Source organism: Euphorbia lathyris, chromosome 5 (assembly GCF_963576675.1).
Source record: "Euphorbia lathyris chromosome 5, ddEupLath1.1, whole genome shotgun sequence".
NCBI classification, from domain to species: domain Eukaryota; kingdom Viridiplantae; phylum Streptophyta; class Magnoliopsida; order Malpighiales; family Euphorbiaceae; genus Euphorbia; species Euphorbia lathyris.
Window position 1 is genome coordinate 14,116,666 of NC_088914.1, and position 72,089 is coordinate 14,188,754.

A 72,089-nucleotide genomic window follows, 5' to 3' on the forward strand; every position below is an offset into this window, starting at 1 on the left:
TCAACAACCTCTTGTAATCCCCATTACATAGAAAAATGATTTGAATTCTCATTACATCCAAAGCATATGTAATTCTAATTCTTATTTTTAAACCTCAATCTAACCTCTCATTTATCAAATCTCACATCTTAAAAACACAAAAAGAGAAAAACATGGAAAATTGAAAATGAAAAAATAACGGGAAACCGGAAAAAAAAACAAAAAACGGTGAAAATGTTGAAAATGGAAACTAAAAAACGAAAAACTATTCATTAATTTATTGATTTCAGTTAATATAATTTTATATTTGATTTCGATTCAAGTTTTTTTCCATTTTTCGTGTTTTATGCTTTTCACGTTTTTCTCATTTTTCATGTTTTCATTTATTTTAATTATGTAAATAAAATTTTATAATTACATTTAATTAGGAAAACATAAGTATTGTAATGATCATTACATTCTATCATTTTGTTTTTATTTATCAACCAAACATTGTAATAGAATCATCATTCCATTCCATTACATTATTACAAATTTGATTACATTACAACTTTGATTACATTACATTGCATTACCGCATTACCAAACAGACCCTTAGAATATGTATTAAAAGGACTAGATTTTGTGGTATCAGAATTTGAATTGGATATCATCATTTAAGGTAGGATGATAAAACCCCATATGGCAACAAATTAACTAGAATACTAAAATTGAGAGGAGTTTACATATTTGACAATTGTTGATAGGGAAATATACAAAAATAAGGATTTGGTTTCCATAAGAGAGGAAATAGTAGATATTACTGCAATATTTGGTGGTAGCTACTGTATCTAGACCATAAAAAAACTTGTTATAAATACATGTTCTTCTTCAACCTCAAATCATTAATTTGTTTGTTTTGGATATTCATAGTTAGCCTGTGAAAATGGTGACATTAATTTCCATATCTCTTTCTTGAGTTACTTTGAAATGTTAATTTGAATTTGACCCCCTTTTCTTTTGGATCTTTGCAGATCAATCCTTACACAGTATTGTTAGTATTGTGTGTGGTTGCATTTAGGGAGGTTAGAGCTGGAGTAATAGATGTAATCAATTTTGGGGCTGTTGGAGATGGAATAACAGACGATTCCCAAGTACGATACTTTAGTTATTACCTATGTTGTACAGACACTCCTTTTTAATAGCGTTTCGTATCTGTGTCCATATCTGTTTCGTTTCAGTTGTTTTTTCAAGACTATTTTACAAAAGTTATGTTTTAGAGTAGTATCCGTGCAACATAGCTTATCACAAGTGATGGATCTAGGATTTATTGATAGGGGCTGTTTGTGCCTGTCTCTCTTGATTTATGTAGGCGTTGATGAAGGCATGGTCAGCAGCATGTGGGTCGACAGGCAATGTTGTTTTAGTACTTCCATCTAGAAAGACATTTCTTTTGAAGCCGGTCAGGTTTAACGGTCCATGCAAATCCTCTGATATTCGTTTTCTGGTAAATTTAATTAATTTCTTTTTCAATTGTGTTTTTTTTTTAATAATAAGATTATAATTCGTGTATATATATATATATACACTTTGAATATATAGGTACATGGGAATATTGTAGCACCAAGTAAAATATCAGATTGGACAATTCCTTACATGGCTAGCTGGATTGTGTTTATAAATGTAAATGGACTTACCGTGGCTGGACATGGACAAATTGATGGCCAAGGTTCGGAATGGTGGAAATGTGCTGTGGTAAGTAACTCAATCTAATTTTACCAAAATTTCTATTATGTCTCGGGCTAAATTGATTTCTGACCGTTCAAATATTGTCATGTCAAAATTTATGTAGACATGATAAAATCTTGACAGTCCCGGGAATAATATAAAATTTCTCCTGAGTTTAGTTTCTTTCACCTAACTAATATATACGTATCTATGTATGCAGGCTAATCGTTGTCAGCGGCCTATGGTAAGTGTCACGGACACAATTTTTCGCTATCTGTCAACGTGTAGTACTACTAATTTCTGCTCCAATTAGTAGTTCAACCTTAACCCCAAGTTGCTTAGCTTCTGGGCATGTTGCTCATACACCTTGCCATCCTGAGGTTCTCCGTAACCCAAACCGAGGTTATGTGGGCTTGCTTCCCTGCTTGGCTCGCACGCGGGCCCGTGAACTTCCACTATGCCAAATTCCATAGGTCTATAATTACACCAAGGATCCACATACCAAATATGAACGTATTTAGAATCCTTTAACAGCCATTGTGGAACGCGAGTGTTTAATAGAACAAAACAACGTCTTGTCCTCTTTTCAAGACACTATAGGGGCTCTCTCTTGGTTCTGCTGGCCCCCGATAGGGGCTGCATCGTGCACGAATGCACACATGGTTTTGGTCCAATGTCTACCGGGTTGTCCGGCAATGTTCCGATGAACAGTAAAATGATCATTTTGCCCCTTGACCATTTCTCTTAACCCGTGGGCATTCTTGTTGGTCCATCCCTCAGATGAATTCCGGCTGGCTGTGACATTAGGAAAAGACTTATTTAGAAAAAAAGTTTATTTCATGGAAATTATTCTTTTAATATAATGTTTTTCTTATTTGTTGGCAGGGGTTGAAATTTAGTAATTGCGAGAATCTTACAGTACATGGATTGAGGGTAGTAAACAGTCCGTCGAGGTTTCTATCAGTATCAGACTGCCATAACGTAGTAATCTCAAGCCTTACAATTACTAATCCTGAAACAAGTCCTAATACTGATGGCATGGATATCACCCACTCCACTTATATTCAAGTCAGGAACTGTTATATTTCAACAGGTATGTATAAACATTTTATAGATAATTTAATTTCCTAATTATTATTTTCTCAAAGTCTAGCTAATAGGTATCCATATACAATAATACAGGTGATGATTGTATTGCAATTCTTTCTGGCTGTTCCTTTATCAACATTACTAGAGTTTCATGCGTTCAAGGTCATGGTATAAGGTTCGTTCATGTGACATGTTAGTTTATTAACTTTGGATAACGTAACATATTGATTTGATGATGTGACACGATGGAATGATAGTATTGGAAGCCTAGGACATAACGGAGACGAAGACACGGTGGAAGAAGTACATGTCAAGCATTGTAAGTTTGGTTCCTCTTTAAATGGTGTCCATATTAAAGCCTGGCAGGGAGGAAGAGGGTATGTTAGAAAGGTGTCATTTGAGGATATTACACTCTCAAATACTTCAAATCCCATCAATATTGATCAATTTTACTGCCCCGGGGGCGGCTGCCAGAATCAGGTATATACCATTTTGATCACATGGACCTTATTGTATATGTGTTTGTTAATTTACTGAGTTGAATTTTGGATGGTGTTTGGCAGACCAATGCAGTGAAAATAAGTGATGTATCGTTTAGTGGAATTCGAGGGACATCCTTCACGGAAACAGCAGTAAATATAGCGTGCAGTGAGAGTGTAGGTTGCTCTAATATTTTAGTATCTAATATCGACATTACTTCTTCAGCTCCACAAAACCAGAAGGTTGCCTCTTATTGCTTGAATGCACATGGTTCATCTTCCAATTCAAATCCTCAAGTTCCATGTCTATTGCCTTAAATGTAAATTCAGATTGTAATTGTAACTTTTCTTTTAATGAAATATACACAGTTCAAACTAGATGGATGCATCCAATTACTTTATTGGTATTGATTGAAGAATTCTGAATCCAGAAACATTAAGTCAATTGTAAGAAATAAGAGATACTAACACAATTGAGAAATGTTATCTCACTTGTACTCGAATTCTATTCGCCTAATGTACATACTAATTAACTCAATTGAGAAATAAGAGACATGGAGCCACCTCCAAGGCCAACTATACAACAACCTGAATCATCAAAAGGACCACCATTTCGGGTTCCATATAGCTTTGGGCCTTTCTTACGCAGCTTAGGTGGAAGGCGAAGAAGGTCCCCTTTCGGGAGGGTCCGAGCTATTAGTGAGATACAACTTATTCTAATCTTGTGTTAGGACCTACGGACTAAGGGACAGTCTCAAATAGACAGTTTCTATGAGACGTAGACCTCCCAAAAGGTCAAGCCAAAAGCAATTTGCTGAGCGTCAAACTTGCCAAGTGGCTTTACTAGTTAAGATGATTTTGCCAAAGGACCTTGACTAAAGGAATTTCTTTGAATCATAGCTTTCGAATTTGTTAAAATGTTCGATGTAATGGAAAATTAGATTTACTAATTCTTGTGGTGCTGATAATAGATTTATCCCATTATGTTGTAATATTGTTATATGTTTACCATGTATTAAAAGAATAATGATCTTTCCTTATTTGTTTGTTGATATATTTTATGTTCCTATCAATATTCGTTTTTATTCGCATACATACATCTAGATTCTATACTAGACATATTAATTTATTATGGTCCTCATTTGCTACTACGCTTCTAGACCTTCAAAATTTTAGTATCCTCCATCTCTACAGTGAAAAAATGTGAATGCGAATGTGAATGTGAATGGCACTAGATTCCTACCAATTGGTAGTGGTATGATGCATCATAACAGGCATCTCAAAATAGCTTTACATCATCAGCATCTACAATTGATTCAAAAGTATAACTTAAATATATATTTAGAGTAGGATCAATATGAACAGGCTAATTTACATTCATGCTCCTTTGGCTTTTGGGACTGTAATATATAATGTCGATATAACTTCAATTTGCCATGACATGTTTGTTTTGGCTTTTGGTATGATACGCTCCCCATTGACCGAAAGAGGAAGCTGAAAGCAAGTTTCTAATCTTGCCTCTTTACATTTTGCAGCTCTTTCTTCAGTCCTAAAGAAGAAAGGAGAAGGTATAGTTGGTGATCTTGCTTTGCTTCCATTTGACTTCTTGCGACTGCCGTACAACAAATTTAGCATGATTTAGTAAATGATGTCAGAGAAAGAAACATGAGGATAACCATTTGAGTTGTGGTAAAGTATGAAGAATGATCAAATTCAAATAGCAAGTTCTTACTCTCGGGATAGAGCAGATTTTGAGGTTAGCTTCTTGTTGCTGATCAAGTCCCCAGCCAAACTCTTACTCTTTGGATTGAAATTTGTTCCTGCATAGAACTGTGTTTTGGCAGAAGGCTTTGGGATCTTGGAAGCTTTACTTTGAGTAGATGATTTGGATAATGAAGTCGTCTGCCTTTTATTAATTGGCAAGGACATAGTGTTCTTTTGTAGAGCCACCCCTTCCGTTTCTTCTTCTTCTTCTTCTTCAGGAATGCTAATTTCAGTTTCTACTGCCATTTCTTCTCGAGGAATGGTATAAACAGTGGTTTCAGTCTGTGGAATATTATTATCTGGCATTCCTTCTTCTTCAGGAATAGGAATAGTAGCATTTTGTTGCTTGGCAGGTCTCTCCTTGTGGAGGGCTTCAAAGAGAGCGGTGGTTCGAGAGACAGAACCTGGAGTAAACAGTTGGTGAACTTCCTCCAAATAGGAGATTGAATCCATAATGTTAAAAAGAATGAAAGAAAGGAGAGCCTTGATCCTAAAATAGAGTAAAAGAATAAAAAGAAGGAAGAGATGATGATGTTTTTGTTAAAGTGTTTGATGTAATGGCAAATGAGATTTACTAATTCTTGTGCTGCTGTGCTGATAATAGATTTATCCCATTGTGCTCTAATATTGTTACATGTTTATGATGTAAAATTCTCTTAACAGAGAAACAGAATAATGATCTTTCCTTATTTGTTTGTTGAATATTTTGTGTTCCTATCAATATTCGTTTTTGTTCACATACTGCATGTGAAAGAAGACCATAGGAGTTGATAAATGCTGTTGTTTTTATTAGATCATTTGTTAAGCATAGTAAAAAAAAAATAAAAAAAAAAACCAGTTTCAAGCAATTTTTGTTTTATTTCTCATTTGCTACTACGCCTCTAGGTCGGCCAATATCTACAGTGAAAAGATGTGAATGTGAACTTTACAGTATTGTCTTGCTTTCAACAATACTAGGATATGACTTTTTGTTGCGTGGTCTAGAATGGAATGGAACAAGATTCCTAGCAGTATGATGCATAATAGCTTTACATCATCAGCATTACTAAAGTAGTACATCTTCTTAACCTTGCAAATTTTGTAACTAAATTCCAATACACACTCTAACTTAAACATATAATTAGAGTAGAATCAATATGAATAGGCTAATTACATTCATGGTTCTTTGGCTTTTGGGACTGTAATATATAATCGGATAATGAAGTGATGTGGCAAGGACATGGTGTTCTTTTGTAGAGCCACCTCTTCTCCTTCTTCAGGAATGCTGCTGATTTCAGACATGGAGCCACCTCCAAGGCCAATTATACCAGAACCTGAATCATCAAAAGAAGCACCAATTCGGGTTCCACAGCCGAAAGCAATTTTCTGAGCCAAGTGGAGGGAGTTGAACATAAGCCCTTTCAAATAGAAGTAAGCATTTTTAACCATTTCATCTACCTTTAAATATTAAAATAATACTACATAGAGTCAATATAATTCTCTCCAAAATATTATAAGACACCGTTACTAAATTTTTTTTTCTTCAATTCTCCGGCGGCTTGCTGGGCTCGAGCCCACCCTAACCCCCCTAGTTCCGCCCCTGTCACTAGTTAAGATGATTTTGCCAAAGGACCTTTGACTAAAGGAATTTCTTTGAATCATAGCATTCGAACTTGTTAAAGTGTTTGATGTAATGTGAAATGAGATTTACTAATTCTTGTGGTGCTGATAACAGATTTAATCCCGTTATGCTGTAATATTGTTATATGTTTATGATGTAAAATTCACTTAACAGAGAAACAGAGTAATGATCTTTCCATATTTCAGTATCCTTTCAATAATACTAGGATATGTCTTTTTGTTGTGTGCTCTAGAATTGTCTTAAAGCACTATAGCAATGCTTCTTTGGCCTGAAATGTGATCTAAGAAGTTACAATCATTTCATCTTCATTATCATTAAGTCATAGTCATTTTCTTCATTAGTTTAGAATATATACAAATTCATATACTAATCATTTCAAATGTTCATGCATAACTTTTGTTGTTGTTTTACTCTAAATCTTCTGCTTTAAACATTTTTCACATCCCATTTTCATGTTGATGGTGTCTAAGCAATTTCCTGATAAAAACATCATTACTATTAATCTATTTTTTAGTCAAATCCTCTCTATGATGCATAATGGCAGAGTTTGATCCTGCAATAGGAAGGATGTTTGGAGGCTAATCTATTACAAGGCTTTATTTATGAGAAGCATATAGGTTGGTTGTTTTAAGTGATTTTTAAATGTCACATCTAGGGACATATTTAGGGATTGAGAGATTATCTTCGGAATATTTCAGGTTGATCTACATATAAAGTTTTAACTTCTTAGATAAAAATACTATAGTACCTCTCTCTATCAGTGAATCATGGATCCATGCATCAAAACTTCATTGTATTAATATATAAAATTTCATTGTATTAACATCCAAATAAAAAGAAGAAATATTTGGGATTCAAAACTTGGACATGTATGTGATAAACAATGTAAAAAGAACAAAAACATCCTCCAGTGGCTCATTTTCTTTCTGAACCCAAAACAATCCGGGGGCCTAGAACACCACCAACAAAACTCAGAAGAACTTACATAGCTTGAATGTCTGGGACAAAATCAACAGGCACCGTCCGGGCCAAAATCAAGAGGCAGCAGGCTTTCTGGGTCTTCAAGTTGTGATTGAGATGCTGTTAGCTTGGCCTTCTTGTAACTCCTTGAACTTTTTAGAATTTCATCCAGCGTCATGCCAGAAGGGCTGCTTAAGTCAGAAAAAAGTACGCAGTTAACCGATAGTGATCATGAGGGAAAAGTATAGAAATAAACTTCCATGTAAAATGAAGCAGATTAAAGATTATCTATGTCTAGAGTCCGCTCCGAGCAAGCAGCAGTAAGAAGGAAGTCATCATTCTTTTCTCACTTACATAGGTTTCGTAAGACTTTTTCTACCCCCCCTCTTCTCTTTTCCAGCTGCAAGATCCTGTGACAGTTTCAATTCATATTAGAGAGAGATACACTAATAGAGAGAAATAAACTTCAGCATACGAGCCAATGAAATAGAGAGAGATATGTTAATAGAGCCATACGCTATCAGTTCAAAGCAATTCGTGTTTCAAGGAGTCCTTTGAACCCGATGTACCAACAAATAACAGTTTTAAGATATTGGAATGAATATGCACACAACCATTCATATATGACAAGACATGAGAATACAAAAGCAAAATGATCAACAAGTGATGTCACTTTTCATCCATCCGAATAGTGAGAAGATAATAAATTTTTAAATTTACCACTTTGTGATGAGTCATAATCTGCATTGCTTTCTCCATCCGAATAGTCAGAAGACAATGAAGCATCTGATGGGGTTCTGGTGCTGGCATCTGAATTACTATATTCATTAGAAGAAGCCTCACCACTACTATCATCCTTGAATATCGAACCTGATACTCCTAATAAGCTCCTTACTTGTTTCGAGCTATTCACAACTTCCCCATTCTTAATTGCAGAAGCTTTTCTGCCCACTTTATGATTGTGGTCTTCAAGTGAATGATGCCCATTAACTCTTGTTCTTAGTAACTGTATGTTTTTAGAGCTTTCCAGCTTGGGTTCAGCCTTTTTACTCTTTAAACCATTGACAGCTCCAGCAGGCTTGGCATCATTGGATCGCGGAGCTTCTTCAGGGACAGAATAATCCTTGTGAGACTTGCTAGACACCATAGGTTTTGCCACTGTATCAGAAACTTCTGAAGGCTCTTTGTTCGGCTGAAGTGTTGTTTTTCCAGAATTTGCTTTTGTAAATGAAACTTGAACTTCTACAGGGCTAGAGTTTCCAGTATGAGGCTTTGCTCCTAAACCATGATTGCTATTTAACATCAGAGGGGTTTTTGAGTCAGATGGAGGACTATCAGAATGTGCATCATGACCATCAGAATATGCACCATGCTTCTTATTCTTCTTCCTGTTCTTAGCTTTCACTGTACCATTATCAACATTTGTTTTAGTTGCTTCATCAACAAGCACCTCAGCAGAACCTACAGTGTCAAGATCTTGCTTTCTAGGCGCAAAATAATCATTAAAGTTGACACCCTTACTTTGGCAGGGAACATCCACATTGTCGGTAACTTCATTTCCACCACCACTTATAGAGGGGCTCCCGTTGATAACAGCTTCAGGGCACCTCTTCTTACTGTTGCTTTCCAGTTTTTGTGCTAGAACTTCCGCAGATTGAATGCCTCCGTCATTTTCAGCTGTAGTATCTTTTCCACAGTCCAAAAATGATCCAATTAAATGATTTGTGCTGCCTGTATTTGCCAGAGAAGCTTGTTTTGTCACTTCAGATGATGAATACAACATATTGTTGGGAATTTTTCTTGATTGCGACAATTTAACGGAAGCAATAAAACAATTTTATTGAATTTATGAGGTTTACAAGAGGGTGTTCTCTAGAAACTTTCTAGAGTTACAATGAGATAAAACAAAAATAATACACTCCGGTGTTTCCCGAAAATATCCCGAAATAATTATCTTTACTATTTTTATTTCTCCCCAAAATAATTAGACTACCCTCTAAATAAACTCTCAAAATTCACAAAGCACAATTGTGCCTCCTCTCACTACATTTTGGTTCTACCCTAACTCCCTTTCTCTTCCTATATTTCCCACTCTCTTCTTATTTTTCTCTATTTTGCCACAATGCATCCATCCTTAGCTTTTATAAGCCAAGGATCACCTCCTCAATTAATTGTGCCAGCAACTTGTTGCTGGCACAATTAATTGATACATTGACCACCAAATTCGGTGGTCAATGTTCAAACTTTTTTATTATTATTATTTTAATAATATAAATTACATAAACAATCCCTCCTTAATACAAATTATAAAACTAGTCCCTCATTAATTGAAACTTCACAATAATTCCTTAATTGTTTTAAATTAATAGTTAATTTTCTCAACACATATCCCCTACGTTATTCTTAGCAGTATTCTCATTTTGTTCCAATGATTGTGGAAGTTTTACATCTGAATTTTGCTTCTTTCTTGATTTTTTTCTTGATTTCCCATGCATACTATCAGTATCCACTTGATCTTTTACCATCTGCTGGACCGATTCCACCACATTCTGAATCACACCATTAATTTCCTCATCAGTGGTCACCACATTCTGAATCACATCATTAATTTCCTCATCAGTGGCCACCCCATTCAGAATCACATCATTAATTTCCTCATTAGTGGCCAGAGAAGTACTCATTGTATCCGTCTCTTTCCGTACCTCTTGAAGCCTAGTGCTCTCCTCTTTACAAAAAGTATCACTGAGGTGATCTCCATTCGCAATTTTCTGAGTTTTGGTAGGAGATATGCTGCTTATAAAGCCTTTCACATGTTCAGTAGCAGATGTCGGTGGTGTTACACTCACTAAATCATGTGTGTTTTTCGACCTCTTTCTTTTCTTGGATAACTTTGGTGGATCCACAGTTTCACTAGTTTCAAGCAATTTTGAACCCACAATCGCTTCTTTAGCTTTTGAGCATAGATCATACTGAGCATATATTTCGTATTTTTCTGATGATGCAGTTTTAGAAGAAATCTCCACTGAAAATTCTCTCTCTTCAACTCTGTCATTCTGACCAGAAACATGACTTTGGTGTTCTGCTCCATCATTCTGATTAGAAGCATGATTTTGTTTATCTTTATGGATCTCATTCTCATGCCTTGAAATTTTGTTCTCTTTCTCAGCCTTATTAGATGCTTGGACCTTGATACAAGAATTTTTCTCTGCAAAAATAGCAGGACGATTCTTTGAAGCTCTCTTTCTATTGATATTTGATGCAATTACTGCTCCAGAGGCTTCATGACCACCTTCCACATTACCAGCCTCTTTGTTCCTCGTACCAATTTCTATAAAAATAAAAAATATAAATAAATAACAAACAAAATCAAGAATAGATGCTTCTTGTTACTAATTTTTGCTTTCCATTCATAGTAATGATGGAAAATGGATAGGAGGGAAGAAAACAATAATCTGATACAAGAACAGAGCATGTAAGGTTGTGTTTTCAATACCATCCACTGCACTTACCTAGTGAAGAGGGTCTTAAGTTTATTTCTTGGGCAGGATTGCCCTGCTTATCTTTTGGATAGATTGCATCAGGCTCAGGCTCAGAACTCATTACATCTTGAATATGTTGTCCAGATGCAACTGCTGCAGCAGGATTTTCACCCAAATAGGACGAGTTATTATGCGTCCCAAAATGCTCAATCCCAACATTTGTCATAGTACAAGGAACTACAGAAGTTTCTTGATTAAAAGTTTTTGCTGATTTCTTTTCCCCTTTCCTGTTCTCATTGCTTGGACTAACCGATTGCAAATGAACAGCCTTTGGAGCACCAATGGATGAACCATCTAAAGTGGCATTTCTTGTATGCTGTTTGTCAAATGGAGATTTCCGAGGGATTGTTGAATGTTCAGCAACCAATGTTCCATCATCTTTCAGTAAATCTTCATCACCCTTTTCTGTCTGCTTAATTTCACGCCTTCTCTTGGCTGCAGGTTTTGATTTTGGATTGTCTTCCAATGATTGATCTCGTAGCACATCAACACTATACCAAAGAAAGAGCTGCAAAACGCATAGAGGCAAGGTTAGAAACTCGCTTTCAGCTTCCTCCTTCAGTCAATGGGGAGCGAATCATACCGAAAGCCAAAAAAATTCTGCCATGGAGATGACAAAGCAGCTAAAATACCAGTTACTTCCATTGCTGCCTAACAGAGGAAAAACAAAAAATGAAAACTAACATTGTTACAAATTGAAGTTATATACAGTCCTAAAAGCCAAAGGATCATCAATGTAATTAATCTGTTCATATTGATTCTAACTCTAAATATATATTTAGCATATAGTGTCTACTGGAATTTACTTACAAAATTTGGAATGTAACATTGTTAAGTTTGACTGATAGTAAGACCAAAAATAAATTTTAATATTATATTTGATACTAACATTATGATTTTCCAAAGTATAAATATCAGGTGAATTAGCATATTAACTCAATGTCTTAACTGCAAATGAACATCATGTCTAGTATTAGTAAGTTAAAAAATTAACCTACCAATTAAATGCATATAGACAGCAGGATCCTGTAAAGGTTGTCCAAAATCTTTAGACAGTATAATTGGTGTGAAAATAGGTTTGGAAGCATGTAAGCTAACATCTGCTAAAAGTTCCAATTCGAGAAATAGTAATACCATAAACAATTCTTGCACCAAAACCTTTAATTTTAAAATTCTGCATATAATGCTTTAATGTAATCAAATTCTAAAATAATAGTTACTGTCAAAATAAAATACTGTGATCAACATGCAATAACATAATTGTTATTTAAGACCTTCACAATGTTGTATAAAAAGAGAATGGATAGATCATCATATTCTTTGGCAACTGACCATTTTGCGATTCCGGGGCTGGCGCAGTCTGTGGTTAGAAGCAGATTCGAGTTACATGATTGACGCTTTAAACATGTTTCTTGGAGGTCACATAGTTTTCTTCTTTGTCTCTTTTTGTTAAGCAAAATGAAATGAGAAGATAGTAGAGTTGTAAAAGCGTTGGCTCGACATGGTCTCTCAGCTACTGAGTCCTTTTTCACAAATAATTATAGGGATAGGATTGATTAAATTTTTATATTATATGTGGGAATCCAATCCAAACATATTATGTAAGCACAACTCTCATCTTCCACTCTTAAAAGGGCAAGTTCTAGCCAACAACTATGGCAAGGGTCTTGACATAGGTATCAATAATCTCATCTCTGAGAGTAGTACCTTTCAAATTCTTTACAACCACAAGCATTTCAGGAATTTGGTTCCAGCAATATAAGACACACTTACGGTGAAGAAGTGAGGAAGTCCAGGTTTGAGTGGCAAAGAAGCGTGAAAAAAAGAACCCCGAAGGATGCGGAGTTGACATCACAGGATAGGGGACGGAGAGCACCAAAAATGCATATAGCCGTAGAGACTTTGGCTTTTAAGAAGCTAGAAAACAATAGAAATTAACACATTCTAAGAAAGGAAACTTAGAGACCCATGAATAACTTATATTGTTAATACAGACTTCATTCATGATAAAATCTGCCTCATAACTTCAAACACAATAACCCGATCACCCTTGTTTCAATTTCTACTGGTTCAGCAACAAATCATGATAATAAGAGCATAGAAAAAAGTCCAGCAAAAATAGATTCAGAGCATTAGGTGTTTGTATATATGTGAGAGGCAGTTGATTAGTTGCTAATCCAAAGCTAGAGCGATTGCAATAACAGTTCACAGATACAGGTAACAAGAAACTCAAACCTCCCATGTTCTTCCAGAACATAGATCATTGAAGGAACCTAAATCCACTTCACAAAAAACACTCAACATCTCAACCGAGAATTGAACCCATAAGTTGGAGGCAAATTTCCTAAGTGGAGTCGGGAAGTAACTAGCTCAAAACTAAAATTAGGACATAAGACCAGGAAAATGAACATCTAATTGACAATATGCCTATTGAACTATACCAGCAAATTGCATTAGTAGGAGAGATTATGTAGCTACAATTATATGTGTTTTCAATTCCTTGTAAGTTCTTTATATCCTCTCAACTAGCAGAAAAAACAATTCATCTTCAAGTATTGTGAGATCAAACAGCGTGCTAAGTTTCTATGATCATATATCCAAAACTACATCTGAGATATAGATTAGTTATCTTAGGAACTAATTAGTGCATCTATTTATTAAATGTCATAAATACCACAATCAAAAGGTAAAACACTAGTTGAAGTTGTCCAATAAAAATGACAAATTATACATATTGGGAGCGGGACAGAACAAGGTTGGATTATTTTTCATCTTCAACCATATGGGACAAATTAGTAGTGCTGCAATTGGCTTCTTTCAATTCCCTGCCACCTGTCCGATCCGATTCAAAATTTATAGGAATAAAGGCCTGATTCCTGAGCCACCACCCATACGTTCATGATCAATAATTTTTCCTCCTACAAGTTCTAATCTAGCTAGTAGTATATATAGCTTTGGATTGTGCAAGTGTAACAATTAGCAACAGTATTCTGTCTCCACTTTGTCAAGCAGGACACAATACACAAGAAAGAGAGTTTATGGTGATAGATAAATTTCGATAATGTGTAGTATTTATTATTATGTTTAAATGTTGTTTTAACTTGAAATGTGTACAATAACGATTTGAACTCCCCACTACTTAGTTTACTAGTTTTTTATAACATGAAAAAGGTTAGCAACTTCTATAATTACCTTTGACACACCTAACAAAAAAAATGTAGCCGGCAAGTGAAGAAAGAAGGAACAACAAACCCAGTAAAACCCAAGAAGCGGAAACACAATAAAAGATGAAAGGTGAAGATAGATTGTTCTACCCTGCAATATAAATCACAACACATAACCTATAAGAATGAAAAAGGGAAGAGAAAGAGAGTAGCAAGAGCATCAGTATACACAACAAACACAAAAGGACTCATTCCACCAGAAATAGCAGTCTTAGCCAGTATAGTAAGTCCAATAGTGCAACCTTCCATTATCACCATTATCACAAATGGCAATGCTTCTCCCTATCTTTGAACTTATCACAACCACCATTTTCTCTTCTACCTTCAAAATAATACATGTAGCTAATACTAATAATACCCTTCATTTTCTGATATTTATGGTGAAAAGAAAAGGTGACATCAACACAAAGATAGTTACCCTTTTAATAGTAGCTTACAATTAAATAGTCCCAAAACTTAGTCCAAACTTGGGCAGAGTTACCAACAAACCCAAAGCACATGAAATGCACTTTCAGGGTTTTCCAACTAATAAAATATCCTTACTTAGATAAAGATATCCAGCTTTCAAGTATTTGAAGTTGTGCATCCTAAAGCCACATCAATCATGGCATGGCAAAGACTTGTAATATGAAAAGTACAATTTATATTACTTTTTTAAAGAAAGAGTTCCTTCATCTGTACAATGATCTATCTTTTCAGCTACTTAAATTATTATACAATTTGAAAATTATTCTTATAAAACACACAAGTCAAAGAAAGAAACTGAATCCGCACGTTCCTTTCTAGCATTCTGAGTTCCTTTCTAATAGCAGAGATTATTTTAACTTCTCCCCAAGGAATCATAGTATCGTTATCATGAATTTTGACTATGGCAACTCAGATTGATATCAAAATTGGATTAGCATTTATCAAATGTGTTTGGTTCTGAGCTTCAACTGACAGCTAATAAGAAGATTGAATCCCAATTTCCCAAGTTAAACAGCTAATAAGAGAAGAAGAATTGCACCTTAGGGCTTAGATGTCCGTTTGCCTTCTGTTGGTAGTGATGATCGACGAAGGCGAGGTGGAGATTAGAGATTGAGAAGGAATCAAGCAAAGTATGGAAAATGCAAATGAAGATTTCAACTTAGCAGTGTTGATTTGAGCCAATAAACCACTTGAGCACATTTAGAAGGCCAATGTGTATTAACTAGTGAGATATTTCTAAAGTTTAAGGGACCAAATAGATAATCTAGAAAATTGACACTTAATACATAAAAATCACAAAATGAAAATGTTAATATATTTATTAAAATATCAATTCAACAATTCAATAACTATTTTTGTGCTTTAACCCAACCCTAACAAAAACATCCTCCTCTAGTGGCTCACTTTCTTTCTAGAACACCACCAACAAAACTCAGACTGTCTGGGACAAAATCAAGAGGCAGCAGGGCATGCTTGACTATCCAGGACACATATGGTTAAGAGGCTTCCTGGGTCTTCAGTGCAAGATGCAGGCATGTATGCAATACTAAATTCTATGATGCAGTAAAAGATAGATATTAGCAACTTCCAATTTGTACTAACTGGATTCTCATTATTGTAGATTCTCTGCTGATCTGCCAAAAGAGAGGAATTTCTGGGCTTGTAATATTAGACGAACCCTGAAGCTCATCATCCCTGAAGCTCTAGAAGGAGTAAACATATATATGTATGGTTGTACACCAGCCTAGGTAAGGTAATGATTGTTCATAATGGCTTGTACTAAATGTACATAATCTACATGAAAACGAAAAAATGAATACTAATTCATAATATCTATCTATACATTAGTCAGGATGTTTGATGATTTGATACTTGTGGCCAAACTGGATCAGTAAAGAAAGTCGCAGGCCTAGGGATAACTGTACCAGAGCGGGCGAATCCACCTGATTACTTCATTGACATTTTAGAAGGAATAGTAAAAACCAAGCTCAGGGGGTCATGAACTATACAAACAGCTTCCAATTAGATGGATGCTTCAAAGTGCTGAGGGATTAGGAGCATCAACAAGTGATTCGCCTGCTACCCCGAGAATCTCAATATTTTGCTGGAGAGTTTTGGCAGGATATGAAGACTCATGTTGAAGTCAAGAAAGATAAACTTAATAGCAATTTTTCTAATTCAGCTCATTCAACTCCCGGAATCATTTACCAATACAAATACTTTCTAGGGAGGTATGTCTGATTTTTGCTCTTTTCTATTCATATGACCTTTGGCAAACAACGTCTACGAGAATCAATCTATGGACACATACACATACACTGCCATTGCAGTTTGTAAGTTATAATCAATCTATTAATTCTAGTATAAAACTACATACCTCATGCAAAAGGGTCAATAGCGCTAAAAGATGATTAAGGTAAAAGGATACTATCAAGAGATGATTTGTGCTGCCTATAGTTGCCAGAATGTCTTAGTTTTTTTTTTGTTTTTTTTTTAAATGAAAAGGATTCATTTAATCGGATTGTCTAGTTGGTACTTGCTCTCTTCTTATAACGAGCTTCAAAGAAAGCTTTCTTTTCAGCAACAGAACCAGGCTTAGAAATTTGTTTAGCTTCTTCTACGTAGCGATTGTGGGAAAAACTTGACCACTTTCCCCAGTCTAAAGATTCTGACATAAATCTTCCAAAAGTGACTGATTCGGAAAGGGCCCGAAAAGTCAGGTCACCCTGTAAATAGAATAGGTCGCTAATAGAATCAACAAAACCTAGAAACCCTAAAGATGTATGTATGATTAATCAATAAGCTATTGTTATACTAAGTTTCCTATAATCAAATTTTTAAGAGATACAATCAAACCAAACCAAACCAAACCAAGGGCTGCAAAGAATCAAGAACAAGAACGAATAATAATTTCCCCAACCATTAAACCCTAACAGATGAATTAAACCCTAACGGATGAATTGAAACCCTAACAGATGAATTAAACCCTAACGGATGAATTGAAATTGAAAATAGAAACACACCTGTTTCGTTTCAGCATAAGACGTCGTGAGACATGTTGAATCAGCCATTGCAGTCTTTCCAGATCGTCGTAATAAAAAAACAACTGTTGGCTTACATCGTGAATTCAAGAAAGCAGGAACCAGGGAGAAAGAAAGTGAGATATGCAGATCGAGCAAAAGTAAGGAGGTTTTTTCTACCACGTTAGCGTTTTATAGACCTAAATAATGAATCTTTGAATTAAAAAAACTAGTAGAAACGGGTATATAATATTGTAAATTATTATTTTTCATTTAATTATTCTAGCAAGGTTTATTCGTGCATTGGTCATATGGCATATGATTGTAAAAGAAACGGGAAACCGACGGGTACGGAACGGGCAAAAGAACCTGTCAAGAAGAAAGCGGACTCTGGGAAACAGGCGATGGTTGTCTCGCATATTGAGGCTAGCTCTGTTCAAGCTCCAATTGATCAAGTCATGACTTCCGCTGGCATAGTGGATGTGAATGTAGAAGTTGTATCAGTTCAGCGGCCTGCTGTTTTGAATATTGGCGTTGGTTCCGCTTCAGCACCAACTGATCAAGTCATGGTTTCAACCGGCATAGAAGCTGTGAATGTGAATGGGGAAGACTTATCAGTTCAGCGGTCTGCTCAATTGGAGGAGCCTTTGCTTGACGATCTAAGCGAGGAGGAAATCTCGCGGGATGAATCCCCGGGTAATGACAATATAACTTCTGCTATCAGTGCTTCCTCTACTCCGGGGCCAGGAGGTCAGCAGCTTTCATGGGCCGAGCAGGCTGAGCTTGAGGAGAATTCATGGCAAACAATAACCCGGCAACCGAGGAAGACTAAATCAGCAAATGGCACTTCAGGGATTCCAGCAACTCGCACCAAACGAGTAAGCAAACCCCCTAACCGCTTTAAATGACCATTCTCTTTTGGAATTGTAGGGGAATCCATAATCTGGAGACCCAAAGATACTTATACAACTTGTGTCAAAAACACAAACCAGATTTTTTTGTCGTTCATGTTTTTGCAATTTTTCTAATTTTCTAGATGTTTTAATTTTTAGGTGTACAAAATATATTTTTTTAAAGAAGGTAGACATAATATTTATTTTTATTTTCTAAATATTCTAAAATTATTATAAAATTACAAAATATAGTTTAAATATCCAAAAATTATGAAAAATGTTTTTAAAATTTCAGAAATTTTGGTAAAACTTAAATCGAGAAAAATATGGTTTTATACGTACGTCAATATTTATTAATTATTTATAATAATTATAAAATTAATTCGAGTTTCGTGCATTGCTCCATTTTCTAAAAGTCAGCTAAAGTGCAAACCTTGAAAAATAAAATTAAAATTGTAAAATGGAATAAAATATCATACATTGATATAATATATCCCGAATTTCAACAAGTTTGATTTATCATCGGTGGCCATATGTTTCTTGATTTGTGTGATTGTTTTAGCTTGATAAAGTTATTATCAGAGATTTTGACCCGAGACGATGAACTTTGAAACAATATAGTTTCAGGTTAAAATGCAAAAGTTGATACAATAGTTTATTTGGGTCGAATTTCTCACCATAAAGCAAGATCAATATGTTGAAGAATTTCATCCAGGCATACTAAGACGCTTGATAATTTCATGATGGTTTGAAAGTCAGAATCATTATGAACGAGTCATAAGTAGAAGTATGAAATTAGTAGAAATCCTCTGTCCCAACCTTTCTATCCATTTTCATGTGCCCCTGTAATTTTTTAACATCTGTAAGTTTCAGTAAACAATTAACTCCTTAAACACTATTAACGTTTGTTAACAATTTGAATTAAAACCTTCGTTAATTTATTAGCTTTTATCTTTTCCTCTAGTTAAACTATTTACCTGCTTTGATGAGGGCATCTTGTCCTCAAACATGACGACGAACCTGGGTATTAAACATGAGGCACGAGAGGAATCAACGGAGGCCAACAAGAGCAACATCGCTAAAACAGATACGCGGGGCGTGCCCAAAAGCACGCGGAATGCGGGTAGCAGTGTCGAGTGAGAGTCACCTTAGGAAGACAAGTACGCGGGGCGTACGCCTCGGACATCACGCGTAGAGCCCACCCCACATGACCATCAAGTTCAGGAGCCTAACTACGCGGAGCGTGACCCCGAAGGTGCCACGCGTATATCGTCCCCTTCAGAGCCTCAAGCCCAGGAGTCGAGTTACGCGGGGCGTAGTCCGGAAGACGCCACACGTAAGGAGCATCAACAAGCGTCCCCAAGCTCAGGGACTCACACACGCAGGGCGTAAGCCCAGGTACGCGGGGCGTATTGCAGTGGAGATTACTTCCCCGCCAAGTTCTCAACATGAAAGGGGGACCATTTCACTTATGTTAATTACTACTTTGCCATTACCTTTTATTTACTGAACTACCATTATTCCCTAGCTTCCCCATTTTACCCCTATTGTTATGCTTTACTAGGAAACCCTACTCAAGGGCTTTTAGTACTTCTTCATATGTTTGGAGGGGGTATTTAAGCCTCTCTTTTTGTAAGGATTTGGAACTTTTGATAATATTGAATTGAAAAGCCTCCATTGGAGCACCAAGGTTCATCCTTGTGAGTTTACTCAACCTTCTAGTTAAGCTAGAGAAGTTTGTAATCTTTGTTGGTTTACGATTAAAACCATCACCGACTTCAATCTACATCAGTTGGTATCAGAGCCGAGTCGTTTTCGTTTCAGGAGACTTCTTCTCGGAAATGGTTCAACCACGTATCATCATCGTTTCTCCTTCTATCAAATTTTCCAGTTGATTCCAACTCCATAAGTGTGATACAAAAAGCCTAGAATTTATGGAAGATGAAAATTACGTGTCATTAAACTCAAGCAACTCAAGCAGTGAATCAAAATCGATAAAGATACTTTAGAAGACAACATCGGTATATTTTACATTATAATTGATTGATAAAGTTTTTGTTCAAAACTTGTGTTCACTAGGTTTCTAAAATTAGTTATATCTTACAAAACTTGTTCAAGGATTACATAGTGAATTAAATTGATAAAGTTTTTGGGAAGGAAACTATATCTACATATTTTTTGTTTTTGATTTCAGATTTTTACTTCTTCTATTTTTTTTTCTTTTGTGTATTTTACCTTGCATTGACATATCCTTTTACATGTTTTTCTGTTTCGAAATATTTTGTAATTGTTCATATTGTTGCTATACAATGGAGCCATGGATATACATAGTTAATTGTATTTTTTTTTTACTTAATTTTTTTTTCCAAATTGATTTAAAACTTTTGAATATATAGTTTTTTTTCTAGAAAGGAGAGAGTTTTAAATTATTACTCTACGGCTTATTTAGAGATGATAAGAAGATTGTTGACAAATCAGTTAAGAATCTTAATTTCTATGTATCACATAAAGGCATTGGCGGAGCTAGGAATTCACATCTAGGAAGGCTAATTTTTCAAAGGCCAGCCCTGATGGGTTGAGAACTTTTTTTAGTCTCCAGCACAGAAAACTTGGTCGTTTGGTGTGTTGGTTAAAACATTTGAAAGTGCCATGTGAAAAAGTAAACACATTTAATTTTCTATAGATTAAACATTAATTTTTTAAAAATTATATATTTTTTTAATTGTTAGTTATAGTTTATATTTATAATGGTCCTGATTTTTGATGGAATCTTTTATTGTTTAAAATGCTAAATTGCACGTAATTGTTGGCGATATTTTTGAAATATCCCAATTTTCAACCTTGATACGCGAGTGTGGGGATTAAAAATGGTAAAAATAATGCGGACGTGCCAGAGAAACTAGTTCTCAAAGGGTAAAATAGTAATTGAATAAAGTAAATAAATAAAATGCGCCTAAATTACTTGAATTCTAAACGAAAAGCGATTGACAACCGTTACAAGGACTGAAAATAAAAACAACGGTCTTGAACCCCGACGTTACTTGACAGGTCGGTCGGAAAAACAATTTTTAAGATAAGTACCAAAAATGAAAGCAATAAAACAACACAAAGATATAAATTTTTTAATTTTCTTTTATATTTTTATTGATTTTATAAATATTTTTCAATGTTTTTTGTATTACAAATAATAATAAAGCATGAAAATTACAACTTAAAAAGAAATAATAACTTTTTCTACCAAAAAAAAAGAAATAATAACTTTAAAGCTAGAGATGTAAATAAGTCACAAAAACAAAAATGTACGGGATAAAATAAAATTAAACCGATCTCTTTGATGTCGTTGGGATGCGTGAAATTGAGGATTGGAACTCTGGAAAATCGGCTCGGGGGCTGTTGCGTTGTCCGGGTAATTCTGGGCGAATTCAGAGCAATTCGTAGATTTCAGGAACTTGACCAGCAATTTATCACCAAGTCAGTAGCAATTCTGGGACTAAAATGATGTTTTTGTGGGACTTTCAGGCTCGATTTCGGGAGCTGTAGAGGTTGGATTGGAGCGAAACGAAGACTAATATTTAAACTTAGTGTGCAAGGGAAGGGTCTGGAACTGGAATTCTAGAAAAACGTTGAGTAATGGAGTCGGAATAAATTATTGAAAACGGAGCTGAAAGAATAGTTGTTTGATGGTTGAAAAACCAAAAGCTTGATTTTGTTTCGTGGATGTTACTTTAAGAGCAATTTTGAAGGCTATAGGATGTCTTTTTTTACGAAATAAAAATTGAGAATTCGATAATTGATGTCAATAAAAAGAGTAAAATTAATGTGGGATAAGATGATCGACTAACGAACTCGAAATAAAATTTGGAAAACGGCTCACCAGAAAAGTTGTTTGATGAGTTTTTCAATGATGAAAAACTCAAAAGCTTGTTTCTGAGTCTTTTTAATTGATTGAGATCAATAAAAAGTTTGTAAACATGATTTGGAATAGATGTGTAAACTAATAATGCCTCGAAAATGGGGTTTCGGTGATCTCGGTTTCACAAAAAATGCTTGAAGCTTTGAAGAATATAACAATAGTGAAATTTGATTTAGACTAAGAGAGCTTGAATCGAGAATTGGGTAATGATCTTACTGACTTAACTAAGAGATTGCAAAAAACGATTTGAGAATCGATTGATTAAACTAAGAGAATTTCGGATTTGAAGTTTCTCAAAATTGAAATCTTTGTTGAAGAACTTGAGATTGAAGAATGAATTCTGGAAATTGAGAGTTTGCTTAAACTAATTAAATGCTAAATGATGATTTCTAAGAACCTAAAGATTGATAAAATGGCCGATTTTGGCAAGAAATTTGATAGACAAATTGGTTTGGTCCGTGTTTGATTGATTTTTGAATGGAGATTGGAATGAAAGAGTTGAGCTCTATTTATAGGATATTGAGCAACAAATCCCATGTTAGTGGCCCTTAAATTTCCCACCCATGATCTCATTACCTTCCCATAAGTTGAAGAAAGAAAATTGTTGAGTTGGGAGTTGGAAAAATGGAGGTAATGCCGTGAAATACGTTCCTCAAATAGGTAGACATGTTCAAACCCATTTTTCAGCACTACTTCTCTTTGAAAAATTCTACCGGCTTCGTTTTAGCTCCATTTTTTACATTCCAGAAAGCTAAAATCCCGAAATTTCTGAAAAAATAATAACTGTTTGATATCTTGCTGTTTCGGGGTCCGTTTTCATCGTCGAAGTTGCTGGACGGGTTAACTGAAAAAATTGTGCAAATTTGCCCCTGATTTTTATTATTTCCTTTTCTTTTCTTTTTATTTATGTTTTCTTTTTTTTATAATGATCTTTTGATATTATTTTCTATTTTTTATCATATTTTTATTTTGTTGAGAGATGTACTTAATTAAATAAAAAACTATAAAGTAAAATTATAATATATGTTAAAAATATAAAAATTAAATTATCCCAACAGTAATAATATAATTATGGAAAATTTAAATTAGAGTTTAACCCTTTTATATATTATGTTATATATTATGTTGAAATGTGTTTTAACATTTTTTTTTCGAAAAATTAGTACCTATATAAACATATATATAAGAATCAGTATATATATAAACATTTTTGTTTAAAATCCTAAATGGTCCATATAACCTATTTCAATAATTAAGGCCCATATAACATCATCTCTCTACGCCTAGCCCATTGGACTGCGCACAACATCTTGAGAAGGAGATGTTAAGGTTTCTTTTTCATTTTCCGTTAAGGAGAAAGAATGGGGTGCTAACTTTTTTCAAGGGAAAATTAGACAGAAATTTATATTTTAAAAACTATTTACAATTATATCAAATCATAATTTTAAATTATGTCAAACTAATAAAATCACTACTTTTAATCTATTTTAAGAACTAGAGTTTATAAATTAGAGGTCTAGAATATATTGTCTATGGTTTGGAATTTATGAATTGAAATTTATAATTTTTAAATTGGAGTGTAAAATCATAATATATAGAAAATAATTACTTAATCAAAATTAAATTTGACGATATGACTTAGTTATAATTTTGTATTTAATTATGATATTAATGTAATTGACCATTATTTCATATATTATTATATTTATGGAATAATACCCATTTTAATTTTAAATTATCAAAATCATCAATCACGTCCATGAAATAAGTAAAAAGGCTTAATACATCATTTGCCCCTTGAACACGTCCATTAGACCATGTGAAAGGCAACCCCGTGTTTTCCACCTCGGTCAACTCCGCAGAACCAATGAAGTCCTTGAATTCCCTGCAGCTTCTAGGAGAGGGCGGTCTTCCAGTTTTCTCATGCGCGCCTTTAACTGCATTAAAGTCCCCAATCACCATTCGATTCACATTATCCTTCATCTCAGCAATTGATTCCCAAAGCAAACGACGCCTCCCTGCATTGTTATTCCCATAAACAAATGATAAATGAAAAGTCTGAGATCCCAAACCGTAGCTCAATGTGACGTGTTGCTCGTGGATTAGAATGGTTTGACAATGGTTGTTGAATCCCATCTTACAGAAAAGCCATATAGAGTTGTTATTATTCCTGCAAAGAAATTGAAGGCCCAGAGATCTCCAGTAGCTATCAGAAATTCTGTCAAACTCTACCATTGGCTCTGAAAGACATACCAAATCTGGTCTATTAGTGTTACATAAAAGCTTCAGCGCCCTTTGGGTACCCGCGTTCTGGATCCCCCTACAATTCCAGTATAGGCAGTTCATGTAGAAGAGCTACCTGATCGTACACGACCCTTCAGCCTGGATTCAGCAGATTTAGCTTTTGATTTTTTCCTGGAGGGAATCCACTGGCTCCCTTCAGCCGCATACTCAACACTGTTTCTTCCTTTAGATCTAAGCAAATGCTTATTCCATTCAAGAGACTCAGAAAGAAAGTTTACCTCCATTTCAGCAGTATTTATGTCAGATCCCCCAGCCTGATCGACCGATCGCTGCTCTTCATCATGAAATGATGGAATGAATTCAGCTTTACCTTCTAGAACCTCTTTTCCCTTACGCTGTAAGTTGTGGACATCTAATTTTGGTGAAAAGACGTTATTAATTTCATCTGTCTTTGACTTTATAAAGAAAATTATAGTTTGAATTAAGGTTTGTACAGTTTTTCTATATTACACATCCAAAACTGCTTTAAAACAATGAAAAAAATACTAACTTTGAATGTAGGTGAAAAGAATAACACTCTGTTAACCGAGTTTTATGTTCAAATTTGATTTTTTTGGCCATCAAGGACTTAATGGGACCAAAAATAAATAACAAACGCTTAATGTATCCATTTTAATTTTAAATTATCAAAATCATCAATCACGTCCATGAAATAAGTAAAAAGGCTTAATACATCATTTGCCCCTTGAACACTAGTATTAATACTAGTTATGCTTTAAATGGTCCAAATAATTTACATCTTAGACTTCAAAAGGGCCCAATTGTTTTTTTTTTAATATAGGTTAAGAGTTAATTTAAAAAATTGTGAAAGATCTTTTTGATTTTGGATAAATATAAGTATATTTAGTGAACGTAATAATACATACTATATAATTATTAATGAAATAATAATTTTGTTGATTAAAATGGTCCTTATCTTTTATTTCGCCAAAGGCTCATAAATTATGAGGACCGGATCTGTGTACACTAAAGTAGGAGGTCACCTATAATATCATACATATTAGTGAGATAAAATGAAGATTGTACACCCAAATGTGAAATGAGGCAAATGTTATACACCATTAATGAAATTTACCCCTATTTATTGGAAGCTTAATTTCTCATGTATGTTTAGGTGGAAGCTGATGGTTTTAGAGGCAGGGTTTGGCACTTAAATTGACAATATTTAAAAAGTTAACTCAATCTAAAAAAATAATAAATTTTAGATATTATAAGAACCGATTGTATTCCATTAATCTCGCTCTGTATTCAGAAACCTCTATATATACTGCTACCTTTTACTTGTGAGCCTCATCTGTATTCTACACACAAACTCTTCCTTTTTTCTATTCCTTTAGCTTTCACTTCTCTTCTCTTTGTTACTCTATTTTTGGATCAAGGAGGCTCTCCTTTCTTTCATGGATTCAATCTACCTTGGACGATTCATGTCCCAATCCTTAGCTTGGTAGAAGAGGTCTCCTTTCTCTCGCAATCCCTACTTGGAGGAAGCTGAGCAACTTTCCACTCCTGGTTTTGTTGCTCGAACTACTGCTTTCTTTGAATCTCTCTACCAGAAGAGAGCTTCCAAGCAACCGAATGCTTGTATTCCTGAGGAAGAATTAGCTGATACTAATGTTCCTCAAACTGAAACCACACTTTCTACCATTCCTCAAGAACAAATGGCACTAGAAACTGAAATCACATTTCATAGCATTCCTGAAGAGGAAGAACAGGAAGAGGTGGCTCTAGAGAAGAACATCATACCCTTGCCAATTAATAAAAGGCAGATGACTTCATCATCCGCTCAAAGTAGAGCTTCCAAAATCCCAAAGTCAAAGAGTAAGATTTTGGTAGGGGACTTGATCAACACCAAGAAGCTAACCTCAAAATCTGCTCTATCTAGAGAGTAAGAACTTGCTATTTGACTTTTATCTCTCTTCATATTTTACCATAACTCTCAAATGCTTATCCTCATGTTTATTTCTCTAACATCATTTACCAAATCATTCTATTTTTTTTGTATAGCAGCCGCACTAAATCAAATGGAAGCAAAGCAAAATCACCAACTATACCTGCTCCTTTCTTCTTTAGGACCGAAGAAAGAGCTGCAAAACGCATAGAGGCAAGGTTAGAAACTCGCTTTCAGCTTCCTCCTTCAGTCAATGGGGAGCGAATCATACCGAAAGCCAAAAAAATTCTGCCATGGAGATGACAAAGCAGCTAAAATACCAGTTACTTCCATTGCTGCCTAACAGAGGAAAAACAAAAAATGAAAACTAACATTGTTACAAATTGAAGTTATATACAGTCCTAAAAGCCAAAGGATCATCAATGTAATTAATCTGTTCATATTGATTCTAACTCTAAATATATATTTAGCATATAGTGTCTACTGGAATTTACTTACAAAATTTGGAATGTAACATTGTTAAGTTTGACTGATAGTAAGACCAAAAATAAATTTTAATATTATATTTGATACTAACATTATGATTTTCCAAAGTATAAATATCAGGTGAATTAGCATATTAACTCAATGTCTTAACTGCAAATGAACATCATGTCTAGTATTAGTAAGTTAAAAAATTAACCTACCAATTAAATGCATATAGACAGCAGGATCCTGTAAAGGTTGTCCAAAATCTTTAGACAGTATAATTGGTGTGAAAATAGGTTTGGAAGCATGTAAGCTAACATCTGCTAAAAGTTCCAATTCGAGAAATAGTAATACCATAAACAATTCTTGCACCAAAACCTTTAATTTTAAAATTCTGCATATAATGCTTTAATGTAATCAAATTCTAAAATAATAGTTACTGTCAAAATAAAATACTGTGATCAACATGCAATAACATAATTGTTATTTAAGACCTTCACAATGTTGTATAAAAAGAGAATGGATAGATCATCATATTCTTTGGCAACTGACCATTTTGCGATTCCGGGGCTGGCGCAGTCTGTGGTTAGAAGCAGACTCGAGTTACATGATTGACGCTTTAAACATGTTTCTTGGAGGTCACATAGTTTTCTTCTTTGTCTCTTTTTGTTAAGCAAAATGAAATGAGAAGATAGTAGAGTTGTAAAAGCGTTGGCTCGACATGGTCTCTCAGCTACTGAGTCCTTTTTCACAAATAATTATAGGGATAGGATTGATTAAATTTTTATATTATATGTGGGAATCCAATCCAAACATATTATGTAAGCACAACTCTCATCTTCCACTCTTAAAAGGGCAAGTTCTAGCCAACAACTATGGCAAGGGTCTTGACATAGGTATCAATAATCTCATCTCTGAGAGTAGTACCTTTCAAATTCTTTACAACCACAAGCATTTCAGGAATTTGGTTCCAGCAATATAAGACACACTTAGGGGGAAGAAGTGAGGAAGTCCAGGTTTGAGTGGCAAAGAAGCGTGAAAAAAAGAACCCCGAAGGATGCGGAGTTGACATCACAGGATAGGGGACGGAGAGCACCAAAAATGCATATAGCCATAGAGACTTTGGCTTTTAGCTATGGTAAATTGAGAGAAATAAATGGTCTTATACAATGATTGTTCAACTTCTTTTTAATACCTGCACCTTATATTACCCCCATTTCTGAAAGGATGTCTTTCTAAGAAATGCTTTTATTTCAAGCACAGCAAAAGCATGTTTATTACTTTACTACCATGCCTAGGTTGCACTAACTTGGAACCAGTATCACTTCTGAATGCATCACACCTAAATTATAAATTAACTTCCTAATTACCATCAAACTTAATTAGAATCTATGGTGATATTATAAAAAAGCAACTTTCCAATGTTACAAAATGCTAACAATTGGAAAACAAATATGTTTTCGAGATGAACAGAGCTCTTGAGATTTAATTATCTAAAAGCAGGGTGAAGCCCCAAGCTAATGTAGAAAATAGTAATCTCAGAGGTCTTAATGCTGATTCCTGAACAAAACTACACTATGTTACCATTTTTCTAGCTCATCTCTCTTTTACCAATCTCATTCAATTTATTTCCAAGTTAATTGGGTTGCCATGAAATTTACACATAAATTTTGGGATGGACTAGGGCAGCCACGGATTCCAGATTCATTAGCAAGAGCTCTTCCTATAGTTAGGGTTATAGTTTTTAATAGGTCTGGATCATCAATAATATCTTTCTCCAAACCCTAAACAATTTCTTTTTACTACTTTCACCTCATGATTTAAGAAATTGAATAATTCCATAGTTAATTATTTTGTTCATGGCTTCTTAGTCTTAATCATTAACAAAAAAATACTTGGATGAATAGATAGTTGTATTGAATTACTTGGAAGGCATATCAATAAGAATTTCTAGCAGTTGGACCAAAAATCAAGAGAGGAGAGACATCAAAATGCATCAAAAACTGGAGAAAACATCTAGAGTGCACATGGGTCGGAGCTAGAAAGGAACAAAAGGCTTGAAAGCCTAATTGCAAGACGCAGAGCTAGAAAACTATACAAAGCTCAAGAAAAAACATGTTGTTGAGATCTAAAAAACTACACAATACCAGTTATGTTGTTGAGATCTAATAACATAAACATTTTGTCTCAGATGACATGCAATTGCTCGGGCAAAGACGCTCAAGAAAAAACAAAGGAGATGCTCAAAGTTCACCTATCAAGATACTATTGGGATGCTAAAATTGTCATAGCCCTAGCTGCTTTCGCTGTCAACTATGGCGAATTCCGCCTACTCACTCAGTTTGACAACCCAATTGCCAAGCATGTTGCACTTGTCAAAAGATTACAGGGAATCATTAAAACTCCATCTTCCTATGACAAATTATTTGCAGGAAATAATGTGCTTATTGAGGCTACTTTGACACTCACTCGATGTGTTCTCCAATTTACCAAGTATTTCGGAACCAGTAATCCTAAACTCTCAACGTCCACTCTTCAAACTGTGTCTAAAGCAGCTTTTTATGCTATCCAAAGTGTTTTCATTTGTTCCACTCATATTTCTAGCCTTGGATTGGAAACCCAGTGAGTAATTTAAGTAATTAATCCCTTTTCATTTACTTAATAACCTATATGCTTGCTTGGCTTAATTAATAGTTCCTTTCCAGGGCTCAAATTGATGTAACTGTAACAGTATCTACACTGTTCAAAAACAAGAGCAAGAACAAGATTGCTATCCTCAAGGCCTTGTTTGGTGATGTGAAGTCACCACTTATAGTTGTCCGCAACAGGTGAGCTGGGAACACTGAGAAAGCAAAAAAGTGTTGCTTTTCGTATGTAGCTATTACCCTGGCATTGAGAAAGAGATTAAGGATCTTGCTGATGTTTACATTGAACACCAAGACACAATTGACTATCAACTGGTTTGGTTCCCAATTAATATTACTAATGAAAACCATTTCACTACATTGAAATCTCTAATGCCTTGGTGCACTATAAGAGACATGTCTGTTCTAAGAGGAGGAGCTTATAAATACATTGAGAAGATTTGGAAGAAATTTCAAAAGAAACCCATTCTTTTGCCTCTGGGAATTGAAGGACTTGAGGAATCTCACTATACCATTGCACGGAAGCTTAACATTTTCCTTTTTTCTAATTCACTATTCAATATACTAATGCATTGAAATGGAAAAAATACTAAAGAGCAAAAGCTAGTTAGAGAGACCCAACTGCTCAAACTCAAGTAATTTCAATCAATTCAACATCAAACAACGAGTCCACTGCACCAAACAGAAATTGCATTTCATCAAAGAAAAACACAGCACAGCACTAGCAAATCAAGCAATTTCTACTCTCATAAGGTGAAATTCCAGCTACATTTCATCCACATTATTACTAATAAAAGCTCAAACTAAGAACACAACAAAAATCAAAAACCTCAAAAGAAGAAAATAAGTGAATCTCACCAACAAATTAGAGCAGTTTGAGTATATCTTTGAAAAACACACTTATTTGGCTCGCCTTATCAAATCGACTTGTTCTATTCTTGCCTTCTGCTCTTCGTTCCAATCTTGCTCCAGTCTACTCTATATGCGAATCGAATCTGAGAGGAAATCTAGTACGAAACAGTCAAAATCACGAATCGCGAATGTTCAAGCTTGCATCAAAATCGCGAATCTGATAGGAAGACATTTGTGAAGAGGTCAGATCGTAATGTCTCGAAGTCAAAACGCGGTGAAGAGATTAAGTGAATAACCTGATTGCTTAGTCATGCGCTTTACACTATCATTTAATATTAAAGCACTTTGAGGCAGTTTTTACTTCGGCCACAACAAAAGAGGACCAAAAGGCCATTGGGGGCAGTAAACCAAAGTGCTGCTATAAAAAGGCCACTAAAGCCCTTTAGTAAGACAATGGCATTATTGCTTGCAACGATCAAGTCGACCATATGCGTGCTGCAAATTATGCAAAATACAAACTACTTAGCGTTTCCAGCATCACAAAGAACAAGGGCTTAAGCAAGATTAAGAATGAATTCAATTATGTTTTAAGTAGACCATTATCCACTACTATAACCTTATACCACCAAGAAAAACAAGAAAAATTCAATACAGGAGTAGAAATTACCTGTAGCCCCTTCATTGTCGTACCATGAGACGGGCTTCACAAAATTGTCATTCAAATGCTTCACCTACAAAATTCAGATAACCAATTGAATAATCATTTGCAGGAATTCTACAACAGAAATGCTAGTACTCTCCCCACAACCATAGCAAGAAAGAGTCGAAGAAGGTTTAAAATAGGTTAACCAAATCCTAAACTCAAAAAGAACTAGGTTGAAACCAAATGTATCAGTTCCTGAAGGTTTAAAATAGGTTAACCAAATCGGAAAATTAATACATAATGAATTATCTTAATATGAGCAGAATAAGTTCCTGAAGGTTTAATATTTCCTGCAATTAAGATATCGTATGAGAAACTACCGAATTTCTACAAGGTTTATTCGTGCATTGGTCATATGGCATATGATTGTAAAAGAAACGGGAAACCGACGGGTACGGAACGGGCAAAAGAACCTGTCAAGAAGAAAGCGGACTCTGGGAAACAGGCGATGGTTGTCTCGCATATTGAGGCTAGCTCTGTTCAAGCTCCAATTGATCAAGTCATGACTTCCGCTGGCATAGTGGATGTGAATGTAGAAGTTGTATCAGTTCAGCGGCCTGCTGTTTTGAATATTGGCGTTGGTTCCGCTTCAGCACCAACTGATCAAGTCATGGTTTCAACCGGCATAGAAGCTGTGAATGTGAATGGGGAAGACTTATCAGTTCAGCGGTCTGCTCAATTGGAGGAGCCTTTGCTTGACGATCTAAGCGAGGAGGAAATCTCGCGGGATGAATCCCCGGGTAATGACAATATAACTTCTGCTATCAGTGCTTCCTCTACTCCGGGGCCAGGAGGTCAGCAGCTTTCATGGGCCGAGCAGGCTGAGCTTGAGGAGAATTCATGGCAAACAATAACCCGGCAACCGAGGAAGACTAAATCAGCAAATGGCACTTCAGGGATTCCAGCAACTCGCACCAAACGAGTAAGCAAACCCCCTAACCGCTTTAAATGACCATTCTCTTTTGGAATTGTAGGGGAATCCATAATCTGGAGACCCAAAGATACTTATACAACTTGTGTCAAAAACACAAACCAGATTTTTTTGTCGTTCATGTTTTTGCAATTTTTCTAATTTTCTAGATGTTTTAATTTTTAGGTGTACAAAATATATTTTTTTAAAGAAGGTAGACATAATATTTATTTTTATTTTCTAAATATTCTAAAATTATTATAAAATTACAAAATATAGTTTAAATACCCAAAAATTATGAAAAATGTTTTTAAAATTTCAGAAATTTTGGTAAAACTTAAATCGAGAAAAATATGGTTTTATACGTACGTCAATATTTATTAATTATTTATAATAATTATAAAATTAATTCGAGTTTCGTGCATTGCTCCATTTTCTAAAAGTCAGCTAAAGTGCAAACCTTGAAAAATAAAATTAAAATTGTAAAATGGAATAAAATATCATACATTGATATAATATATCCCGAATTTCAACAAGTTTGATTTATCGTCGGTGGCCACATGTTTCTTGATTTGTGTGATTGTTTTAGCTTGATAAAGTTATTATCAGAGATTTTGACCCGAGACGACGAACTTTGAAACAATATAGTTTCAGGTTAAAATGCAAAAGTTGATACAATAGTTTATTTGGGTCGAATTTCTCACCATAAAGCAAGATCAATATGTTGAAGAATTTCATCCAGGCATACTAAGACGCTTGATAATTTCATGATGGTTTGAAAGTCAGAATCATTATGAACGAGTCATAAGTAGAAGTATGAAATTAGTAGAAATCCTCTGTCCCAACCTTTCTATCCATTTGCATGTACCCCTGTAATTTTTTGACATCTGTAAGTTTCAGTAAACAATTAACTCCTTAAACACTATTAAAGTTTGTTAACAATTTGAATTAAAACCCTCGTTAATTTATTAGCTTTTATCTTTTCCTCTAGTTAAACTATTTACCTGCTTTGATGAGGGCATCTTGTCCTCAAACATGACGACGAACCCGGGTATTAAACATGAGGCACGAGAGGAACCAACGGAGGCCAACAAGAGCAACATCGCTAAAACAGATACGCGGGGCGTGCCCAAAAGCACGCGGAACGCGGGTAGCAGTGTCGAGCGAGAGTCACCTCAGGAAGACAAGTACGCGGGGCGTACGCCTCGGACATCACGCGTAGAGCCCACCCCACATGACCATCAAGTTCAGGAGCCTAACTACGCGGAGCGTGACCCCGAAGGTGCCACGCGTATATCGTCCCCTTCAGAGCCTCAAGCCCAGGAGTCGAGTTACGCGGGGCGTAGTCCGGAAGACGCCACACGTAAGGAGCATCAACAAGCGTCCCCAAGCTCAGGGACTCACACACGCAGGGCGTAAGCCCAGGTACGCGGGGCGTATTGCACTGGAGATTACTTCCCCTCCAAGTTCTCAACATGAAAGGGGGACCATTTCACTTATGTTAATTACTACTTTGCCATTACCTTTTATTTACTGAACTACCATTATTCCCTAGCTTCCCCATTTTACCCCTATTGTTATGCTTTACTAGAAAACCCTACTCAAGGGCTTTTAGTACTTCTTCATATGTTTGGAGGGGGTATTTAAGCCTCTCTTTTTGTAAGGATTTGGAACTTTTGATAATATTGAATTGAAAAGCCTCCATTGGAGCACCAAGGTTCATCCTTGTGAGTTTACTCAACCTTCTAGTTAAGCTAGAGAAGTTTGTAATCTTTGTTGGTTTACGATTAAAACCATCACCGACTTCAATCTACATCAGTTGGTATCAGAGCCGAGTCGTTTTCGTTTCAGGAGACTTCTTCTCGGAAATGGTTCAACCACGTATCATCATCGTTTCTCCTTCTATCAAATTTCCCAGTTGATTCCAACTCCATAAGTGTGATACAAAAAGCCTAGAATTTATGGAAGGTGAAAATTACGTGTCATTAAACTCAAGCAGTGAATCAAAATCGATAAAGATACTTTAGAAGACAACATCGGTATATTTTACATTATAATTGATTGATAAAGTTTTTGTTCAAAACTTGTGTTCTCTAGGTTTCTAAAATTAGTTATATCTTACAAAACTTGTTCAAGGATTACATAGTGAATTAAATTGATAAAGTTTTTGGGAAGGAAACTATATCTACATATTTTTTGTTTTTGATTTCAGATTTTTACTTCTTCTATTTTTTTTTTCTTTTGTGTATTTTACCTTGCATTGACATATCCTTTTACATGTTTTTCTGTTTCGAAATATTTTGTAATTGTTCATATTGTTGCTATACAATGGAGCCATGGATATACATAGTTAATTGTATTTTTTTTTTTACTTAATTTTTTTTTCCAAATTGATTTAAAACTTTTGAATATATAGTTTTTTTTCTAGAAAGGAGAGAGTTTTAAATTATTACTCTACGGCTTATTTAGAGATGATAAGAAGATTGTTGACAAATCAGTTAAGAATCTTAATTTCTATGTATCACATAAAGGCATTGGCGGAGCTAGGAATTCACATCTAGGAAGGCTAATTTTTCAAACTGGATCAGTAAAGAAAGTCGCAGGCCTAGGGATAACTGTACCAGAGCGGGCGAATCCACCTGATTACTTCATTGACATTTTAGAAGGAATAGTAAAAACCAAGCTCAGGGGGTCATGAACTATACAAACAGTTTCCAATTAGATGGATGCTTCAAAGTGCTGAGGGATTAGGAGCATCAACAAGTGATTCGCCTGCTACCCCGAGAATCTCAATCTTTTGCTGGAGAGTTTTGGCAGGATATGAAGACTCATGTTGAAGTCAAGAAAGATAAACTTAATAGCAATTTTTCTAATTCAGCTCATTCAACTCCCGGAATCATTTACCAATACAAATACTTTCTAGGGAGGTATGTCTGATCTTTGCTCTTTTCTATTCATATGACCTTTGGCAAACAACGTCTACGAGAATCAATCTATGGACACATACACATACACTGCCATTGCAGTTTGTAAGTTATAATCAATCTATTAATTCTAGTATAAAACTGCATACCTCATGCAGTAGCTATGAGCAGCTTGGCTTACTTTCTAGCAAAGGATACCGTGGGACTAGAAGATATATAACTCAACTAACAATAACATGGATGCAAGTCCCAATAACTCGAAATCTAAGCCGAGTTCTTAACAAATCGATGACAAATATGCAATAAAAGTACTGCAAAAGGGTTTATAATCAATGGCGCTAAAAGATGATTAAGGTAAAAGGATACTATCAAGAGATGATGTGTGCTGCCTATAGTTGCCAGAATGTCTTAGTTTTGTTTTTTTTGAAAATGAAAAGGATTCATTTAATAGGAATGTATAGTTGGTACTTGCTCTCTTCTTATAGCGAGCTTCAAAGAAAGCTTTCTTTTCAGCAACAGAACCAGGCTTAGAAATTTGTTTAGCTTCTTCTACGTAGCGATTGTGGAAAAAACTTGACCACTTTCCCCAGTCTAAAGATTCTGACATAAATCTTCCAAAAGTGACTGATTCGGTAAGGGCCCGAAAAGTCAGGTCACCCTGTAAATAGAATAGGTCGCTAATAGAATCAACAAAACCTAGAAACCGTAAAGATGTATGTATGATTAATCAATAAGCTATTGTTATACTATAGCTCAATCAATCAAGTTTCCTATAATCAAATTTTTAAGAACTGCAATCAAACCAAACCAAACCAAGGGCTGCAAAGAATCAAGAACAAGAACTAATAATAATTTCCCCAACCATTAAACCCTAACAGATGAATTAAACCCTAACGGATGAATTGAACCCTAACAGATGAATTAAACCCTAACAGATGAATTAAACCCTAACGGATGAATTGAAATTGAAAATAGAAACACACCTGTTTCGTTTCAGCATAAGACCTCGTGACACATGTTGAATCAGCCATTGCGGTCTTTTCAGACCGTCGTAATAAAAAAAACAACTGTTGGCTTAGATCGTGAATTCAAGAAAGCAGGAACCAGGGAGAAAGAAAGTGAGATATGCAGATCGAACAAAAGTAAGGAGGTTTTTTCTACCAACGTTAGCGTTTTATAGACCTAAATAATATTGTAAATTATTATTTTTCATTTAATTATTCTAGTATTGTTCCTTGAAAATTTTAGAAAGAAAATACCAATAGAGAGGGCTAACGTAAAATAATTTAAAAATATTTTAATAAAAATTTATAGAATTTTTTTTATTATAACTCATAGTAAAATAAATCCATAAGTTCAATGTACAATTTTCAGTACATTATAACATAAAAGCCAATGTCACATTTTTACCAAGTCTCAATCTTATACATTATAACTAAGTATATATTTTTAGCCACATTTTATCTTTATGAGAAACTTATTCGAAGAAACCAAGAATTATATTTTTTAAATGACTATTTAAACAAATTTCAGATACTTGAACCTACTTCTTTTACTTTATTTTCTATTTTACATACTCGGTACTAAAATCAGAATTAACAGAAAAAATATTTATGTTCCGTCCTACCACACATCAAGCATCAAAAGCAAGTTGGAATGTCTTTTTTGATCAATCGATAGGATGGGTTGCCCCCGCCCCTAAACCTGCAACCCCCGGCCAGTTTTTCCCGTCGTCGTCGCCCCTTTCCCGGCATTGCGATGGGTTCAGTGATTCCACAGGAGGATTTCATCGGAATTAGAGTCCTCTTCAATCCAAAACTGAGGTTTGCGGATTCCGTTCAACGGCCGCCGCCGCCGCCTTCTAACTCTCAGTCATTCTCGTCGATTCTGAAAAAAGACATTCCAGAGGTGGCTCCTTCTTCAGCCAAGGTTAGTAATATCGGGGGTATTCGCTCTGTTAAGATATCGCAAGATGCCTATAATAGAAGAATTGAACTATGTAAGTACTCATTAATTGGTAGATTGGTTCTGGCTAAGGGCGACCCGCCTTGGAAAGTTAATGAATTGAAGAAAAAACTCACTTTGGTATGGGGTATTACGACCCCGTGGAGATTGATCTCAATTGGGAAAGGCTATTTTAATGTGTTCTTAACATCGCAGGCTGCCAAAGATTTTGTCCTAAGCAAGGGGATCGTTGCTGTGAGGTCGGGTTCCTTTCGTCTACAGGCGTGGGTCCCAGACTTTGACCCTTACGCGGAGAGGGCAACAACAGCATATGTTTGGGTGCATCTATATTCCCTTCCCTGGGAGTACTGGGATACACAGATTCTGTCTGACATTGCACAAGGAATTGGTCATCTGATGCGATTTGATCATGCAACTCTGGAAGGGGAATTTGGACACTTTGCTTGTATGTTAATAGAAGTCGATCTGGCCACTGAGCTTCCGGTTCAGTTGGGTATCGAGAGGGATGGGAAACAGCTGTGGATTGATGTTCAGTATGAGAAACTACCGAATTTCTGCAAGGTTTATTCATGCATTGGTCATATGGCATATGATTGTAAAAGAAACAGGAAACCGATGGGTACGGAACGGGCAAAAGAACCTGTCAAGAAGAAAGCGGACTCTGGGAAACCGGCGATGGTTGTCTCGCATATTGAGACTAGCTCTGTTCAAGCTCCAATTGATCAAGTCATGACTTCCGCTGGCATAGTGGATGTGAATGCAGAAGTTATATCAGTTCAGCGGCCTGCTGTTTTGAATATTGGCGTTGGTTCCGCTTCAGCACCAACTAATCAAGTCATGGTTTCAGCCGGCATAGAAGATGTGAATGTGAATGGGGAAGACTTATCAGTTCAGCGGCCTGCTCAATTCTGCCTTTGCTTGACGATCTGAGCGAGGAGGAAATCTCGCGGGATGAATCCTCGGGTAATGACAACATAACTTCTGCTATCAGTGCTTCCTTTACTCCGGGGCCAGGAGGTCAGCAGCTTTCATGGGCCGAGCAGGCTGAGCTTGAGGAGAGTTCATGGCAAACAATAACCCGGCAACCGAGGAAGACTAAATCAGCAAATGGCACTTCAGGGATTCCAGCAACTCGCACCAAGCGAGTAAGCAAACCCCCTAACCGCTTTAAATGACCATTCTCTTTTGGAATTGTAGGGGAATCCATAATCTGGAGACCCAAAGATACTTATACAACTTGTGTCAAAAACACAAACCAGATTTTCTATGCATAGCAGAGCCGATGGTGGATCGGAATACTATTTTTAGCTCCTTTTGGGGGAGTCTTGGGATGACCTTCGTGTCAGCCAATCGAAGGGACCGTGAAACATTGTGGGTTTTTCAATCCTTAAATATTACCTCTTCAGTTATTGTTACTCATGATCAGTTCGTCTTGATTCATAGCTCACTTCGGAACTCCAATCAGTACATTTGCTTCGTTTATGCGAGTGTCTGGGCGAATAGAAGAGTTAGCTTGTTTGAGGAAATTTCAACTCTCAGAAACATATATCAAGGTCATTGGATTGCAATTGGTGACTTTAATGCAATCACAGGCGCGCATGAAAAAACAGGCAGGCCCCCGGCTAACAGACCTTGTAGAGAGTTCCGCTCCTTTATTGAAAGGGATCTTTGGGTGGATGTGGAGGTCACAGGTCCGATGTACACTTGGTGCAATGATCGTCAGGGAGCTGCCAGAGTTTGCAGTAGGCTTGACAGGGTATTGGTTTCAGAATCACTAGGAGATAACTGGAATTGTTACAGCACTATTTTATCCAGGTTGCATTCTGATCATCATCCAGTTCTCCTCTCGCTTGAACAGTCTAATCCAAAGATCTCGCATTTCCGTTTCCAGAAAATGTGGACGTTACACTCGGGTTTCCACACTTTGATTCAGGATTTTTGGACGGGCCCTCATCCCAACCTAAGTCCCATGCACCTTGTGAGTCACAAATTGAAAGGGCTAAGACCAATCCTTAGGAATTGGAACAAGCAGGTCTTTGGTGATTTAGACCGAAATATTGAGGAGAGTGAGCTTTCTCTTCATCAAATTCAAATTGCTATTGCTTCCTCATACACGGATGAGCTTCGCAATAAGGAAGTTCAAGCGCAGGCGGAGCTAGAACGACACTTAGTGCAAAAAGAGGTGTATCTAAAAGAGAAGAGCCGGATCCGCTGGCTTGAGGTTGGAGATAGGAACAGCTCCTTCTTTAACCGCGCGGCTACTGTCAGGAAAGGCAAGCAGGGGATCTCTACTATGGAAGTGGATGGAATCTTGACGTCTGACCCAGAGGTAATCGCTTCCCATGTCACATCTTATTTTGAAAACATATTCACCAACCCTCTGGGCCCGATGGATCTGTCTGGGATTTCTGATCTCATTCCGCCTATGATTACGGTGGAAGAGAACGACATGCTTCTGCGGAAAACGGAAGCTGCTGAAATTTATCAAACGGTAATGGAGATGGATCCCTCAAGCGCGCCTAGTCCGGATGGGTTTACAGGTCAGTTTTTCCAATCTTGTTGGAAGATTATTGGACTGGATATTTGTAACATGATTTGGTGGTTCTTCGATAGCGGTTTGATTACAACTGGTCTAAACTCTAGCATTATGACGTTAATCCCAAAGGTTGAGGGTGCAATCCGAATCGATTAGTACAGACCAATTGTAATGAGCATTTTCTGTTATAAACTTATTGCCAAGATCATTGCTGACAGACTTGCTCCCGTGGCCAGCCATATTGTTACACAAAACTAATTTGGCTTCGTTAAGGGTAGGAATATCCATCACTGTATTGCTCTTGCCTCGGAAGGAGTCAACAGTATTAATAAGAAATGTTTTGGGGGGATCGTGGCTCTTAAAATTGATATCAGGAAAGCCTTTGATACGCTTGATTGGAATTTTCTGTTTCAGGTGCTGGACTCGTTCGGTTTCTCTCTAAAATTTCGGGATTACCTTTTGAACATGTTTTCGTCCGCAAGAATTTCGATCCTGACACCACAGGGAGTTGCTGGTTACTTCCCATGCTCTAGAGGGGTTCGACAGGGTGACCCTCTCTCCCCGATTCTATTTGGCATTGCGGAGGACTACTTAAGTCGTCTTATCTCACATGCGGCCTCAATTGGTTTGATATCACCTATGCGGTATACTCGCTCTAGTGATTTCCCAACACATCTCCTTTTATGCGGATGATGTCATAGTCTTCTGTAAAGCTTCAATTCCAAACGCAGAGGCTATTAAGAATATTTTCAATCAGTACGGGTCGATCTCAGGTCAGTGTGTAAATTGGGATAAATCGGAATCTTATTTTGGGGATTCTGTCTCTGCTGTCAGAAGAACTCGCCTAACCAGAATCACTGGGGTTCGTTTCGAAAGTGTTCCGTTTAACTACCTGGGGGTCCTCTCTTCAAGGGTATGCCTAAAAAACATCTGCTAAGCGCTGTCTGTGATAGAATTTCTGGGAAATTCGCTAAGTGGAAAGGCTCCTTATTGTCGATGGCGGGTCGACTGGCGTTAGTAAATTCACTAATTACGAGCTTGCTTACCCACTCCTTTGCCGTCTATAAATGGCCTAAAAGCTTGTTAAATCGCCTTAGGACGCATATCCGAAACTTCATTTGGAATGGGAACGTGTTTGAAAAGAAATTGATAACGGTCCCGTAGGCTATCTGTGTCAAGCCGGTTTCGACAGGGGGTCTCGGAATTAAGGACTTGAACAGGTTTAATTTGGCAATATGTGGGAAGCTAGCTTGGGGGATTATAACAGGAGAATCAACTTGGCTCTCTTTGATGCTGTCTCGTTTTTTTGATCCCGCCGGGCTCCCTCGAAAGCATCTCTCCAGCTCGTCTATCTGGACCTCAATACGACCAGCCTACCTGCAACTGCGACAGAACTGCATTTGGTTCCCAGGCTACCATTCGAGCTTAAATTTTTGGTCGGGGAACTGGTTAAGACCCACCGTTGCGGAACGGCTGAATTGGTCAATATCGGATCAGCGGCATCGTCTTTAGAAGGTTGCGGATTACAGATTAGAGGCGGGTGGAATCTTCCTCCTTTACCAGATGATATTAGACAAGATATCCAAGGGATCAGGTTGGATACTGAGATGACTGATAGGTGCGTCTGGATGCCCGCGGTCAATGGAGAATTCTCCTCTAAACTATTCTATCAGTGGATGGGCTCTGAGCATCCTCCGGGGAGAGTTTATAAATTCTTGTGGCGGGATTATATAACTCCGGCGCATTCTTTTGTGTGTTGGAGATCCTTCTACAATTCGCTCCCGACTCACTGGAATCTTAGAAGGCGTGGTCTTTGTATAGTATCGTGGTGATGTCTTTGTCAGGAGGAAGCAGAATGTCTGAACCATCTGATACTCCACTGTAAGTTTGCAAAAGTGATATGGTCAAGTATTTCGGCTCTATTTGGGAGACGGGTACCGGATAGTGACACGATTGAGAGCCGGCTCTGCTGGGCAGCCTCTCAGCGGTTCAGCTCGTAAATTCATGCCCTGTGGAATAGTGTTGTAATTCATGTAATTTGGTCTATATGGGTTATTCGGAACGATTGCATTTTTAATGACAAACCGCCAGACATACACAGAGCTCTCCGTCTCATTTGGACCAACACACGACGGAGGGATCATTTTCAGAAGGGTAACATTTGGAACTCGACCATGGAGCTGGAAATCCTCACCAACTTGGGCCTTACACCTCGCATTTCCAAATCTCCGAAGATTTTGCCTGTTCGCTAGTTGCCTCCGTCTGCTGGATGGGTGAAGGCGAACACCAGCGCATCGGTACTGAACGGTGCAGCTGGCTGCAGTGGAATATTTCGGAACAACGACGGGCGCTGTCTTGGAGCTTTCTCCTTCCCGACTACGGACGGACTTGTTCATGTCGCGGAGCTGCGAGCTGCTCTTTTTGCTATCAGTAAAGCACACAGTCGTGACTGGTATTCGATTTGGCTGGAATCGGACTCCACCTATATCGTTAGTTGCTTAAGGAAGAACGACTTTGCTATTCCTTGGTGTCTTCGGTGGGAATGGGAGGAGTGTAAGAGGAACATGGCTACAATGAGGATCGTTATCACACATTTGTTCCGGGAAGGTAATCAGGTTGCAGATGCCTTGGCTAATTATGCTCGGTCCTCTTCCGGGATCACTTGGTGGGATTCGCCCCCTACATTTTGTCGTAGCTTATTAGCTTTTAATTTTTCTGGTCAGGCAACATTTCGTTTCACCTGATTGAACTCTCATATATTATTCATTCTTTATTTCATTTATTCATTCGGTTTCTGTGAGGGGTCCTTCAGGGGTGCCAACATAGTTGGGATGTCTGAAATCCTCTTACAGTCCTCCGCCTTTAACCAAAAAAAAAAAGGTGGAATATTGCCATCGTATAATCCATAATTCATCTTATACAATATTTTCATTCTCTATTATATTTCAAAGCAAAATATATGAAACTTGGTAATTTATTACTAAGAAAAGAAAACAACTATTTCACTTAAGAAAAAAAATATCTTAGATCAAGAAAGGTTAGCAGAAGAGTAGTTCAAAAATCATACATTGGAAAGACACCATTTTATCGAAAGGCTTCTGAGATATATCCCTCATCTTGGGAAGAACTGTAGCAAGTTCACTATCTTTAGGTGCAGATGGCTAACGAAGTTGAGATTACAAAATAAATGAAAAATAAAATTACTTATGGGTTCCATGAATTTCATGTAAGGAATTGGGACTTGAAAATAAAGTTGTGGAGACTAACTATCAATGCCCAGCAAGAATTGTCAAGAAAATACATAATTTCTTCCATAGGTTCCATGTTCTTCAAGCTGTCGATTAAATTATAGAATAAACTGTAAGTAGAAACCATAATAAAATATAATATAAAAATGGAAAATAATTCGAAAATTATGATTCAATGACACCTTAACATTAAGTATACTTTATATATAGTGATAGAATCCTTTTATTGAAACTCCATGGATCCTCAAAGGGCAGTGTTAGATACATACCATCTCTCCTTATGTCTTTCCTTCTTCAAATTTTGCAGCAAACATGTAAGAATAAGTACATGTATAGCCTGTAAATCTTTGCTACTGTCCACATCGTTAAACCTTACCATATAAGAATTGGTTAGATGTGTTTATTGGCTCAATTTAAACAGTAATAAGGTACTAATAATGTGAGAATAGGTTACAAAATGAGAGAATAAAAAATATATAAGCTTTGATTAGAGGCGCTTTTTGGCTCAAATTAAAGAGTGAAAAGTACTAATAATATGAGAATGGGTTACAAAATGGAAGAGTAAATAAAAAGACAATAAAAATATTTATAATATATAACTATATATGGTTCCAAAATTATAGAATTATCACCTCATACTCAATTTGCTGATCTTGCTTGACAAAGGTTTCTATGGAAATTGGAGAGAAAGGATCCCTGAATTTGAAATTCTTTTTTTTTTAATTCTAATTGATGAAAAAAGTTTCTCTATTAGCTCATGATCTTATATACGTCAAGAGCTATATAGCCCCATACTCCGTCCTTATCCCGGTTACAACTCTAAATGTAATATAGTCACATTCTCTAATATTAAAATACAAAATCTCACTTCATAAAACTGGAGTCTCACTCTTGTCTAAGAACATTTCTTTTAAATTTGGTCAAACAATAAAACCACAATCAGATTCTTACTTTAAAAAAACAATCAAATTTTTATGAAAAAAACATTCAGAATTATGTTTCTTGATTAGATTAATAACATACCAATCAAAGAATAACCACCAAAATAGAAGGGAATCAAAGCCAAGCATTGAAGAGAAGCTTCCATTAAATTCCTATAATAAACTTAATTTTAACTGTACCCCTATCAGTCCTACATTCAAAATTGGCACCGAAAAATTGAACTTAGAGTTGAATCCACAAGGCATTAGTTCAATGAGAAAACCCAATATTGAACCATTAAAAGAACGAAGTTAATTAGCTATGGTTACCTCTTTAAATAGATAAAAATCCCATCTAAAATTAAAGATCACCGAAAAAACCTCAAATTGTCAAAATGTTTTCATTCCTTCTGTAATCCTTCTCCAGAGTGAAAGAATCATAAATTCATTGGAAGAAACCTAGAAATTAACAAAATAATCTAATTGCATTGCAGAACAGAAGCTGTGCAAGAAAAACCCAATAGACCAATAAAATAATGGAACTTGAAATCAGCAAACCTTCGTCGTCTTCATCTTCGTCATCGTCAACAACATCACCTTCAACAGGCTCTCTCTCCCCTCGTTTTCAAACTCAATCTTGTCTGTCAAAACAGAAAACATGGGAAATTTTTTGAAGTAAATCTTTAGATAGACATCCGATGATTACCTTAATCAAAAACTATATTGAAGTAAATATTTAGATAGACATTTGATGATTACCTTAATCAAAAAATATATTTCTCCTCATACCTGATGTTGAACAGATGAAACTTGTCACTTGAAGATAATTGAGAAAGAATCTAATGGAATCTAATGGAATTTAGATAGACATTCGATGATTACCTTAATCAAAAACTATATTGAAGTAAATCTTTTGATAGACATCTGATGATTACCTTAATAAAAAAAACTATATTTCTCCCCATACCTGATGTTGAACAGATGAAACTTGTCGCTTGAAGATAATTGAGAAAGAATCTAATGGAATTTAAGGTTTTATATTGATAAGTAAAGACCTTGTAATGAATATGAAATGAATGTATATAACGGATGAATATCAAACGTTGGTTTCATAGCTTTGGAGAAAGACGTTCTTTCGGGGAGAGAGAGAGAGAGTATAGAACGAAATCTTGTTTTTCTTATAGATTGACACCTCAACAAATGTGCTTTTAAAACTATTGTGTTATTTTCTCTCCGCTTTCAAAATTATATATAATATAAATTTCACTTAAAAAATATTTGAAGAAATATCTAATAACTTGCTAATTTAAAATTACTCTCAAATTGTTTATCCTTTACTCTTTCTTTTCACATAGAGAAAAAAATAAAAATTCTTCTTTAATATTATTTATCAAAATACGTTTTTAATATATTTTTTAATTTACTTTTAACTTTATTATTCTTCGTCGTAATCAAATTCATCATCATCACTATCAAACTTCTCAAATTGATTAATATTAGCTCTTTTTACCTCAAAAGGATTCTTGGAACTCTATGATTTAGATGTCGTTGAACATGATACCTAGACTCGCTTTTTTGTGGTTATGAGGGAGGTGGTGGATGCTTTTCTCCTTCTCATCTTCTATTTCGCTCAAAACCTTAGTGAAACAGCAGGGCGCAGGACAACTAAGACTACACGCGCTATGTGAGTCGCGAGCGCATCACTAAAGGGTCTCCTCCTTCAAATTGCAAGTGCGGCTTTATTTCTCCTCTGATTCAATCCCGGTTTTAATTTTGTTGGTTCCGAAAGAACTTCTCGGCAACTCTAAGATCGAAACATGCATCATAATAAGTCGATTGTTCAGTGAAGGCCTGTTTAACGTAATGTAATGTTGTATACAACTAAGGAGATGATTGTCTCAAAACAGGGCATGTAACGTGATGTAATGTTGTATACAAAATTAATTTCCATTCCAGCTCTTCACTTAGGGGAACCAGGAGTCTTATTATTAAAATTAACGAAGAAAATTTATTTAACATCATAATCACGGGAGCGAGGCATGTGCTAGACACGTCAGACCATCTTTCTTCTTTTTGGTCGTTTGTATTAGTATTAATAAATTGAAAATCTTTGGAAATCAAAATTAAGTAACTATAAACAAAATTAGAAACGGAACAACTTGGTAAAGGCCATTTTGTTGGGTGACAGAAAATAGAAAATGGAGAAAGGAGGATGTATACTATTACTATGTACGGATATAAATGTTGATCTTGAAGGACATCTTTTGACTCTAACTACTACACTTTAATTCACTTACCATGTTCGTATTTATCATTTTACACAAAAAGCTATTATCAATTAGCTAACTTTACCAAACAAATTTACTCAATCAGCTAATCAAATTAGCTAATCAAATAAAAATGATAATCAGCTAACAGCTACTTACCAACCAAAATCTAGTCTAAATCCCGATTTAAGTATGGACTCATCTTTCAAATTGGTAAATTTTGATAAATTTATTTGAAAATAATCATTTTTAAGCAAAAGCAAAAACTTTTAATACTTCTAATTTATTCTTTTATATATATATATATATATATATATATATATATATATATATATATATATATATATATATAATTTGAAATAGTTTATCAAAATTGTCAATTCAATAATACCCAAACTTCAATTTGATTTAAATTAAATTAATTATGAATATCAAATTTAAAAATGATTTTGATCCTAATTCACATTTCTCTTCTACCCCTTTTTTATTATATAAATTCTTCTCCTAAAAGTGATTATGAATATATATATATATATAGCTTTATGCATATTCTTAGGCACTATTCAATTTGATGGATTTACCAATTTTTTTAGTTTTTTTTAATTAGAAGCGAAAGACAGGACCGGTGGCGCCAGGACATCCCAAATAGGTTGGCATCCGTAAACATACTCGAGCCTTGATTTATTATGTAATAGATTAAACAGATTCAATGATTAAAATGGATAATGTTATTTTTAATTCATTTAGTTAGGCCCTGTTTTTTATTACTTAATTTCAGTAACAATCAGTTCAGTTCAGTGCAATTCAATTTAATTCAGTTTAGTTTAGTTCAGTTCAGCATTCAGTTTCAGCATTCAGTAATTTATCATTATTTATTACAATTATAATTATTCATATATAATTTATTATCATTATTATTATTATTATTATTTATCTATAATTTATCATTATTTATTATTTACTATTACTTATTTATAGTTTATCATTATTTATAAATTAGATAAAAGTCAAGAAATGATAGTTTATTAAAGTATATATCGTTTAATAAAAAAATAAAATTAAAGTATGCATGCATATTTGAAAATTAGGAATTGCATACATATTATGAATTATTTCTTAAATTTACCTAATTTATCAATGTTATGGATAAAATTACACCATTTTAGACGTTAGGGATAAAATTACTTCTGACCCAAAACATTAGAGTATTTTTGCACCTTAACTCTTAATTGTAATAAAAAGTTAAGAGTTTTTATTCATATGAAAATTTGTATTTAATTTCATAGGCTTTAAATTATATGTAAATTTGTGTTTGTATGTAATTTGTATTTTTAATTTAAATTAGATTCATTTTTATTTAATTTCATAGGCTTTTATCGAGCCAAAATTTTATCAAGCCAAGCTTTTATTTGATATTCAATTTAGTTTTATCTTTAATAATATATTTATTTATTATTGATATTATTATTATTATTAAAACCATTAGTATTATTATTATAAGCTTATTAATGTCCAATATTATCATTAAAATTATTTTAAAGTCTAACATCATTATTATTGTTAAGTTCGGTTAAATTCGATTCAGTAATTTATCATTATTTATTATAATTATAATTATTTATATATAATTTATTATTATAATAATTATTTATCTATAATTGATCATAATTTATTATTATTATTTATCTATAATTTATCATTATTTATTAAAGTATGTATCGTTTAATGAAAAAAAATTAAAGTATGTATTCCTTCAATTATTAATGGACAAAACTAGATTTATGGGATAGCTCCATAATGACTCCAGGGATTCACATACCAAATATGAACGCATTTGAAACCCTTTTAACACCCATTGTGGAAGGCGAGTGTTCAATGGAACTAAGCAATATCTTGCCTCATTGAGCTTCAGGTTGGCATAAGGCACACTATGGGGAGGCCACTAGTGCAGAAATGCTCACTTATGTAGCACCTCTTGTGTCGCGCTTGAAGATAAAGCGACACAACAGAGTAACTAGTGTCGTGTGTTCTGTAAACCCCCGATAGGCATTGTAGTCAGGGGCCAGTAGTCCGGCTGTATCGTGGGTTGACTCAATGTCCACGAGCTTGTCCCGCAGTGTCTCGTTGAACATAAAAAAATACGAATAAATAACACATATTTCCTTTTTTTTTTTTTACCATCTTCCATTTTTTTATCACGTTTTTTCGGTTTTATCATTTTCCTTTTTTCCTTTTTTCATGTTTTCATGACTTTCTATATTTTTACTGTTTCTAACGTTTGCATAATTTTTCAAGTTTTTTCTTTTTAATTATTATTTTTTATGTTTTTTCATTTTTCACGAGTTTTTTTACCATTTTTCTCAACATGAGTTTAAATTTGGAGTATTCATCCTCAAAATAATATGTTATGAAGCTACCAAATACAAATGGTGGAAACATTTATACACAATTTTTCAACTACCTTTGATACTCTTATGGGTGGTTTCATTTATAGAATAGAATAAATATTTCTGAAAAATAATTATTTCTATGTTTGATTGATAGAATGAGATAAGATGGAACAGTGACGAAGCCAGAAATTCATACTTGATGGCTAATGTTAGCCCTACATATAGGAGAGTAATTTTTCAAAGTCCGGTGAGATTTTTTATAAGTTCAACACTAATTTCTTAAAACTGCTATAAATTTTGTATAATTTTATAAATTAAAGTTTAATTCATAAATTAATTTATTTGAGTATTAAAAGTAAGAATTTGATTTTTTTTTATGGAAAATATATTTAAAAAAATGAGTTCAAAGGTATTATTAGAATAGAGAGTCCATTAAAAGTAATTAATAATGGTAACATAGTTTATAATCATTTATAAAAAAAAGTTCACAGAAAAATTCTACAAAATAAAAAGACACAATGATGAGGTTTAAACTCGGGACCACTTACTTTAAAGCAATGCATCTTAAACCAATATGTCACTCTAAAATATTAAAATGATATTACATATAGTAAATATAAAATAATATTTAGGGAGGAAATTACAATGGGCGAACAAGCCGTTATTCAAGGGTGGAACCGGTGGAGCCAGTGGCTGGGGCTTTGTGCCTCCGAACTCTGGACTGGCTCGGTCCTTAAGATGGAATAGCTAGTTTTGTAGTTCAAAGGATAACATACTCATAAATGCACTTTCTTATTTATTTTAAATTTTTAATTGTTACTATCAATTATGCAAATATTTAATATATATTATCTAAGAAAAACGTGAAAAATAGAAAAAAAAAGAGGAAACTGAAAAAATGAAAAAAGGTAAAAACACGAAAATGATAAAAACAAAGGAAAAACATGAAAGACGGTAAAATGCAAAAAAAAACCCATGAAATGTCGTAAAAACGTGCAATAAAATGACAAAAAAACAGTAAAAATACGAAAATGGGAAACAAAAAAAAACGTGAAAATGGTAAAAATATGAAAAAAACATGAAAATATAAAAAAAAACATGAAAACAATAAAAACGGTAAAAAGTCGAAAATAAATAATACACGAAAAACTGAAATCACATATTTCTTTTTGTTTTACCATTTTCCATCTTTTTATCACGTTTTTTTTTCCGTTTTACCATTTTTATCACTTTCTATGTTTTTACCGCTTTCACATTTTTTTCGTTTATGCCGTTTTTCAAGTTTTTTACTATTTTCATGTTTATACCATTTTTCCTGTGTTTTTCCATTTTTCACGTTTTTTTCGTTTTTAACTTTTCCATAATTTTGTGTTTTTTAAATTTTTTCACATTGTCCCGTTCTTACCATTTTTCGCACTTTTCACGTTATTCCTATTTTTACTAGCTTTCCATATTTTCATGGTTTTTCGTTTTTCTCCACTTTTCTCGTTTTTCTACTTTTTGTATTTTTACTGTTTTGCAAGTTTTCTTATTTTCCATGTTTTTACCATTTTTCATACTTTTCACGTATAACAGATGATCGATGTATATGGGTGAGGTAATTTTAAAACTAAAAAAAATATTAGTTATACAGTAGTTAATTCTAAATTAAAGTAAAGAATCCATATTCTACTAATAATTATAGTGAATAATATGTACTCAATATATAAATGACATTAATTAAATTGATGGGAATATTATAGGATTTCTTTTCATTAAGTAATGTAAATATTTTGAATAATTAATGCATTATTGATTAATTTTCAGGTTTCAATATGATTACATTCATTTATGATGGTTCTGCATAGGCATGCACTAAAATACTAAAATTTTTATAATTTATAAAAAAAAAAACTTTTTAAAGAGGATTTGTACATCATTTTAATCAAATTCAACATATAAACAAATTATATAAACAAGTTTTAAAAAATTTGTTAAATAACTTGCTAAAAAATTGTAGTTAACCAATTTTTACACATCAATATGAACTTCACTAGATTTGAATTTGAATAGCTTTAAAAAATTTGTGGTCTTACATCTATTAATGAAGCTAGATTTTATAATTAAATACAAACTCAATCAGTTAATTAATCCCTTCAACTTTAATTTATTAAAAACAAAGAATCAAAACTATATATAATAGAAATGATTCCAACGTTCAGATAACCGGAAACAATTTATGGTAGTGGTTCCAACTGCCGTACTCCCTTCAAATTCCCTTATTTATCTCCGCCCCTTGATATATAACAAATACACAAAATTAGAGGTCGTATATCAAAATGGAATTTAGTAGTAGTCCCGACCACTCGGATCGTAACACGTTTTAATATGGTATCATGGCATAGGTCGACACTAGAAATTCTAAGTTAATAGACTGAATTTTGCAATTTAAGAGGAGAAATTCTACTATGGTCCGGTCCATTGGACCCTACCAATAGAAAAGTAACAATCATGCACTTTCTTTTTTTACAACAATCATGTCCCAATGAGGTAGCATGATTTTTTTTCATTGGTTGGATCCATTTCACCCGGTCCCGTATAATTTCTCATTTAAGAGACAATTAACTAGAAAAACTTATAGAAGAAAGTAAATTAATAAAAATCCAAATAGAGAGTTTCCATTAACACAAGGTAATTGAAGAAACAAAATATTATACATATATATATATATATATATATATATATAATCATCATCACTCAGACCTCATCTTATTCAGTTGATTCAACGCCGGTTGTAGAATATTGAAAAGCACCCAAGCAAGTGCCGGAGTAACAACGATCAACAGAAGTTGCCCCCTGTTATCATTCACCGCCTCTGCAGCAATTGTCGCAATTTCACTCGCCGATGCTTCCGGCACTGAAATCATCCCCAATCCAGCCAAACCAGTTAACCCTAGCCCAACCATTATCCCCTTCGTTTCCCTCATTCGATTCACCTGATTCAGCGCTGGTTGAAGAATGTTGAACAGAACCCAAGCTATGGCGGGAATTATCGGAAGCAACAGCGCAATTCCACGGTTATCGCCTTCTGCTAGATCTGCTATTTGTTGAGCAGCGAAGGCTGGATCGGATATGCTCAAGGTTGAAAAGATAGCTCCGGCTATGGCAGTTCCTGCAAAAATTGAGGTTTCTGATGGTTTTGTGATGGATAACCCTAAACCTTTGGGTAGGGTTTGAATTGGGAGAAATGAAGTCGGTTTTGTTGTTGTTGATGGCTTGATGTTCTTGTTTGAGTTGATGGTGAAACACTTTGTGTTGAGTATTGCTGTTGTAGCCATGGTTGCTGCCATAGATTGAAGGTGTTTGATCTTTTGCCTCAGAGAGAGATAGGAAAAGAAAACTGTGTGTGTGATGTAAAATGAAGTTAGAGAAATGAGGTCTTTTCATCCAATGGGGTTTTAATTTCTAGATTCTTCTCTTATCCATTGAATAGAAATGGTAAGATATGGACCTCTCATTCTATACTCCACCATAATTTCTTATCACTTCATTTCATCCCAATTGTTGGAATTAGGTGATTAATCCTTTTCTTAATTAATCTCATTATATTAATTACATGTCTTTCTAATTATACTTCTAGAGTTCCAACGTTAACAAGCACTCTACGCAATCATGAATCTCGTTGTCTCAATTCTACTTGTGCGTTGTGTTATAACTCAATAATAACAAATAAATAAATAAATAAGGGTTAAGGTGTAAAAATACCCCTAACGTTTTGGGTCAGGAACAATTTTACCCCTAACATCTAAAATGGTGCAATTTTACCCCTAATGTTTGTAGCCTAGGACAATTTTACCCCTAACATTGATAAATTGGATCAATTTCAGGCACTATTATAAAATACAGTCATTTTTTTCTTTATTTTGCACCAATTGCATAACAATTTGTTCTAAAAAAATGATATAATATTTTTTGTAATTTAATAATAAAATTGGAGATTAATATTTATAAATTCGGTGAATTTTTTGTCTAATTCGTACAAAAGACGATATATTTTTAATATTTTCTTCTTATTTTCTTCACATCCCAACATATGTTTGTGATTTGTTACTGATAAAATAACGCATGTGTGAAGTGTAGATGACAAGATTCATGACCGAGAAGACAGTTTGATGAATTATTTTTCAAATTGACCAAATTTATCAACGTTAGGGGTAAAATTGCTTTTGGCTTCCAATATTAGGAATAAAATGCACCATTTTAGACGTTAAGGGTAAAATTACTCCTGACCCAAAACGTTAAGGGTATTATTGCACCTTAACCTAATAAATAAATAAATAAATTATTGTGTTTTGTATGAGATCAAAGACACATCTACAATGTTAGAATATTTGAACTTGAAAAAAAAAATTCAAATGTGTACACGATCTTTTTTAATTTGTTACTCATTAGTGATAAAGATGTAAAGTGTTAAAAGCTAATTAGGTGGGCAGCGCTGAGAATTAATCGGATTTATATTTTTAATAAATAAATTAATATATAAATATAATTAAAATATAAATTATACTATTTAAAAATAATTAAATAAAATATTTAAAATAGAAAAATATATATATTTTTTTTTATTTGTTGCATTAATGTTTTTTTTTTTTTAAAATATGTCAACAAAATAACATTAATGACAAAATGTGCCAACAAAATAACATTAATATCCTTAATAGTTTTATTTATTTTCTTTTAGTGTTTTGTTATTTAATATTTTATTTAAAATTTAAAAAATTGACATAAAATTCAAGAACTATTTTTTTTAAAAGGGGTCTATATCCGTCTGGGACTGATCATGCAGCAAAAAAAACCCAATAAACCGATTTACAAGATGATGGTCTAAATATACCCGTATGGACGGCTGCCTGGACCGATTTTTAAAACACTAATAGTGACAATATGACATATATGTATATGTGAAGTGCAAATAACAAGATTCATGGCTGAGTAAAGTATAATTGTAGTTAGGATGAAAGCCGCTCAACTTATAAGCATTTGTAACGTTAGGTGTAATATTATTTTTTTATTGCCAACGTTGATGTATTTTTTACATCTTATCTCAAAAATAAATTTGCACATATAACATCAATTGATTATTCAAGTGTATTGTAGCTCAATAAGAATCTCTACTATACTCTTAGAGTACTACTCCGAGTAAATTAAAAGAGTGATGTATGTAACTTAATGAGAGATGATAAGTGTTGAAAAATAAATATATCTGTTGGCGATATTTTCGAAATATCCCAATTTTCAACCTTGATACGCGTTTGCGGGGATTAAAAATGGTAAAAATAATGCGGGCGTGCCAGAGAAGCTAATTCTCAAAGGATAAAATGGTAATTGAACGAAGTAAATAAATAAAATGCGCCTAAATTACTTGAATTCTAAACAAAAAGCGATTGACGACCGTTACAAGGACTGAAAATAAAAACAACGGTCTTGGGTCCCGACGTTACTTGACAGGTCGGTCGGAAAAAACAAATTCTTAAGATAAGTACTAAAAATAAAGGCAATAAAACAACACAAAGATATAAATTTTTAATTTTCTTTTATATTTTTATTGATTTTGTAAATATTTTTCAATGTTTTTTGTATTACAAATAATAATAAAGCATGAAAATTACAACTTAAAATGAAATAATAACTTCAAAGCTAGAAATGTAAATAAGTCACAAAAACAAGTATGTACGGGATGAAATAAAATTAACCGATCTCTTCGATGTCGTTGGGATGCGTGAAATTGAGGATTGGACCTCCAGAAGATCGGCTCGGGGGCTGTAGAGTTGTCCGGGTAGTGCTGGGCGAATTTGAAGTAATTCGGAGAGTTCAGAGACTTGAGCAGAAATTTACCACCAAGTCAACAGCAAAATGGGACTAAATTGATGCTTTTGTGGGACTTTCGGGCTCAATCTCGGGAGCTGTAGAGTTCGGATTATAGCAAGACGAAGGCTAATATTTAAAGTTAGTGTGCGAAGGAAGGGTTTAGAACTGGAATTTCAGAAAAAGATCGAGTAAATGAGTCGGAATAAATTATTGAAAATTGGGCGATAGAATAATTGTTTGATGGTTGAGAAAACCAAATGCTTGATTCTGTTTCGTGGAGGGTACTTTAGGGGCGATTTAGAAGGCTATAGGATGTCGCTTTTTTACGAAATAAAAATTGAGAGTTCTAGAATTGATGTTAATAAAGAGATTAAAATTAATTTGGGCTAAAACGATTAGCTAACGAACTCTAAATAAAATTTGGAAAACGGCTCACCAGAAAGGTTGTTTGATGAATTTTTCAATGATGAAAAACTCAAAAGCTTGTCAATAAAAAGTACCCAACTATGATTTGGAATAGATGTGTAAACTAAGAATGACTCGAAAATGGGGTTTCGGTGATCTTGGTTTCACGGAAAATGCTTGAAGCTTTGAAGAACTTAACAATGGTGAAATTTGATTTAGACTAAGAAAGCTTGAACCGAGGATTGGGTAATGATTTTACTGACTTAACTAAAAGATTGCAAAAAAACGATTTAAGAATTGGTTGATTAAACTAAGAGAATTTCGGATTTGAAGTTTCTGAAAATTGGAAGCTTTTTTGAGGAACTGAAGATTAAAGAACTAATTCTGGGAATTGAGACCTTGTTTAAACTAAATATGTCACACCCGACCCTAGACGACCTCAATCGGCATCGAGCGTGAAATCGAAAGATTGTAATCAACACTTAGGAGTCTCCAATTTATCCCAATATCATAATATTATATTTTATTACAATTGAAATACCAAAGTTCTAACCATAATTCTAATAATAAGCAACAACTTCTGATTCTCGACTAATTGGTCGGTAACCTTCTCTCTATCTTGTACTTTCTCACCTAAAAACATTAAAACATTTAAAAACGTGAGACAAAAATCTCAGTAAGAAACTATCAGCTATAAAAATCAGTTTTTCTTAACATAACTACATATATACCTTTAGAAAGGGATTTAATCAAAACGTTATAAAATATACTCAAAAACTAAAGTTCATAATAGGATCAAGGTGTTAAACCAAAAACCAAAAATATATAATCTTGTATCGATTCTTGAGTTCAAAACCTTATAAAATATTATAATCAAATAAGCGTTTTATCAAACCAAATCGTAATCAATCAAACGTGATATCCTTATATCAAAATCAATCATAACGTAAAACATAATCCAAATGAACTTAAAACAGTGTATCCATCCTCGAGTTTCTCCCCTTAAGTATCAATCCATAACCACATATATAATCGAGACGTCTCTTAACATTGCCTATCTCATATGGTCTTACCCGACACTTCTTTGTCATACCCAATAGGTCTTTCAAACTGTGTACACAGGCCATGTCCCTCACTGAACATGGTCTTCAAATATGGAACCACCGATCCGGATAGCTCTCGATGGATATAAAATCATAAAATCATAACGTGCCCAAATATCCTTTCACAATCAAATTCCAAACTATTTCATAACCAAAAATCATTTGACTACAATTAGCCATTTTGTATCATAAAAATCATATTTGGACTTCAACCCAAAATAATAACCGTAATAGATTTCTCAATCCAAAACAATTCGTAAGAAATCATCAACTTCATTTTGTTCAATATAGATATATATTGAAACCAAAAACATATACGTATATCTGTAAATCAATCAAATCAAGCCTTAAATCAACATAATCAAGTAAAATCCGAAATTCACATAGAAGCATAATCATTAGCTTCATTTGAACCGTAATATCACAATAAAAAGCAAAATCGTGGAAAACCCCAAGTTTACAAAATACCCGTATAAACCCTGAAATATCAATTTCTGTAAATCCTTTGATTATATATATATATATATATATTTATTTATCAAACTCAAAATATAGTTGATAGTTACTTACCTTGGCTATTAATTGAAAACCACAAACCCGTTCAATTCGCCTCTAAACTCTGTCTAAGCCATTTCCCTCCAAACATTGTCGAAACTCAAAAACTCTTCGACTATGACTTAGATCTATATATAAGGATGCTATGTTTTTAATTTCGAGTGATTCGAACGGTCAAATATCCGTAAATCAAAGAAACGGTGAAGAAACGGTTCAGAGAAAATTGATGAATCAAAAATGAATATAAAAAAAAAACAAAAAACATGGATAATTCTGGCCTCTTCGCCAGATATCCATTTATATATATAAAATCTGGCGAATATCCAGTTTGATCCTCTATCTTTATATAATCTTTCAAAAATTATCTTAAATATTTAATTTACACTTAAAACCATCGAATTAACTCCAAACTTATCCTATAGCACCAAATAAAAATCACACACCTAATAATGATCATATATACTAATATCAAAATATAAATTCTAGAAATTTAGTCACGGACGTGACAAAATAGATGCTAGAGAACGATTTCTACGAATCTAAGGATTGATAAAGAGGCCGATTTTGGCAGAGAATTTGAGAGAAAAATTTGAGTTGTCCGTGTTTGATTGATTTTGATTGATTTTTGAGTGGAGATTGAAATGAAGGATTTGAGCTCTATTTATAGGATTTTGAGCAACAAATCCCATGTTAGTGGCCCTTATTTTTCTCAAACATGATCCCACTACCTTCTCATGAGTTAAAGAAAGAAAATGGGTGAGTGGGGAGTTGGAAATATGGAGGTAATGTCGTTGAATATGTCCTGGGATGTGAAGACAAGTTCAAACCCGTTTTTCTGCACTACTTCTCTTTGAAAAATTATACCGGCTTCGTTTTAGCTTCGTTTTGCTCCGTTTTTGACATTCCGGAAAGCTAACATCCCGAGCTTTCTGAAAAAAATAATAGCTGTCTAATATCTTGCTGTTTCGGGATCCGTTTTCATCGTCGAAGTTGCTGGACGGGTTACTGAAAAAATGGTGCAAATTTGCCCCTGATTTTTATTATTTCTTTTTCTTTTCTTTTTTTATAATCATCTTTTGATATTATTTTCTATTTTTTATTACATTTTTATTTTGTTGCAAAATGAATTTAAAAAAAACTATAGAGTAAAATTATAACCTATGCTAAAAATACAAAAATTAAATTAGCCCCCAACAATTGCCCTCCTATTTTATGTGTAAAAGATTTGAAAATGAATTTTGCACATAAAATAAATCTTTTATTTATTTTTATTTTTCTTTACTCGTTAGTACCGATTTGTTGAAGCTGAAATTTGTTTAACTCCGTCTATGAATTCGCGACTTCACTTCCGTTGTTAATAAACTTCTTTGAGCTACTGACTGAAGGAAATAAATTGAATTGTCACTTCTTTTTCACAAGAATCATGGTTGGGTAATATCCGTCTTGAACCTCTTGAGGTTGGAGTTGAGAATCCATTTGATGATATGGATATATCGTACATGACGGAACTTGCCCCCCAACGTCTTCGAGCTTGGATGCCATCTGTGCTGCACATGTTGTTGTCTCAAATTTGATGGGGACAAAACTGAGCGAGTGGACGACGGATCAGGTGGAAAAGGCTACACCGAGCTTCTTTGTAGCGATTGTTTTTTTCTCACAGCTCTTTAATTCTTTTTTATTTTTTTTTGGAACATGTAAATGGACTTTTATTGTTTTTCTTTATATTTTTTTTTGCTTTTTGTTTGACAACAGGTGAAAAGGTCTCTACATAGTCGATGCCATAAGTCTGAGCATAACCTTTTGCAACCAAACGAGCTTTCAACCGAGCAATAGAACCATCCGGATTGAACTTGACATTGAACACCCATTTGCAACCAATAGCACGCTTCTGAGATGGAAGAGACACTAGATCCCAAGTATGATTTTGTTCAAGGGCATGCATTTCCTCTTTCATTGCTTGGCGCCAACCAGGATGATTCAGGGCTTCAGAGAGAAAGGAAGGAACAACAACCGAATCTAAAGAGGCTACAAAAGACTTCGAGGAAGGTGATAACGCATCATAACATACAAATGAAGAGATCGGGTAAGTGCATTGGCGGGTACCTTTTCGGAGGGCGATAGGAAGGTCAATGCTAGGATCTGAAGAGGGGGAAGGATCTGGAGACGAAATTGGAGGGGGAACACTGGCAACTGGAGCACTTGAAGGTGCAGCACTTGAAGGACGTACACGCCGAGAATAAACGTGACGGACATCTGGTCGAGAAGGAACAGAAACCACCTGCTCACTTACAGTATAAACAAGATAATTATCGTCAGAAGGACTGGCCGAATGAATAGGAAGAGTTGATTCAAGACCATAAAAAGGAGTATTTTCAAAAAAGGTAACATCAGCGGACACCAAATAACGACCCAAAGAAGGAGAGTAGCAACGATACCCTTTTTGAGTCCGAGAATAACCCACAAAGACACACTTGATGGATTTGGGATCAAGTTTGGAGACTTGTGGTCGCATGTCTTGAACAAAACAAGTACATCCAAAAACACGTGGTGCGAGAGGAAATAAAGAAGACGAGGGAAAAAGAAGGGAGTATGGAATCTCACCATTAAGGACTGAAGAAGGCATACGGTTGATGAGAAAACAGGCAGTGGAGACTGCATCTGTCCAAAAAATTTTAGGAACCTGCATATGAAACAGCAGTGCTCGAGCGACTTCTAATAAGTGACGATTCTTACGTTCGGCAACACCGTTTTGCTGAGGGGTAACAATGCAAGAAGTCTGATGAATAATACCATGCTGGGAAAGATACGATTGGAAAGTGCACGATACATATTCTTTAGCATTGTCACTTCGCAAAATACAAATAGATTTGTTAAATTGTGTGCGAATCTCAGCATGAAAAGTACAAAAGATAGTAAATAATTCTGAACGATTTTTCATAGGATAAAGCCAAGTAACACGAGAATAATCATCGATAAATGTTACAAAATAACGAAAACCAAGTTTAGACACAACAGGACACGGACCCCATACATCAGTGTGCACCAAAGAAAAGGGAGACTCGACACGTTTATTGATTCGCGGTGGATACGAAACTCTGTGATGCTTAGCAAACTGACAAGCTTCACATTCCAGAGTAGAATCACGCGGAAGACTAGGACATAACTTTAGTAAAACTGGAAAAGACGGATGGCCAAATTGACAGTGAAGTCGCAAAAGAGACGCACTTGTGCAGATAATGGATTTTGACACCTGTTGATAAGTTGAATCAAGTACGTACAATCCATTTACCAGGTTCCCTCTACCAATAATTTTCTTCGTCCCAAGATCCTGAAAAAGACAATGGGTAGGATAAAAAACAACAGAACAGTTAATAGTCTTAGTAAGTTGGCTGACAGATAATAAGTTAAGAGGAAAATTGGGTAAACATAAAACAGAGGATAAAGGAATATTAGATGTTGGGTGACCTGTCCCTTGTCCAATTACAGAAGCAGTTGAGCCATTGGCTAACATAACAGATGGAAAATGGGCCAGATGTTGAAAAGAAGAGAGAATACCTGTGTTGCCGGTCATATGGTCTATAGCACCAGAGTCAATCACCCAACTACGAGAGGAGGTGGATAGACATGCAACATGATTACCTGTATCAGCCAGTGCAGAGGTGGAGGTGGATGGTTGTTCTGCATCATAAGTCGCTGAAAGTTGTTGAAACCGAGCATATTCATCTGCAGAAATGGTGACGGAGGACGGGGTAGGTATGATGCCACCTTGGGTTGCCATATTTGCAGATCTCCGGAGAGGATGTTGTCCCGAGTATTGGGGTGGTTTACCATGCAGTTTCCAACAATGTTTCTTAACATGCCCTTTTCCCCCACAGTGATAACAGATACGAGGGGAGCTACGGTTGCCATTGGGAAGAGTATTGGTTCCACCTCTCCGACCGGGACCAGCATTGCTTACCAAGGCTATTGTGTCAGAAGACAACGTACCAGAAACCATTACATCATCCTTACAGACATTAAGTAAACGAGAATAGACTTCTGCGAAAGACGGGAGTGTCCCACTAGTCAACAGTTGTGTACGGGCCACATCATACTCAGGACCTAAACCTGCCAAAAAACACTGAACAACAACACGCTCCTTCTGTGCTTGCATTTGTTTCACATCAGACACAATCGGAAACATACTGTTCTCTTCCTCGTATGCTTGTTTAACTTCAGTGTAATATTGTAGAAGAGATCGATTTTTTTGTTCTGCACGATAAATCTTCAACAGTAACATATGCAAATGAGACATATCCTTTTTGTTAGCATAAAGAAACTCCAGATATTCCCATAACTCCTTAACAGTCTCACAATGAGTCACAACATCATCAACAGTGGGATCGAGAGTATTTTGAATTTGATTAAACAGTTTATAATCCTCCATTAACCATTTCTTACGAGCATCAGCATTCGTTTTGGGCGGAGGATTACCAGTTAAATGGTCTTCTAAATCAGCACTGTTGACAAATCTGCGGATGGTGCGTTGCCACTGAGTATAGTTGTGACTTTCAATCAATTTTCTATCCGTAATTTTGGAAGACCCAAGTGTAAGCTCAGTAACAATTTTCTTTTCAATTCCTTCCGCCATAAAACTAATTTGAGATAAAAAAAAATATAGATATACTTTCTTTTCTTTTCTGGTTTTTTTCTTTTTTCTTTTTCTTTTTTTTTTAAATCACTGCCTTCTCTTTTTTCTTTTTTTCTGTTTTCTTTTCTGTTTTTTTTTTGTTTAAATATAAAACTAATACACTGAAATTAAAAATAAGTAAAAGAAAACTGTTTTTTAATAAAAAGAAAACCCTAAAACCGAGTGGGCATACAGAGAAGAGAGTACCAGACAAACAGATCATGAAGGAGAACTGTCATGACGGCGGCGAGCGTATAGGGTGGCCGGACAGAAGGTTCCGACGCCGGAAAGATAAGTCGGAGTGGAGGAGGAGACGGCACGTACAGTCATGCGCTGGCGCGTGTAGGCGGAGCAGAACTTCGACGGAGGCGCGTGGGGCTCACGCGCAGGTCAGACAGCGGTCGTATACCGGAGACAGGCCGGTTGGAGGCGGGAAATAGGACTGAGATGGGTGGTGAGATAAATGGAAGTCTGAAAACGTACACAAGAGACTGAAGCCCTTTACCGATAACCTGGGAAATTCTACCCAGAACAAACAAACCTGGGAAATACTACCCAGAACACATAAACCAGGAAAAAAATGCAAAGAACCTAATGCTCTGATACCATGTAGTTCTCTGTAATCTTATTTCCACAATCTTTCTATATCACATGGCATATATTTATATACACAATCAGCTACTTATCTCAAAGATAGTCAAACATCTCTACCCTACAGCAGCCTTGACCACACAATGTATTAATTACATTGACATATAGCAGCTTTGGGCATCACTATATTTATTACACTTTTCATTTATGTCTTTTATCATTTCATTTTTTTTTACGCTTCAATTTTTTTTTTATGAATACTTTATTATCTCTAAGCATGCTAAAAAATATCAATGATGCTAATTAACAGCTTAAAAGAAAAACTAAAATGTAAAATGATGCAAAAATGAAACAAAACAAAAAATAAAAGGCACCTCGTACCTTATCGCATCCTTATTTTTCTATAGCGGCTGATGCCACCACTTTGTCCTTCGGATGTGACAGAATCATTGAACCTCTTTGATGAGAGGTTCATTGCTAACTGGCCTATGGTAAGACATAATGGTGCTCGTCTTGAAGATGGTTTTCACTTGATTGACGCATGACTTGCTTTTTCCTTTAGTCTTGATCTTGATTAGACCAATATTATCTTCGTATAATCGAGACTCCACCATATCCGAATGTGTCTCAATAGGTTTTTCATTTGCCCGAATCACCTCAATGTCGTTTCCTTTCCAACGTAATAAAAGTTGGTGCAAGGATGACGGAATGCACGAGTTGGAGTGGATCCAATCTCGTCCAAGCAATGCTTGGTAACTCGCCGTTGAATTCACCATAAAAAATTCCACCGTAGTGGTTTGGTTACCGATGGTAAGTTGCACAGGTAAAACCCCATAGGTTTTAGCAACTTCACCGGTAAAAGCTGAAACAGAAATTTCTGACGTTATTATATCACCTACAGATTTCCCAAGAGCTAGTGTCATCTTTAATGGCATAATGTTAACGGCTGAACCATTATCAACTAGAACTCTCGATAAAGGCTTGCCATCAACGTGTGCTTTGACGTATAATGGCTTAATATGGTGTGTCATCTTCGGAGTGGGTTTGTCAAAATAAACCCGTTTCATCCGATCTTCTAACGAAGATTTTATTGTAACACCACTTTGTCGTTCTTCTTGGAATTTGTTTCTTTCCTCCTTTGTATCTTCACTTCTGAAATTTATTGGTAAAATTAGAGAAGTAGCAGCACATCCAACTTGGATCAAAAAGTCTCTGACACGAATTCTCCCTTTTTTCTTTTATTTTATTTTTTCTTTCGAAACGTTACTAGAATCGATCCTAGACAACTCCATTTCATTTTTCCTTCTTTTTTCTGCCTCTCTCTTTCTTATTCTTCTTTTTGCATTTTTTGAGAGAGGTTGTGGAAATTTTTTATGTCGGTTGATGAACCATTTTTTGCGCCGGTGGAGTAATGAAGCGTGATCGACCTTGGTTTGCCCCACTTTTATTTTTATTTATTGGCTTTCGTTTTCTCCGTGGCTTTTCTTTCTCCTTAGCGACTGACAAAGTGCCCTTTGGTACCCAAATTTGTTTTGTCTTTAGGTGGTCGGGACGCCCTTTTCTCTGACTTGAGATGTTGCTATGGACATTACGCTTAGGAGGTGGCATCTCGATGGAAGTTGCATTTATCATTGTAGCGGCTAGAAATGGATCATCATCAATCAACATGCTCTCTTTCTTTTCAGGAAATTTAAGTACACCTTTGTTTATTCTATCCTGCACCGCATTCTTAAAAACAAAGCAAGATTGTATGTCGTGGCTCCAACTATCATGATATTTACAATAAGTTTTTCCACTGGTGTCATCTCTCGATGGAATAATGTGTCCATGTGGTAAGGTGATAAAACCTTCCTTTAGCAAATACTCAAAAAGTTCCTCGGTTTTAGAAACATCAAATGTGTATTGCACATTTGTATTCCACTTAACCACTTCAGGGGTTTTTGGAATTTTTGCTAACATTGGACAAACGCGGGATCCTGTTCTAGTTAGTTCGGCTATAGCTACCTCATGTGCCTCATTGGTTTCTATATCCTGATGGTAACTACCTACAGAGTTTTTCTTCCTACGATTATCCTCGCGTATTAATTCTTCATATTCTGACACTTTAGCAACAAGTTCATAATAATCACAAAAATCAATGCCCTGGAATTTCCTCCTATTTTCAAACTGTAAGCCACGTTGAGCAATTTTAACAAACTCTATTTCAGGAATATTAACTCGACATCTATGCCTCATTTTCTTGAAACGATTAATAAAACTTTCAACGGACTCACCTGAGCGCTGAACCATACGAGATAGTTCGGCGACACATACCTCCAGCTCAGTTTGATAGAACTGAGCATGAAATAATTGTTCCATGCGACCCCAGCTTCTGATAGATTGAGGTTGTAATGTCGTATACCATGTGAAAGCCGGTCCAGTTAGTGATCCAGGGAATAAACGCAAACGAAGCATATCGAAGTCTCGCTATGCACTAATCCCGTTGCATTGGAATGAAAATCGAGCAACGTGCTCGATGGTAGATTGTACATCTTCACCTGAAAATAAAGAAAAATTTGGAATTCTAAAATTGTGAGGAAATGGGTATCGCTGGTCATATTCCCTAGGGTAAGCTTTCTGAAACTCCAGACGGTATACTTCACGGACCGTAGGTCCATAAATTTCTTGCACGATGTTCCGAATACGTTGCCTATCCTCCGCTTCATTACACATTTCGCTCCTCACACCTGAAACACGAGATATGTTGTTATTATCACGAGAATTCTCACGAATATTTTCACGAGTATATTCGCGGGTATGATCACGGTCTTGATTTCTCCACGTGCCCCCCAAACCACGGGCGTTGATGTCACCATAGTGCTCCGAGTGGGTATTAGGTCCGGTGTTTGACGTGAAATGAGGTGCATTTGGGGGTATTGAAAATTGTTCCGAGGTTCTTCGATCTCCTCGCTCATTGAATCTCATGTTTTCCTCCCGACTAGACGGTGGCCTATATCGGTCGCCTTGGGGAGTGCCTTCCCTTGTGTTATCTGAAACATTGTGAGAATTCAAATTTTTAGCATAAATTTCAGCACACCTATCTGGGATTCTATTCATCTCATCGGTGAGATTATTAATCCTGTTTTCCAAATTGGGTTGTCTCCAAGCTTGCATCATCTCAGTTTGAGCTTTAACATTTTGCGACATCTCGGCTACAAGCCTTTCCATGTTGCGCATATGGGCCTCTTGTCTCGCAAAAAATGCGTTGAAGTCCGGTTGTGGCATTGACATCCGATGAACGTCTTCCAAGTGGCTCACGGTCTCGGCAACATAACCCTCGGGTGCATTCGTGTCCACGTTTGTATCTTCATTCCTCTTCTGATTTTCATCAGACTCTGGAACGTGTAATTCTCGACTTGTATTTTTCTTGGGTGGCATTGTAAACAACAAATAATATTTAGGAAAGTTTGGAAATAAAACACTAAAGTAGAATATCACGACAATAAAATACCACATAAATACACTATTAAAATAATTAACTTTTGGTTAAATAATTTAGTAATGGAAAAAAAATTTAAGCCTAAAAATAGGAAAAAATTTGGTGAAAAATTTTCGGTACTAGAAAAAAAAATGTTTGGGGTCCCACTGGGCGTGCCAAAAATTGTTGGCGTTAGCTAACAAATTTTGGTGATAGTGAAGTGGAGCATAAAAAGGAGTGCGGAAAAAATTATGCATATCAAAAAATAAGCCTAGATGCAATTTTTGATAGTTTTAAAAAATGTTTTTTGGTCCCACTGGGCGTGCCAAAAATTGTTGGCGATATTTTCGAAATATCCCAATTTTCAACCTTGATACGCGTTTGCGGGGATTAAAAATGGTAAAAATAATGCGGGCGTGCCAGAGAAGCTAATTCTCAAAGGGTAAAATGGTAATTGAACGAAGTAAATAAATAAAATGCGCCTAAATTACTTGAATTCTAAACAAAAAGTGATTGACGACCGTTATAAGGACTGAAAATAAAAACAACGGTCTTGGGTCCCGACGTTACTTGACAGGTCGGTCGGAAAAAACAAATTCTTAAGATAAGTACTAAAAATAAAGGCAATAAAACAACACAAAGATATAAATTTTTTAATTTTCTTTTATATTTTTATTGATTTTGTAAATATTTTTCAATGTTTTTTGTATTACAAATAATAATAAAGCATGAAAATTACAACTTAAAATGAAATAATAACTTCAAAGCTAGAAATGTAAATAAGTCACAAAAAGAAGTATGTACGGGATGAAATAAAATTAACCGATCTCTTCGATGTCGTTGGGATGCGTGAAATTGAGGATTGGACCTCCAGAAGATCGGCTCGGGGGCTGTAGAGTTGTCCGGGTAGTGCTGGGCGAATTTGAAGTAATTCGGAGAGTTCAGAGACTTGAGCAGAAATTTACCACCAAGTCAACAGCAAAATGGGACTAAATTGATGCTTTTGTGGGACTTTCGGGCTCAATCTCGGGAGCTGTAGAGTTCGGATTATAGCAAGACGAAGGCTAATATTTAAAGTTAGTGTGCGAAGGAAGGGTTTAGAACTGGAATTTCAGAAAAAGATCGAGTAAATGAGTCGGAATAAATTATTGAAAATTGGGCGATAGAATAATTGTTTGACGGTTGAGAAAACCAAAAGCTTGATTCTGTTTCGTGGAGGGTACTTTAGGGGCGATTTAGAAGGCTATAGGATGTCGTTTTTTACGAAATAAAAATTGAGAGTTCTAGAATTGATGTCAATAAAGAGATTAAAATTAATTTGGGCTAAAACGATTAGCTAACGAACTCTAAATAAAATTTGGAAAACGACTCACCAGAAAGGTTGTTTGATGAATTTTTCAATGATGAAAAACTCAAAAGCTTGTTTCTGAGTGTTTTTAATTGATCGAGATCAATAAAAAAGTTCCCAAATATGATTTGGAATAGATGTGTAAACTAAGAATGCCTCGAAAATGGGGTTTCGGTGATCTTGGTTTCATGGAAAATGCTTGAAGCTTTGAAGAACTTATCAATGGTGAAATTTGATTTAGACTAAGAAAGCTTGAACCGAGGATTGGGTAATGATTTTACTGACTTAACTAAAAGATTGCAAAAAACGATTTGAGAATTGGTTGATTAAACTAAGAGAATTTCGGATTTGAAGTTTCTGAAAATTGGAAGCTTTTTTGAGGAACTGAAGATTAAAGAACTAATTCTGGGAATTGACACCTTGTTTAAACTAAATAGATGCTAGAGAACGATTTTTACGAATCTAGGGATTGATAAAGAGGCTGATTTTGGCAGAGAATTTGAGAGAAAAATTTGAGTTGTCCGTGTTTGATTGATTTTGATTGATTTTTGAGTGGGGATTGAAATGAAGGATTTGAGCTCTATTTATAGGATTTTGAGCAACAAATCTCATGTTAGTGGCCCTTATTTTTCTCAAACATGATCCCACTACCTTCCCATGAGTTAAAGAAAAAAATGGGTGAGTGGAGAGTTGGAAATATGGAGGTAATGCCGTTGAATATGTCCTGGGATATGAAGACAAGTTCAAACCCGTTTTTCTGCACTACTTCTCTTTGAAAAATTCTACTGGCTTCGTTTTAGCTTCGTTTTGCTCCGTTTTTGACATTCCGGAAAGATAACATCCCGAGCTTTCTGAAAAAAATAATAGTTGTCTGATATCTTGCTATTTCGGGATCCGTTTTCATCGTCGAAATTGCTGGACGGGTTACTGAAAAAATGGTGCAAATTTGCCCCTGATTTTTATTATTTCTTTTTCTTTTCTTTTTTTATAATCATCTTTGGTGCCTTCTATGGTTACTTTGTTTTTGACAAAGTAACTTTACTTGGTGTATTTTCATCATTGGATGATGGAGTATAAAATCAATCCAATGGTGAAAACACACAAAGTAAGGTTTACTTTGTCAAAAACAAAGTAACCATAGCCTTTACCATCATCTTTTGATATTATTTTCTATTTTTTATTACATTTTTATTTTGTTGCAAAATAAATTTAAAAAAAACTATAGAGTAAAATTATAACCTATGCTAAAAATACAAAAATTAAATTAGCCCGTAACAATATCTAATTTGATTTATTGGTTAAGTGTAGGTCTTTAAGTATTATAGAATCTTCGTAAAATACTTTTAAACTAATACATTTGATTAATTAAAAAAGAGATGCATATAATTTTACGAGAGATTATTGATATTAATAAATAAATATATTCGTTTTTCTTTTCCTTTTCTACCAAAAAAAAAAAAAATAAATAAATATATACCTGACCAATTAAAAAAAAATATATATCACTTCATGAGAAATTATTAGTGTTAAAAAAATAAATACTTATATAAATGGATAAAATAAACAGAGAAAATTATAGAAATAAACTTTGTGGTTTAATCGATTTGCAAAGACAGAAAGTCATACCTTGATTTTTTAAGTAATTTGCAAATCAGTCTTTTTAAGTGTTCCAAATCTCTTTTCCGTGGAGTAAATAGTCACGACAATAATTTTTTACAGAATAACTCAGTTTGTAAACTATAAAAACACAGAACCCTTGATTCTAAGCTTTTAAACCATATAGACTAATTTTGTAAATCAACCAAATCATAAGGTTTATTTTTATATTTTTCCTAAATAAATGTATATGTAACAAATGCGCAAATGTTGTAAAATTTCTCTATTACAATTGAATGGGGAAAAATGCAATTTGACATTACATCATGCAAGTTAGGTGCCTTTTCTTTATAAGGAAATTCATTATGTATATGTGATACGAGGGTGTGTTCAAAATACAACATTTTCAGTTCTTAATGATTCAAATAATTTGAGAAAAAGATCAATTTCACCCTTGCATCTCATTATGAGAGTTGAATAATTTCAAAATGAACGTGTTAGAGATATTTTCATACTATTGTCAATTTCAACCTTGTCACATATGGATTGAGTACGGGCGTGCCATGTAAATTAATTCTCAATTAATTTGGACAGTTAAAGTGATAAAAATGTGCGCAAAAACCTTGAATAAAAAACCCCTCTTGGATTCTTAGTGCTGCTATGAAAGTTTTACTAAATAATTACTCCCTCCATTCCATTATATAGGTCATTCTAGCAAATTAGTTTTTTCCTTAAATATAAATCATTCTAGGATTCCAATGTTTATTGCCCAGTAGTGACATGAGAGAGAATTATTTTTTGTATTGGTACATGCGTTTTTTAATATTCCAATGCTTATTGCCCAATAGTGATATGAGAGAGAATTTTTTTAGTTAACCAATATATTTCTTAATTTGTGTGAAATACCCTAGAATGACTTATATAATGGAATGGATGGAGTAATAAATATCGCAAGTTAAATAAATGAAATTTAAATTCGAAATTGACAAGATTATTTGAGAAAAAAAACTATTTTATTGATATGGAACATGTTAATTATATAGGAGTTGATGAAATATGAGCAATTATAATTAATTTTATATCTACCACAAAAATAGCTAAATCAATTATGAATGTTGAATCTAAAACAAAATGTGAACAAAATGAAAATTGAAATACGTAATCAAAATAGCGAAATTGAAATGCTAATAATAGAATTGAAAGATATTGAAATGACAAACTTAAAGACAATAAATGGCTAGCTTTGACGGGTCTTAGGCTGAAATCGGTCTGGATTCCACGAGTGTACGAGTGGCTTAAACAAACGATCAAAGTATAAACGACTCGAGTGTGAAATTCCAATAACAATTTGATGATGAATGAACGTGAGCAAAATAGATGTTTGGAGAATTAACACTTGAAATTGGAAACAACTCACAACAATTAATTTTGAGTTAAAGCTTGAAGCGACGTTTTAGGAATGCAAGAACTATGACTCAATATTAAATTAGCTTAGTAACAAAATCCAAAAGCAATCAGATTTTCGGTTTGTTGAAAACAGAGAAAATCGAGACAGAGAAAAGGATATAAAATGAGTTTCCGGACATGCAATTGAGCAAAACGAAAATATAATAATGAAGTAAAATTTCGGACTAAAACAGACTCTCCAAAGAGCACCTAATTCATTACTAATCGGCAAGTTGGTTAGTACAACATTAAGAAAATCCTATTCTTTATCCAACAATCTAACTCAAAAATCCCATTAGACCCGATCACACTCTGACACTAGTCCTTTTCCTAGTGGAATTTACTTTGAAAGAAAATTTTCAATTTCTATTCTAATTAGAAACCCGCTTAAATATGATTCTTAACATATATGCATATATATCGCAACGTGTAGCATAATGTTTTGACTACATATTGGCTGAGACAAATGATGTATTAAGCCTTTATAATTTGAAAGAATGAAGTGTTTTTAAAGTTCTTTTCACTACAAAAAAAAAAAAAGAGAGTTTTGGGTACAAATAGTTAGGGACAATTAAATTCGATTGTCCTTAAATATGATTGTTAAATTAGTAATAGGGACAAATATTCATATAGTGCCTAATACTCTTAAACATTAGAATAGGGGACAAATTTATATTGATGAGTATTTATATAAAATAAATTAATTTCCAATAATAAAATAAGGGACAAACAAACTCTCTTTGTTTATTTTCCATTTCTCACTTTTGTGCTTTTCTCTCCGTGAAACGCTCAGCCCCCTTCTCTTTCCAATTTGCCAAATTGATTTGAAAATTTTCCAAACCCTCAACCCTCAGCTCTTCTCTTCGTAAATGGATTTGAAATCCTCCACTTTTTATTTGTTGTTGCTGAAGTTTCTACCTTAATGTTCTAATCGTCTCTCAATCGGTTGAAGATCGCATGTCGTTATCCTCTCCTCGTCGTTCACCATTGTTCCTCCACGACTCTCATTGATTGTCTCGCTCACGCCCTTTCTCCTTCACCATTGGTATATCTACTCTCTCATTCTCATTCTCTATAACTGTATATATCTATCTAGTTTCGAGTCTTAAAATTAGGTCAATTTGTTTTCGGTAAAATTTAATTAGACTCTTCCTGTTTGTTTTATTTGCAATTTCACTGTTCTGTTGACCCTTACCCCCAATGCAATGTATTTTTATTTGTGAATTTTATATGTTATGGGTATTTGAAAAGAGAGTATTGTCAGGAATTGCTGCCAAATGGGTCCAATTCTCCAGTGTTAATTCTCCAGTTTTATTTTTATTTTATCAAGCTCTGTTTCAAAAGTTAGTAGTCTGGTGAGGCCTGATATGGATACTGCAGGGATGGTAAAATTTCTTTTCATTCCATAAAGCATAGTTGAATCTTCAGATTTCATTCCACAAAAGCCCAACTATTATTTTTGTATAACTAAGAAGCTAAGAAGGAACAAATAGTGCTTTAAAATTATTGCTCTATATGTTCAATGAAGCAAACTCTGGTAACCTTAGAAAACTCCATGGTAATGTAGGTTAAGGATGATTTTCATGTTAATTAAAGATTCAAGCCATTTGTGTCAAGTCTGATGCATTTGTTTCTTATAGCATGAGAAGTTCTAATAGCAAATTCTAGAATTTAAAGCATGTTGTTTTCTGCCTTATTTTTGTATGCCAAATTCCAAAAGTTGTATGCTTTACACTTACACACCATGACACATAATGTTTTCGGGTGTTCAAAGCTGCGACTAGATGCTGAATTAACTTCTTAAGCATGGACTAAGTAAAATATATCCCAACCAATATACAATGTCCATCATCTGTACAAATCAAGTTTGACATTATATTAGCACATTTTTAATTGTCTCTCAAGTTCTGTGTTTCCATTATGTTGGCAGGGTCTGATTGAGCTTCTTATCAAACTTTCTTCTGCTTCAATTGTGGTTTCAGCACTCTTCACGAGCTTAATATACCTTAAACAATTGATAGACCAAGTTTGTTTTTAAATTTCTGGATTTTTTCTTTAAAAAAAGGATTTTACCTTTTCACAATTCTTATCTTTTTTTCACAGCCATGGATTTTAAAGAACAGAGGAAATTCCAGCTCCGCAACTATTAACTTTCTTTGAAACCATTTGTATTGGTCAGCGTTGTTTTACATTAGTTGCTGATAACATCAACATTTTAATTGCAGAAAAATTAGAGAGGAGAAAGCAAGAGGATGAACTAAAAAGGTGCAACAACTAGAAGAGAACTTTGAGCATGTGTAGTTAAAAACTTGCTCTGTTTCATATGCCTGCACCTTCACATGAAATTAGAGTATCTGTTGAATGTTCAAAGGTACTTCCAAGGTCTTAATAAGATACTTTATCTGAAATAAGCACATGGTTAAGATCAGTTTCTCATTTGCCTAATTTTGGTATTGCTTTCGGGAGCAATGGAAGAGCAGTATAGCCAGTTCTAAGTGGAAGACAGGTCGAAGATAGAAGATGATGAGGGTGGTCACATTGATAAGAGGACGAGAAAATGGAAAGAACGGAAATAAGGATAAGAGCTCAAAGTCACACTATGAGATGGAAGAAGCAGAAATAAGCATGATGGGTGATCATAAAGAAGTAGAAGATGAAGATGGCAATGAAAGTTACAGGGAGCATAAAAATCAGATGGATCGTGATAACGATGAGGAAGAAAATGCTCAGAATCTGCGAGAAGCTGGTCTTGAAGATTATGATGCAGAGGATGAAGCTGTAAGAATTTACTTTTCCTTATGTTTCAGTCTCTAAGAAAGAATATCTTCATTTTAATTATTTCCAATAAATGTTTTGATCGTAAGCTTTCATTTTATTAAAATAACTAAATAGGACTT

At 34.8% G+C, this 72,089-nt stretch overlaps 3 protein-coding genes and 1 long non-coding RNA gene across 11 annotated transcripts; all 4 read right to left on the reverse strand.

Annotated features, from left to right (window-relative positions):
- Positions 1-4,535: 4,535 nt before the first annotated feature.
- On the reverse strand, positions 4,536-9,709 carry LOC136229118 (uncharacterized). 5 transcript variants are annotated; one of them, XR_010688976.1, is made up of 5 exons: positions 8,320-9,709; positions 7,954-8,009; positions 7,625-7,787; positions 4,987-5,422; positions 4,536-4,866 (listed from the first exon to the last, which is right to left on the reverse strand). XR_010688976.1 is itself a non-coding variant. In XM_066017696.1 (3 exons), exons 1-2 carry the CDS (start codon positions 9,380-9,382, stop codon positions 7,975-7,977), a joined length of 1,098 nt encoding a protein of 365 aa, XP_065873768.1. In that variant the 5' UTR covers positions 9,383-9,709; the 3' UTR covers positions 6,440-7,787; positions 7,954-7,974. The 5 variants fall into 5 exon arrangements, 1 of the variants encoding a protein (XP_065873768.1); XR_010688975.1 differs by lacking the exons at positions 4,536-4,866; positions 4,987-5,422 and adding an exon at positions 5,857-6,331; XR_010688973.1 differs by lacking the exons at positions 4,536-4,866; positions 4,987-5,422 and adding an exon at positions 5,857-6,383.
- Positions 9,710-9,847: 138 nt separating this feature from the next.
- On the reverse strand, positions 9,848-12,488 carry LOC136229117 (uncharacterized). The gene is made up of 5 exons (XM_066017694.1): positions 12,471-12,488; positions 12,137-12,164; positions 11,722-11,789; positions 11,109-11,646; positions 9,848-10,927 (listed from the first exon to the last, which is right to left on the reverse strand). Exons 1-5 carry the CDS (start codon positions 12,471-12,473, stop codon positions 9,978-9,980), a joined length of 1,587 nt encoding a protein of 528 aa, XP_065873766.1. The 5' UTR covers positions 12,474-12,488; the 3' UTR covers positions 9,848-9,977.
- An 11,449-nt stretch (positions 12,489-23,937) lies between these two features.
- LOC136229119 (uncharacterized) lies at positions 23,938-32,057 on the reverse strand. 3 transcript variants are annotated; one of them, XR_010688978.1, is made up of 6 exons: positions 31,429-32,057; positions 30,980-31,043; positions 30,609-30,807; positions 30,319-30,529; positions 26,511-26,686; positions 23,938-24,811 (listed from the first exon to the last, which is right to left on the reverse strand). It is a non-coding gene; the product is annotated as an uncharacterized lncRNA (long non-coding RNA). The 3 variants fall into 3 exon arrangements; XR_010688979.1 differs by lacking the exon at positions 23,938-24,811 and having other exon boundaries at positions 25,644-26,543; positions 26,619-26,686; XR_010688977.1 differs by lacking the exon at positions 23,938-24,811 and having other exon boundaries at positions 25,644-26,686.
- An 18,196-nt stretch (positions 32,058-50,253) lies between these two features.
- LOC136230557 (photosystem II reaction center proteins PsbY, chloroplastic) lies at positions 50,254-51,602 on the reverse strand. Of its 2 annotated transcripts, XM_066019662.1 has the most exons (2): positions 50,918-51,602; positions 50,254-50,449 (listed from the first exon to the last, which is right to left on the reverse strand). In XM_066019662.1, exons 1-2 carry the CDS (start codon positions 51,502-51,504, stop codon positions 50,434-50,436), a joined length of 603 nt encoding a protein of 200 aa, XP_065875734.1. In that variant the 5' UTR covers positions 51,505-51,602; the 3' UTR covers positions 50,254-50,433. The 2 variants fall into 2 exon arrangements, with proteins under 2 accessions (XP_065875734.1, XP_065875735.1); XM_066019663.1 differs by lacking the exon at positions 50,254-50,449 and having other exon boundaries at positions 50,807-51,600.
- Between the last annotated feature and the right edge of the window lie 20,487 nt (positions 51,603-72,089).

Bases quoted from the DNA above. Each gene is read 5' to 3' on its own strand.
- LOC136229117 (XM_066017694.1), bottom strand. The intron at 11,790-12,136 runs GTAGGTTAATTT...TTCCTCTGTTAG, and splicing joins TGTCTATATGCATTTAATTG to GCAGCAATGGAAGTAACTGG. The intron at 10,928-11,108 runs GTAAGTGCAGTG...TTATTTTTATAG, and splicing joins CTTAAGACCCTCTTCACTAG to AAATTGGTACGAGGAACAAA.
- LOC136230557 (XM_066019662.1), bottom strand. From the start codon at position 51,504: ATGGCAGCAACCATGGCTACAACAGCAATACTCAACACAAAGTGTTTC.
- LOC136229118 (XM_066017696.1), bottom strand. From the start codon at position 9,382: ATGTTGTATTCATCATCTGAAGTGACAAAACAAGCTTCTCTGGCAAAT. The intron at 8,010-8,319 runs GTAAATTTAAAA...AAACTGTCACAG, and splicing joins TTATGACTCATCACAAAGTG to GATCTTGCAGCTGGAAAAGA.